We start from the raw sequence: 72089 nt of genomic DNA, 5'->3' as shown, positions 1-72089 counted from the left end.
TGGCACATAATGTTTAGAAATGCATAGGGTCAAGACATATAAGACATAGACATATAAATGAAAAGAGTTTTATCTAATGATGTCATAATTACGTCATAATATGTACTGTTTTCACACAAACGATGAAAATATAGAATTTATGCAGTTTTCTATCTTTTTTCCGTTGTGGAAACATTGTGCGCAGCCACGAAATAACAAAATAATTTTATTATAACTATTGGCACAATCTCACTTAATATAGAGTTGTTTCTTGGGTGTTCGGTGCACACATACTTTTTCATTCTAAAATATACTTAAAATTTGATGAAAAACAGGGAAAAATATGAAATTTTACAAAATATGCATATAAGGTCATGATTTGTTGCCTTGGTATCTTGTTCAATGTCAAATCTGTTATGTTTTTTTTCTGAATACCTTGTACCTTAGTCAAGTTTTCAGTAATTTAAGAATATGTATGATAACTTTTAAATTTGCAGTAATTTTTGGCCAAATTATAGTTTTACCGCGTATTTCTATTAGAAAAGTTTCGAAAATTAACTGGTCATCAACAGTAAATTCAATTTTCATCTCTATATATATTGACGGCATATTGTTCTTTTACCGTACTTTTATAAATTCATTAATCTTGAAAGAAAAAATTACTGGTGAATGATCAGACCTGTAACTACTATCAATTTTAACATCACTAACAAAGTGAAAAATATTATCAGAAATCAGAAAAAAGTCTAAAAGAGATTGTTTAACGGTATTTTTGCCTCCAACATTTTATTCTTGATCTTTAATATATTGTTCCGATTATACTGTTGCAATAAAAGCAACTTAAAATATTACTTACCAAGGTTTAATGTATTGTCCATGTAATCAAGAAATTCTGTGAATAAATTGTCAGAGTTAAGTACTGGCAAATCCGCCCCTAGATTGACACAATCTTGTCGACTATTTATCCATGTCATATAACTGCCAGGAATATGTTTGACACATGCACAACTTTCAGATAAAACATCATACCCATATGGACAATCTGCAATATTAAGTTTCAAAATGTATAAGTGTGTTGTGAAATAATGTCGTTTTAAATATATCCCATTGCATTAATGTACTTGCAAAAAAAAAGCTTTTGAATATATCAACAGTCAATCAACCAGCCAAAAGTCAACATATCAGTCTCAACCCTCCCCATTTACCACTAATAATTATACATGCACTACTTCCATTTACTTTCTTTACCTAAACATGTGTTATGGTTAAAACAAGGACACCATCATTAGCACCAGTTCCAAGCAAGGGTTGTAATGTTTCTGACTTAGGCATAACACCTTAAATCCGTAACAAATATAAGGTTTTTTTTAAACCGACTTTGATTGACGTATTTTCATGTCGTTGAAAATTAACTGACTGCTTTCTTGGTCTTGAAATACAAAGTTTATCTACTAGTTTTAATTGACTTTGAAACATTAGTGGCTGATGTCAGCGTAGTTCCGATCTGACTCACCATTCTTTTTTAAAAGGACTATTTATTTGTTGAAATTTTACACTTCTGTAACATATATAAGTATTGAGGGCTCACACACACGTTTACATCCACTTAGTTTGAAATGTGTCAAGTAGATACAGGTTAAACCTGTATTTCAGTGGCTTTTAATTGATTGAGTCATAAAAGTCTTATATTTTAGTATTAATATGGCTCTGTTTTTCTTGTGTTCATTTTAAAACATTTTGTCATTCCTCCGCCTTGTATAGCTTACTGTAGGATAGGTGTTTTTATTCATTATCAAAGAAACCTACCTGTGACCTATTATAGTTGTTAACATCTTTGTCCATTTAGTATTGGCTGACAGTTGTATAAATGGCATTCATAATACGTCTTATTTTTATAGTATTTAGTAGTGTTTACAAAACTTCAGTTAAATATAAACAGATAAATAAAGACTTATTAACCCTTAATATCTTACGTGCTACTGAGCATCTTTTAAAATGAAAAATATCAGTGCTGTCAGAAATAGGTCCTTGTTGATCGCTCGTAGTGAGTAGAGTACACCTGCTCAATTGAATGTCAAACAGATACGACTGACACGCAGAAATGGTGTTGCACATGACCGAACATTCAACTTTTGATCTTGCTGTTTCTAAGAACATCACTTCATTAGGCGGATTAGTGCCTACTCCTGTGGATTTGTACCATTTTACTGGCAGAACCATTGCTGAAAAATATATCATGCAATCGAAAGTCATACTTAAATCAAAATTCAAAATCCCAATGATTTTTTGAAGATGTGTCTATGTCTAATTTGTATTTTGTAAACACTTTACAGTCAATAAAGTTTCTTTTAAAGTAAATATTAACTATTTACTGCATTAGTTATATAGATTTTTTGATAAATGTTCATTATAAATACACTATATCCCTGCACTTCGTCCAAATCGGTGATAACATTTGAATTTTACAGTCGTCTCACTGAATTTCCTAATTTTAGATTTTTTAACGTATTAGACTACTTGGTCAAGTTTTGACTTATTTAACAAAATGGCCAACGGAGATTTAAATATATGGTTTTTAGAAGAAATAAATCGGAATTGCACGTAATAACATTAACGGTACCAATTTTTCTGCACCAGATGCGCGTTTCGACAATACATGTGTCTTCAGTGATGCTCGTGACCAAAATATAAAATGTTCAAAGGACTGACTTGAACTCTACTGCTTGGATTCCTTTGTTTTACACCTTCCTTGTTAGCATCAGTCCTTTAAAGAGGAAACTTTAATTAAATACATGTTGTTGAATATTGTATCAGCTTGGAAATAAGTTCTAGAAAATCAGTCGCTACAGGAATGTTTAAGACATATATACTAGCGAGTTCACAACTGGGAAGCTGAAATTATCTCTGTTTTGTTCTTATCCGACTCTTATATTGAATTTCAGAATGAAAGTCTAGATATTAAAACGACAGACTATAAATGTTTAGCTCATAAATTGTTTGGAGTCTTATAAATCCATGGCTTTCAAAGATTTGGCTTTGAGCGTTCATAATGACGGAAACTCAAGAACAGCGATTCGGAATTATGAAACTTATATAACGTGTTTTTTTTTCATTTTGTACATCACTGGGTCAATACCTCCGCTGGTGGACTATGAGTCCTCGAGGATACCGTCTTAGCTCAGTAGTCAGAACTTCTGTACTGACATGATTAATAGCAATCATTTCTTAGATTGTCCGTTTATAAATTTTGAAATTATAAAGAAACTCTTTTTTTCTCCCTCAAGCAAAGTTTGTCTTAGATGGATTTGGCTATTCTATTTTGATGAAGGAAAATCAAGAAAAGCTCTACGGACGCATGCAATTTATATATTATTTTTTTTATAAACTCATTAAGTGATATAGATAAAATTGGGAAAAGGGGATATACAACGACATTGAAATTGAACATGTGTCTGTTTCGCTTAGTGTGTGCAATGTACAAGGTTTGTCAAATTGCGAAATAAAAGACAAATCCTGAATATCATGTTAAACATCAATAAATATTTACTTAATATTTGATTCTAATATCTCGAGAAAAAATGAAAACACAATGCTATGTATTGTCTTTTCTTTTGGACTAGGGTAATCTGTAAACATTTAAATCCAATGACAAACAATTAAATTTCAAAACCTATTTTTTTTTTTACATCGTATAGAGTTGGATAATCGATAATTGTAATCGGTCATCTCCTTAAGGGGGCTCGCGGGTCTAAATCATTTTTTTTTTTATGGGATTTCTCTATATTTTTCTATAAATGAACTTTATCTTATACTTAATAGAAAAATAAAATTAAAAAAATGGGGTCAACGTTCATTTACGCTCACATTCTGCCTTCGAAAGAAACATACATTATTGTTTATGTTCTTTTTTTCTGTTGAACTAATAGGAGAAATACTGGTAAAATCGAAATGAAAAAAAGAAATAAATTACAGAAATTGCTTAAATTTAACAATAATTTGTGTATGTACAGCTTATTCGAAAACAACAATAAAAAATATAGGTCACCGATGAGTTAAAAAAGGTCTTTCAATTTGAATACCAAAAAATGGCATTTTTGCACCAAAGGGAGATAATTTGGAGCTTTTTCAATGATATCTACATTTTAAAAGTCACCTTGGGCCAACACGAATTGTTTTTTTGGAATGATTTTTGTACCATATGATAAAGTTATAACTACTCTTTTCAGAAGATATCATAGAATTTATCAATCTCCCCTTGATTTTAACCTTAAAATGCTTTTTACAAAAATATCTATTAGTTGATTGATAAGAGATGTAAAAATTGTATTATACTGAAATCATTCAAAATAAATAAAATTGCGAATGGATATGGGGAATGTGTCAAAGCGACAACAACCCCACCATAGAGCAGACAACTGCCGAAGTCCACCAATGGATCTCCAATGCAGCGAGAAGCTCCCGCACCCGGAGGCGTCCTTCATATGGTCCCTAAATAAATATGCATACTAATTCAGTGATAATGGACGGCATACTAAACTCCGAATAATATACAAGAAACTAAAATTAAAAATGCATATTTGTGACATTAAAAGAAAGTTCTATATTGTAGGAACCAACCATGCCCGCATCGTTTCTGACTTGCATTTATTTTATTTTGAGACATAATTCATAAAAGAGCTCCTCAAAACACAGAACGGAAGCAGGTGAAATCATTTAACCTCGCTTTTTTCTATATATTTTATGTTATTTCAATAAATATTTCAACGTTTGTTGACCAACTGTCACAATGCGCTTGAAATGACGACTAACAAACATACAGTTAAGTCAGTCCAATATTTTGACTACGGTATAAATTGAAAATGAAGGTCAATAAAGGTGATGTTTCCAAATGTAGCAACCATATCTATAAATCCTGCATATGAAGTACAGGAATAAATCTCCATGTTTATTCGATTTTCCCTGGTTTGTGTTTCATATAATGAATTTCTTTGTAGAAAGTTACTGCTATATTGTATACAAAAATAAAGAATACAGGAGACATTCAAACGCATAAGCAATATAAATTAAAAACGCCATGGATTGAAACTAAAAACAACTTAAAGACGAATTACAGTCTACAAAGCACGATAGAAAACTGAAAACTGAGCAACACAAATCCTACCCATTACTGGTTCTTAATTTCGACACTCCGGAAGGGTATAAAGATTCTATTCCATATGTGACACCCACCGTGCTGCCCATATTAGTACACATACGGAGATAAGACAATTAGGGAGCTAAAATCATCTCGGTTTTGTTCTTAACCCTAATCCTTATCGTCAATTTTAGAGTGAACGTCTAGATATAAAAACTAATGACTGTAAATTTATAAATTGTTAAGTGCATTTGTAATTGCGCTTTCAGCGTTCCTGATGTAAAAACTCCTCCTGGCGTTTTGTTTTCAATATTCATTTAACAACATTGTAATTGGTTCAGTGATAAAGATAAATTTAGGAAAAGGTGATATATACATTGACAGTTAGGTTGGACATTTGAATATGCCGCTACGTGTATGTAATGTAAAAGGGTTTTCACAGTTTTGTTGAATTTAAGCCCACAACTTGTGATATTTACAGCATCATTGTATCGTACATCATATCTAATCTGCTAACTTCAGATTACAATTGCTTTCAAAAATAAACTTTTCAAATTGCGAAAATAAAAGAAACATCCTGAATATCATGTTGAACATCAATGAATATTTATTTAATATTTGTTTCATGTATCTCGCGAAAAAAATACCACAATCATGACATATCTTGTCTTTTCATTTGGACTTGGGTAATCTACTTTTGTAAACATTCATATCCAATGAAAAACAATTCAATGCCAAAATCTATTTTTTACATCGATTAGTGTTGCATTATCGATAAATATAATCGGTCGTCTTCTTACCATGAACTCTTTTCAAAAGATATTGTAGAATTAATCAATCTTCTTTTGTATTAGCATTAATTGCATTTTACACAAATATCAATTAGTTGATGGTTAAGAGATGTAGAAATGCCATTTATACTGGCAACCACAAATATAAAATAAAATATAAACCTACGACTTTAATATATCTTTATCTTACATCATTAACAAAAACCATCGACATAATGATACATAAGAACCATTTTGCTGTAAAAAAAATATATGGCATTTACTTTGTTACCAATGTTTAAGCTCTATGTCATTCTCAAATATAGAATCCATTTTTTTTATATAAATTCATAATATTTGTTCGGTGTATTGAATTCAATAGAATATAACTATGATACTGTTATTTATTAAGAGGCGTCACAATAGATTTCTATGACAAAAATAAAATTCATTACATATTGTTTTGCTATGACATATCTTGTTTTATTGTTTAAAACAACACATCTTCTCGAAATAATATTATAATTAGACTTTCCACTTACAATTCGTCAATTTGTACAATCATTGCTGGCTGTTAGATTATCTACCTGTACAATGAGCTATCTGCATGCAAATATTCCTAACATTCATTAGTGACTTAATAAAAAAAAAGTGACAAATCAAACCTTATGTTCTAAGGTAAATCATGATTTCAGTAATTGAGATATACACAGGTTTCATTGTGTCACACTATCGTGTGCACGAGTTTTGGAAATATAACTATTGACACTTGTTTTCATCAACTACTTAATTTAAGGTCAAACGATACAGTTTTTATCCTATAGTGAAAATTTGATGCAAATTTGCATATGGGCTATTTTTACATGATTAAATCAAATATGAAATAAAAAAATGTACCTTAATGTGTTACTTTTTTAGTAAAATGAGGTCGATATTTCAGATATTTGCTCAAAATTCGGATTTGTGGACGTATTTTTTTTTCCGACAGAAATGCACAACTTTTTTGTTTTAAAAGATAAACACATTCTGTTGTTTGTTAAATTATTTGTAATTTCTCTTTTATTCAATAATCCTATAAATTTATGAAATTTGTTGTTAAGAAATAACTCAAATTTATCAATGTTCATGAATGTAGAAAAAAACGTCTTTTTTCGCTGTAAAATTTTCAAATTTAAAAAAAATTGCACTATTGACATTTACATGAAAATTGGTACAAAAAATCTTCATACGTATTCAAACTAAATTTCATTTTAAAAAAGAGGGGTCCATGAACTCGTTTAAAAGTTAAATAAGTTTAAATGATAACAATCAGTTGAAAAATGCATCTTTTCCCGATAAGTCACAGTTTGACGTCGCGAAAATAACATTTTACGTTAGCAACGTCATTACCTCCCCTGTAACTATATCGTATGCCCAACGACTTGCAGTATATATAGTTACTTAATTGGAGTTTGTACAAATAAGTAAGGGATGAACTAGTTTTAATTGATTATTACATGTAAAACAAGAATGTAAATACTTCAGTCTGTTTTCTTAAACTTAAAATAGATTCCTTTTTAAAATGATAATGCACAATTAATCAATTTTAATTTTGTATTTTTAATTGAATATCATTTAAAAAGCAAAATATTAAAAAGCATTTACTTAAAGGTAAATAATAACACGGTTCCTCCCCTTAAAAAGACTCGATATGCTATTGTAATACTTGCCTGTCATATTTGTTATTAGTTAACTAGTAGGTTATGTACTTGTTGTTAGGCCGCAAGTACCAACATTTAGAGCTTTTGTTTGAGTCATTAGAAGTAAAATTGTAAAAAATTCACAACTCCAAGGAAAAATCAAAAGCTCGAATGTATCATTCGAATGGATAACAACTGTTATATTCCTGACTTGGTCCGCATTGCTTAGTCTTTAGTATTTTATGTTTTGTCTTGTGTACTATTATTTGCCTGTTTGTCTGCTTATTTTTAAGCCATGGCGTAATCAGTAAATTTCCAGTCTATGGCTCGAGCGTTCCAGATGACGGAAAATCAAGAACAGCGCTTCGGAATTATGCAATTTATATAACGTGTTGTTTTCATTTTGTTCATCACTGGGTCAACACCTCTACTGGAGGACTATGAGTCCCCGAGGATATCATATCAGCTCAGGAGTCTGAACTTCTGTACTGACATGATTAACAGCAATTATTTCTTAGATTGTCCGTTTATAAAATTTTAAATTATAAAGAAACTTGCGTTTTTTCTTTCTCAAGCAAAAATTGGCTAAGATGGATTTGGCTATTTTATTAGGTTATTAATGGTCATGTAGATCTTTAATTGTTTCGGTTTTTATAAATTCTAGTTATCAAATAGCTGACTTTGAGCGTTCCTGATAAAGGAAATAAAAAAAGCGCTTTGGACGTAGGATATTTATAAATTCATTTTTGTTATTAACTTAGTTAGTGATATAGATAAATTTTGAAAAAGGGGATATACAATGACATTGAAACTGAACATTTGTGTGTTCGGACTAGTGTGTGTAATGTTCAAGATTTGCCAAATTGCGAAAATAAAAGACAGATCCTGAATATCATGCTTAACATTAATAAATCTTTACTTTATATTTTTATCCTGTATCTCGAGACAAAATGAAACCACAATGCTATATTTTGTCTGTTCTTTTGGACATTTAGATCCAATGAAAAACAATTCAAATCCATAACTATTTTTGACATCGATTAGAGTTGGATTATCAATAATTATAATCGGTCTTTTCCTTAACATGAACTCTTTTCAAAAAGATATCATAGAATTGATCAATCGCCCCTTTATATTAGCGTTAAAATGTTTTTTACAAAAATATCGATAAATGATTGATAAGAAATGTAAAAATGGCATTTATACTGAAATCGTTCCAAATGCATATTTGTGACATTTAAAGAAATTTATATATTATAGGAACCAACCGTTCCCGCATGGTTTTTGGCTTGCATTTATTTCATTATGAGACATAACTCATAAAAGAGCTCATCAAGAGGAACACAAAACGGAAGCAGGCATGATTATTTAACCTCGCTTTCTGCTATATAGTTTATGTTATTCCATTAAATATTTGAACGTTTGTTGACCAACTGTTATAATGCACATGAAATGACGATTAAAAATATACAGTTAATTCAGTCCAATATTTTGACTTAGGTCTAGAAATTGTAAATGAAGGTCTATAAAGGTGATGTTTCCAAATGTAGCAACCATATCTACAAATTCTGCATATGAAGTACGAGAACAAATCTTTATGTTTATTCGATATTCCCTGGTTAGTGTTTCATATCATGAATTTTTTGATAGAAAGTTATTACAGCTATTGTATACAAACATAAAGGATAAAGGAGATATCCAAACGCATAAGCAATATAAATTGAAAACGCCATGGAATGAAAATAAAAACAACTTAAAGATGATGAACAGTCTACAAAGCACAATAAACCACTGAAAACTGAGCAACACAAACTCCACCAAAAACCGGTTCTTAATTTAGACACCCCGGAAGGTTAAATAGGAAGATTCTGGTCCATATGTGACACCCACCGTGCTGCCAATATTAGTACACATTCGGAGATTAGACAATTCGGAAGCTGAAATTGTCTCTGTTTTGTTCTTAACCGACCCCTTATCGTCTATTTCAGGGTGAACGTCTAGATATAAAAACGAATGACTGTACATTTATAAATTCTTAAGTGCATTTATAATTGCAATTGATGAATAACCGAAACTGATGCGAGATTCATAATTACAATTTGTGAAAAATCCGAATAAAAACCAATGTTTTAGAGCTATCGAAAGTTACAATTCGATTTAAAATCTTAACTAAACATTTTTCATCGCAACTTTCCATTTAACATGTCTTAAAACAATACAAACATTTAGGAATTTTGTAGTGAATGTATTTGTTATAATCATTATTTCAAGTTTGATGTTCTTGATGCAGTCAATGTAGCCACAACTCTTTGTATCATTTAGTTAAACAACAGTAATAAATAACATGACGTTAAAGGTTAACGCTATGGTCTTTTAATTCTACCTACGATGTTCACGTATGAAGTATGCATCATATAAATATATGTACCACTCTTCAAAGAGAACAACACATCCCAATTGGTGCTCATTGAAATGCGGATTATTCATAAAAACACCTCCTTCAAGCGTAACACATAATATGTAATGCTTAAGTTATCCATTGGAATGTTTTTTCAGAAGCCATGATATAACACATTTTTCCTGTCGTACCAACAGTCTAAACCTTTTTTTTTTTATTTTGATTTCCTAAACCGATTTTTCATAGGTTTTAACTGGCATATAACGTTAAATATCACTATCTCTACATCCATGTAGATTAAGTTTGTAACATCTATATTGAGAGATATTTTACGATCCATAGACATGTCACACTAAATAAGTTTTAATTTATTTTACTGGTTGTTTACAATTTGAAACAGGTGTACTGAAGCTCTTTCATTATTTCGTTTCTTATAAATCCTTAGCTTACACATATTTGGCTTTCAGCGTTTCTGATGTAAAAACGCGCTCCGAACGTGTTGTTTTTATTATTCATTTACCAACATAGTAATTGATCCAGTGATAAAGATGAATTTGGGAAAAGGTGATACAAATACAATGACAATTAGATTGAACATATGTGTCTGCCGCTTCGTGTTTTTAATGTTAAAGGGTTTTCACATTTGTTGTTACATTTAAGCCCACAACTTGTGATATTCATAGCATCATAGTACCGTACAACATATTGAATCTGCTAGCTTTAGATTACAACTGCTTTCAAAAATAGACTTACCAAATTGCGAAAATAAGAGAAACATCCTGAATATCATGTTGAACATCAATGAATATTTATTTAATATTTGTATCATGTATCTCGAGAGAGAAAAAAACCACATTCATGACATATCTTGTCTTTTCATTTGGACTAGGGTAATCTACTTTTGTAAACAATCATATCCAATGAAAAACAATTCAATGCCAAAACCTATTTTTTACATCGATTAGAGTTGAATTATCGATAATTATAATCGGTCGTCTTCTTACCATGAACTCTTTTCAAAAGATATTGTAGTATTAATCAATCTTCTTTTATATTTGCATTAATTACATATTACACAAATATCAATTAGTTGATGAATAAGATATGTAGTATGCCATTGATAGTGGCACCACAAATATATAAAATAAAATCTAAACTTACAACTTTAATATACCTTTCTTTTACATCACTAACAAAAATCATCGACATAATGATACATATTTATAATTTTGCTGTAAAAAAATATGGCATTTACTTTCCGTCATTTCTAGTACCAATTGAAACTTTTTTTTTAGCTTTACCAAATTGCATTGATACTTAAAACATACCAATGTTTGAGTTATATGTCATTCTTAAGTATAGAATCGCTTTTTTTGTTGAACTCATAATATTTGTTTCGTGTATTGAATTTCAATAGAATATAACAAAAGTATGATAAACAGACTCTATTTTAAAAGAGTAAAATCCATTTTATTCCTTTTTCTAATCTTTTTCAATGTTTACCATAAATTGAATGCAAATTTCATAAAGAAACACACATTTTTTACAATATTGCATGTTTTTATTCTTAAAACTGATAAAATTTACATTTAATGTTCAGGAAATTTCCCAAAATATATGAAAGTTTTAAAATATTTGTAGTGAAGCTGTATGTGACAACTATTTTTTCGGGAAATGTCCCGAAATCATTTTCAACATTATTATTTATAACATATATGTTGGCAGAGCGTTTTAACAAAAATATCTGAAACACATTTCGGGAAATATCCCGACAAAAATTAACTAACTACAAAATATGTACACAGATGTCTTCAAATATTTCGGGATTTATCCCGAAAAATCAAGTGTATATGCTAGACCTAATGACTAATAATTTCTTTTCACATTTCGGGAAAAATCCCGAAAATATAAATCTAATATCAGGCACTCACTTGTTACATAGATTTTTGTTACCCATTTCGGGAAAAATCACGAAATAAAATCAACAAGCAGAAATAATGCATTTTGATTTCTTAAACATTTTTGGGAAAAATCCCGAAAAACAAAATCTTTTAAGATTTTACAACACAAAATTTTGATATATTTAAAAAAGTTTTCACATAAATTAATTTTTTTAAATTTTGATTCATAAAAAATATGTTTCTAACTGAAAAAAATATGTATTTGTTTACAACCACATTTTTCATTACTTTTCTTAGAAATATTAAGGTTACTCTCTATTGCATCCCTATTGTCATGCTTCAGTAAATTTCTACTTATAATATCAGGCCAATTTGTCCCACAAAAAGGGGGTCTTTTTGTTACCTCTAAATCCTATTTATAAGAGGTCGATTTTAAACTGGCCTACGCATAAACTTTAACATGTAAACTGCAAAAGATTGCAAGTTATAAAACTATGATTTAAGGTTCAGGATTATTAAAATCCCCAAGCACATGTATTGTCCAAAAGCTTATTTAACTGCATATAAAATACCCCTGGTTCTTCTTAAACTGAACTAACCCTGTTATCACAAATATTTCAGTGTAAACTAAGGAAATTTTCGAAGTCAAAATTACATTACTGAGAGGCTGGTGAGGAGGGCAATTGAGATATGCGTCCATAACACATTGTACCCTTCTTCAACAGTCAGATTTCCATGTTCAGTAACTTATTTGTAATTGTTTAAAAAATACTGACTTCATAATGAACACTTGAAAGTACAAAGTTTCAAGTTTATTTGAGTGACCATAACATCATAGTAAACTATTGTACAAAAAACCTTTACCTACTGTACTGTTGTTCATCTTGAAAACAAACTAATTGATAAAAACTAGTTTCAACTCATTCAAATATCAATGAAATTTTCAAATAGGATTAAAAAAAAAAACTCAAACTCAAACTCAAAAATATTCAATAATGTAGCCTCATTTCATTTTCCTAATTGCACAATTTTTTTTTGTCACAGAAAACATGGAAGAAACTATCTTTAATTATATTTTTCTAAATTTCTTTGATATTCTCCACAGCAAAATATAAAAATACATGTAGTAGTACTCTATAATATTACAAAAGCATACAATAAAATATAACTACAAATCATAGTATACATATGAATAAATCTTCATAGCATGTGCAATGTTTGTAACATATGCAGTTGGAATTATTACATATCAATATAAATTGATCTGCTTCTTTACTGATGCCTTGTTTTCTCTTCCTTTCACTCCTGCCTATAAGAACAAAGTAAATCTACATTTAATAAAATATAACAAAAACATTCTATTCTGCTGAACATGCTAAAAAGTAAATATTAACTGTGAAATCAACAATTTTGATCATGTTGATAGGTTGAGACTATAACCATTTGACATTTATAACAAAACTTCTTTGCCCCCTCTGACCATTTTGATTGCCTTGTCTGATGTTTAACACAATCACAATGATCATAATGTACATAATGTTTCTGAATTTTTTTTATCACAGTCTGCACTGTTAGCCACTAGTCCAATGCCCCAGACCAGTAAATATTGATTCGGACTAGTATATACTATTAAAATTTTATATAACTATATAGGCACAAATTTTGATATTTAGTGTCCGTACTAGTAGATGAAATTGTTTTTGGCTCAGTCTGTTATCAATAAAGATAGTATAGGCAATAAGTTTTCAAAATTATTTAGTGTAAAGTTGTGTTCTTTTCCCTTTCTCCAATTGAATGATCCTGACAACCTGCATTCTTTTATGTTAACTTTTTTTCTTTTTAAAAACACTAATTGAGATTTACAAGGGGAGCAACATTGAGTTTGCATGTGGCTTTCCCAAGTCAAGACTTTTCCTGTCACCTAAAGTTGTATCTTAAGGATGCTTGAGGGTATAAAAATTCAGCAAAAATTTAAACATTTTTTTTTCATTACAAATTTTATTTCTTATAGTATCAGAGGTTAATATATGATATGGTACAAAAATCAACAAAAAAATCTATTTTTTTTGGTCCCAGATGATTTTTGAAATGTTTATACCACTGAAAAAGCTCTAATTTATCTCCCTTAGATGAATGCAATTTTTTGGCATTAAAATTGAACAAGAGGCTGTCACAACGACAGCAAACCGGATTTATTAATATTTATTTGTGTCCTGGCAATATCACAAGAACCATTACTGATGAATGGTGAAAGTGAAAATCGTCAATATCAAATTTGACCTCCATTTTGTCATCAGTATCAACATCTTAAAATTTGAAAAGCTTAGATTGAATGGTTCATGAGTAAATGCAACAACGTGAATGGAAACGCCATTTCACAATCTTTCAAGAACCACAACTCCTGAACGGTAAAAGTCAAAATCATCATTATTGAACTTGACCTCTAATTTGCCATCAGTAACAACATATAAAAATTTCAAAAGCTTTGGTTGAATGGTTCATGAGAAAATGCACGGACACGACTGGAAACACCATTTTTCAATCTTTCAAGAACCATAACTCCTGAACGGTAAAAGTCAAAATCGTCATTATTGAACTTGACTTCTATTTTGTCATCAGTAACAACATATTAAAATTTGGGAAGCTTTGGTAAAACAGTTCATGCGTAAATGCATGGACACGACTGGAAACACCATTTTTCAATCTTTCAAGAACCATAACTCCTGAACGGTTAAAGTCAAAATCGTCATTATTGAACTTGACCTCCATTTTGTCATCAGTAACAACATATTAAAATTTGGGAAGCTTAGGTAGAACAGTTCATGCGTAAATGCACGGACACGACAGGAAACTCCATTTTTCAATCTTTCAAGAACCATAACTCCTGAACGGTAAAAGTCAAAATCGCCATTATTGAACTTGACCTCCATTTTGTCATCAGTAACAACATATTAAAATTTGGGAAGCTTAGGTAGAACAGTTCATGCGTAAATGCACGAAAACGACTGGAAACTCCATTTTTCAAACTTTCAAGAACCATAACTCCTGAACGGTAAAAGTCAAAATCGCCATTATTGAACTTGACCTTTATTTAGTTGTCAGTAACAACATATTAAAATTTAAAAAGCTTTGGTTGAACGGTTCATGAGTTAATGCACGGACAACATTTGATTGCCGCCCGCCCGACCGCCCGCCGTACATCCCCAAATCAATAACCGACATTTTTGTCACAAAAATCCGGTTAAAAATCTTTTTCAACTCATGGGTGACTTATATTTTTCATTATTTTTTTCTCAAAATAAGCTGTACTAAAACTCAACTATTGTAAAATTTAAGCAATTTCTGTAATTTAGTTCTTTATATTTTGAAATTACATTTTTGTCCTATTACATGTTTTAGTTCTACAGTAAAAGGTACTTAGCAAAAAATACATGCTTCTTTCGAAGGCAGATTGTGAGCTTTAATGAACGGTGACCCTATACTTTTATTTTTCTATTTAAGTATAGGATATATATATAAAGTTTATTTCTAGAAAAAAATTAGCAAAATTCTATTTTTAAAAACAAAAATTGTTTTATGCCTGCTTGTTTGTGTGTTTTTGGCTATTCAATTCTATAATTACTTGTTGATCATTTCAAGACAGTTGACCTATACATTTATGATAAAACATTTTCAACTGATTTTTATAGTTTGTTCTTATGTTGTGCTGTAACACCATTGTCCCAGGTTAGGGGAGGGTTTCAAGAGCAACCAAAAATTTGTTTAACCTGCCACATTCTTTGTGTGCCTGTCCCAAGTCAGGAGCCAGTAATTCCATAGAAGTCGTTGGTTTACTTATGGTATATATTTGATTTTCCCTACTTGTTTTGTTATAAATTATATAAATAAGGCTGTTAGTTTTCTCAAATGTTTTTGTTCATTTTTTTTCTTGTAGGGACCTTTTATAGCGGACAATATATACAGTACAGGTTTTTATCATTCATAAGGATGTACAGTTACCTTTAGGTGTAATACCACCAAATCATGGTACGCCACATCCGGTTGCATACGAAAGTAGGCCTAAAAAAATATTCCCTTGAATTTGACAGTTGTAGAAAATTAACCCTGCATTTCAATGCACTTAAATTTTTCTGAGTCGTAAATATGTATGTTGGATGTCTGAATGCATCATTCTTTTTTTATTTGATGGTCTTATAAAATATTCTGGAACGTTAAGGTTACATAGTTACCAAAGCAAGTAACCAGTAAATACAAGTGTAAAAATTGGGTTGTTTACTTCCGGTGATGATTATTTTTTTATATGCAATGAAATGTAGTGTGAAATTTTAACTGTATCACTGGAAACGATTAAACTTTACACATGCAAAGTATTTCTTTGGTTGAAATAAAGGTAGATACTGTACAATTTTTTTAAAAGTGTCAATTTAACAAAGACTAATAGGGAAAAATCAATGGTGGTATTACACCTATTTAGGGAAACCATATGTGCACTCGTGACCTTTTTGTACTTTCATTTTTAAAAGTTATAAATAAACCAGTTCATACATTGTAAACATGGACAATTCGGCATGGATTTAGACACAGAAAGCACGTTTGAGGTAAAATTGCCTTGAAATGGGGGTTTACGGGTGTTTTCTAAGTCAAATGGGTGGACAGACAAAGCTGTATTTAGTTTACTGTGTTAAATTTTAAATTACCCTTACAGTTTTGTTTATACAACATGTGAATTTTTTATTTCAGTGTTAACCATGTTCTGAAGAGCATTCTGTTGAAAAATCTTATATGTGAATTGGTCTGCAGATAACACTTCAGCATTAAAGTAAGTATCAACTATCATCATGTTTTTTGTTGTTTTTTTTGGCCGCAAAAGTTTACAATTTGCCATTGTGTCGTCTACATTTTGCACAGACAATAAATCATCTAAACACTTATTTGCCCTGGATTTATACACATCAGATACCAGTCTCACATACTTAAACTTTATAATTCTTACCAATTATTTTTTTTACCAGCATTCCAAGGGACATAACCCTTTTTAAAACATTTTGAGGTATTTTTGTATTACTCTTTTCCCCATTTTTTAATGTAAAATACAAGAAAGTTGACTCTTTGTATAAATCTATTAGAAATATACTGTTATGAGTAAATAAAAAGACCTTGATACCAGTAACAATAAATGATTGACTGAAAGGGAACCGTTATTTGTCACACTAGGCGAACAGACCAAAAACTCGAGTTACACATAAGGGCTTATAGAAACTTCCGTGTAGACTGTTAACATTTATAGAGACAGTTCTTTCAGCTAAAACACTTTAATTATTGATTTAACATTATATTTATTTAATTTTTGTGGGTAAATAATCACATTTGTTTTATTTTTTAGACAAAAGATATCAAGTTTTCATGAAAAAGGAAGGAAGGAGGAAAAATGGACCAAAACAGATCAAAACAGACCTTCAAATGAACTCTAAAAGGTGCAATAAAATTGTTTATCATCTTAAAGTTGTCTTTTGTATTCTATTTAATTGTTTGAATGCATAGATCATGAGTTTATGATCAGATAGTAGTCAACACTGCATTTTATAATGATACACTGAAATGAGCATTTTTCGAAGAAATTAGACTGAAATTGCCGTAGGATATGGCCTTACATTATAGTGATTTTCTCTGAAACTATAGCTCTGACTGAGACAAAACTTGACAGTTATGCTTGAAATAACTTGCAATTGGAGGGGAAAAAATTACATTAAGTTTATTTGATATTTAGGTGTTCTTTAGGTGTAATACCACCAAATCATGGTACGCCACATCCGGTTGCATACGAAAGTAGGCCTAAAAAAATATTCCCTTGAATTTGACAGTTGTAGAAAATTAACCCTGCATTTCAATGCACTTAAATTTTTCTGAGTCGTAAATATGTATGTTGGATGTCTGAATGCATCATTCTTTTTTTATTTGATGGTCTTATAAAATATTCTGGAACGTTAAGGTTACATAGTTACCAAAGCAAGTAACCAGTAAATACAAGTGTAAAAATTGGGTTGTTTACTTCCGGTGATGATTATTTTCTTATATGCAATGAAATGTAGTGTGAAATTTTCACTGTATCACTGGAAAGGATTAAACTTTACACATGCAAAGTATTTCTTTGGTTGAAATAAAGGTAGATACTGTACAATTTTTTTAAAAGTGTCAATTTAACAAAGACTAATAGGGAAAAATCAATGGTGGTATTACACCTAAAACTGCTTATATATCCACTTTATTCAAACTTTGGTGGATAGTTGTCTCATTGGCAATCATCATTATTTTTATATAAATATACATGATATAGGTCAAAACTGCATAGATCTATGCTATTTAGTTATTTTTTGTGTTGTTAGAGTTTCATTTCATCTGTAATAAACAGATAAAAATTCTTAAAACAATATGTTTTTTTCTATATGAACATCATAGATTATTTATTCCTTTCAAAATTTTGTGAATAAATAAATGGTGAATGGGTCCATGGGACACAGATTATGCCCCTGCTTGCATATAACATTTTAAGGGGTCATAAATCAAGAATGGTAAAAGTGACACACAGTACCCAAATAAGTACTTGATCTGAGTTTTGTGGTTATAAGCATTGTGTATAAGTTTCAATACATTTGGTTAAGCAAACTTAAGTTTATAGTGAACTAAAGCAAATAAACAGATGTGCCATGTGCACATGATACCTCCATCATATTTTCAAAGAATAAAGTTCAATAACTTCTTAATAAAATTGAAAATGGAAATGCAGGGAATATGTCAACAACCTGACCAAAGTGCAGACAACAACCAAAGTCCACCAATGGGTCTTCAACACAGTGAGAAAATCATGCACTATAAGTGTTTCTCTTTTCTCTTTTTTCATATAGAATAAACCTTTGGTTTAATGTTTGAAAGCTGGTTGCACACTAGTAATTGTTTGGGTCCTTAAATTAATAATAGCTTACTGTTGGGTGTGATCCAAGGCTCTGTACATGTGTTGAACATGTTGAAGACTGTACTTTGACCTATTTATAATGGTTTTTCTTTTACAAATTGTGACTTGGATGGAGAGTTGTCTCATTGGTAGTCATACCACATCTTCTTAAATCTAATATTATGTACAAACATACAAGGATAAAACTAAATGCCCCCACCGCTATGACGGGGCATAACAAAATACATATACATTTGTATATATAGAGCATCAGGACTCTTATAAAGACTGAACATGACAGTACCTTATTCTGTATTCTTTCATCTTATCCCCTGATTGCTGACATGAATTTTGGTTCTTTATTTCTTTTACTTCCAGGAAATTTTGGTATGAAAGCACCATCTTTCAAGCTAAGTGTACCCATGATTTGTCCTGGGCGTATTTTGATAAAAGTGATAAATGTTGACTGCATCTTTTGGTGTCTTTCTTGTAAAACAATAATGCAAAGCCTCTGTGTGTTGTTTAAATTTACAAATCATAGGAATTAACCAGTAACATATATTGTATTATAATTGCACTTCTGAAATAATCCTGACTAGTGACTGTACAGTTTCAGTATATTTTCCTTTGTTCTTAATTTTTCTGATATTTAGCTGAATGCAGGATCAATGAGAATATTCATGTGTGTGGCCAACAGGTACTTACAATCAGAGAACCTGAAAAAAAATTATCTGTTGAGTTCTTGACTAGTTTCATTTATTTATCCTTTAAAGAGATAGAGCTTTATTAGAATTTTGAAAGGTGGAAGCAGTATAATTACTTTAATACACTAAAATATGTAATAAACAAGAAGTAATTGTAACAAGATGCTGTTACGAAGTCTCCCAAACAAAGCTCCCATAATTAGCCATTTCCATGGTCCCATATTTTATTAGATTTGTTATATTATCCCATACAAGAATATATAAGGTTTAGAGGTGGGGATCTCTACTGTTTACAAGTATTCTAACAAAAGGGTGTCGGGTAACCCCATAGACTCCCCCTATATTTAGTTTGATTGGTTAAATTGTCCCATTCAAGAATATATGGGTCAGAATTTACTGTCATGAAATTTTTGTTACATCCAAAACTGTCTTTTTAGAAAATTTAAAACTACTCATAAAATGAAAAGGCCACTGTAAATTAAACCTTGGGATCAAGGCCTTTCCATTTCTGTATGCAAAAAGATAACTTGTTCATGCAACATGATATTAGTGGCCTTTTTTCATTTCATTGAATGATGTAACACAGACTCCAAAACTTCTTGTAAATACTGGTTTTCAGAAATTCTATGAACAATTTAACATCTGTGTAGGGTTAAGTCTGTTCATTATCTCTAAACAGATTAAATACTAGCAGTATTCTGTCTAATTTTGAACCATATTCAAGAAATTTCACTTTTAAACTCATGGATGTAACAGGACACAATTTCGGATTTCTTTTCATGTTTCTGAATATACCACAATCAATTTTTGGTGAAAGGTTACAGGATATCAGAAATGCATGGTGCAGATGAAAAAAAAAGTTGACTAAATCCAATTGGTTCCTCATACTTTTTTTATTATAAACTATTTTTCAAATTTGTTGTCTTTGTTACATCAAAAATTGATTTAGTTTCAGTGTTACACCATATACTGCAGTATCCATATTAGCTTATCTTTTCATGGACCTTTCCTAGTATTAATATTGTGGTGCAATGTGAACTAATCTCCGTGTGTAAATTGGGTTACTTTTATTCATGAATTTTTCATTAGCCTAAATTTTGACAAACAATTCAAGGGTGTAACAATGAAACCATATTCTACACAGACTTATTGCAGCGAAATGGTTGTACCATTCTTCATCTATCATAAATCTGTTTACATCAAACTTAGCCGTACCAAATTTGTCAGGTTAACAATCTTTATGATATCAGATTTAGAAATAACAAAATTAATCACAGTAATCCTTCATTACATGTATATTTATGTGGTAAATATAACTGAAATATTTCATGTACATGATGTAACTAATGTCTGGTTTGCACTTCCTTCAATTTTGCAACCTTGTTTTCTTCCATTGAAAGTTGAAAAGACTGCATGTGTTGAATATGGTTGTACATTAGTATGACATTATGTCATAAATTTTTCAAAACATCAATTGAATATTGCTATTATGTTAATTGGTTCTCTTTTATTTAATTTATTAGTGTTGTATATAAGATGTAACAAATTGACACTATTTTCATGGATGTCCAACACTTGCGTATTTGAAGTACTTCTAGGAAAAACCGTCCATGCACAACATTATACCCGAATGTTGGAACAGTTTATCTCCGGGTAAATCTGCATGTTTTTGACAGGGAACATCTCAAAGCTGTTTTAAGTAACATTTTTTGGATGTAACATTTATGACACAAAATGTTACATCTTCAATTTCTGCAAATATAACCTATTTTCTCGTTTTAATATGACATGTATACCCTATTAAGCACCATTAAATAGTTATCTAACACCTCTTATTGATATTAATATTCATATAGCAAAGAGTATTTGAAAGATACAATCAACTGAGACGTATTTTTAACCACATGATTTTTACGGACACGATAAATTCAACAAAATGTCCACCAAAAATCACATTGAAATTTAGTATAAGAAACACTTGCATCAGAAAAAGTGGAATTCTATTGGGATTATTTATATCATCATCATGCAAATTTTCTTTCATTTTATGTTTTATTCATTCTGAATCTTAATTGACTATACATTTTAAGAAATTGTCAGATGTAACACAAATTCCATGACAGTAAATTCTGACCCATATATGGTTTAGGGGTAGGGATCTGAACCATTTACAAGTTCTCAAATAAGAGGGGGTGGGGGTAAACCCGAAGGACTTCCCTTTTATTTCATTTGATTTGTTTAATTGTCCCATACGAGAATATATATGGTTTAGGGGTGGGGTTCTGGATGGTTAACAAGTTTTCAAACAAGAGGGGGTGGGGGTGAACCCCAAAGAAATTCCATTTCTTTCATGTGATTTGTTTTATTGTCCCATACAAGAATATATATGGTTAAGGGGTGGGGATCTGGACAGTTTACAAGATAATAGCACATTCTCAAATTGAAGAGGGTGGGGGTTTCCCCCAGGGACTCACCCTATATTTGATTTGATTTGTTTTATTGTCCTGTGGTCATTTCTGAAGACTGCATGGTGTTTATCACTTACAGTTTTCAAGTCATTTGAATTTTTTTTTAAATAAAATCCCATAGTGTAACCCCTCCCCTCTTTATGCCCCTTAAAATACCCCTTAACAGAAGGGAAGCTTCTATAAAAATGCTTGTTTTGGCCCCTTTTTGGCCCTTAATTCCTAAACTTTGGCCCCATAACCCCTCAAATGAATCATAACCTTCTACCTATGGTCGGGTTGTTGTCTCTTTAATACATTCCCCATTTCCATTCACAATTTTATTGTATATTAAGTTATTATCCTGAAACTAGAAAAATGCTTGTTTTGGGCCCCTTTTACTAAACGGTTGGGACCATCATCCACAAAATTGATACCAACCTTCCTTTTGCGGTACTTTGAACCTTCTGAGAAAATTTCATAAAGATCTATTCAGTTTTAAAAACTAAAGTTATTATCCGGAAAACAATGTGTCTTCGGACGACGACGACCACGACATCATACCATTATACAATCCCCCAAAAAAATTGGGGTCGTATAAAAACATAATAGATTTTATACCAATATGTGAATTAAAATATTAAGGTACAATGTAATGTATGTGCCCTGTTCCAAGTCAGGAGCCTATAATGCAGTGGTTGTCATTTGTTGATGTGTTACATATATTTGTTTTTTGTTCATTTTTTGTACATAAATTAGGTAGTTATTTTTTTTTGTTTTCTTGTTTTACGTTTGTCATTTTGGGGGCTTTTATAGCTGACTATGTGGTATGGGCAATCATACCACATCTTCTTTGTATAAGCATAAATCAAATAAAGTTAAATACAACATTTATATGTGTTGACAATGGTTGATGTTAATTACATTTCTGATATATCAGATTTTCTTGAGGAGAATATCTAAAATACATGATTTTATGAGGGCTTGGATCCCGCTGACATGTTTAATCCTGCCATCTTCTGTGCCTGTCCCAAGTCAGGAACCTGGACAATCAGTGGTTGTTGTATGTTGCTGTGTTGCATATATTTGTTTTTAGTTATTTGTTATTTGTATATTAATATTAAGGTCATTAGTTCTGAATGTTTTACAATTGTAATTTCAGGGCCTATATATATGACTATGCAGTATGAGCTTTGCTCATTGTTGAAGGCTGTAATTTGACTTATAGCTAACTGACCGACGGAGGGACAGGTGTAAAACAATATGTCTGTCAACTTTTTTCTTACAATTTCATACATTTCCCATATCATTGACTATTTTATCATTACTTACATCTGTCCATTATTATGCTGTCTTTTAGGTTCACATTGCATTTCAAGCTGATGTTCAATACTTGCACAGTTGCACACCTAGAAAAAAAATCTGCAAAATTAAGATAAAACAGTCTTGTGCAACTGTCACACTAATTTAGATCATACAGTCGTGTGAGTTTCTAACAGAAAATTTACATCACATCAATGAGAAATTGAAAAAAGTAAATAAAATCATACATTTGTCGCTATCGTTGTTGAGGTCACATGAGTGATTTATCTGCCTTATTTTTACATGTTCACAAATCAGTATCCAGGAGAACTGTAAATATAGAGGCTTTGTACCCTCCCACTGAAATTTTGTGCTCTTAAGGAAACCAGGTGCTTTTTCTAAGTAAGGAAAAAGTTCATAAACTAGCTACCCATCATGTCCTCACATCTAATTTATAAAAGATGATTTTATTGATCATTGAAATGTGTATCAGAGTGAGAACTTTTCAATGTTCATTTTTTGGGGGAATATTATATTACCCTAATTTAATATTTTTATTGTCTTTAATTAAGTAACTGAGACAGTACTGAAAATAAAATTTTCATATCTCTTCATTTATCCTGGGGGATTAAAACCCATGAAATTGAAATTTTTCACACATAATTGACTAATAGTACTTAGTAATTGGGAATGTAAACATGTAATAATGTTTTCCCAGTAGGCAGTTTAACCAAACTTAAGATAGACAAGACATAATAAATCTATTATACTATATACACAGCATGCACAGGACATGTGCTCCTATCATAATGATGAACTAAGTCCATACTGTCACTGAGTGTCCCTTTAACAAATAATGCAAAGTAAAAAAAATTTATTTAGATTCTGTGATTTTTTTAAATTTTAAACATTCTTAAAGTTTGCTTGAAATATATAATTATTTTATACTTAATCATCTGTAGATTTTGTTATTAATGAAAACAAAAGAATTACCTTTACTGATTTATCAATATTGAGGTCACAAGGCTTTTTACCCTGATGATACATGTAGAAGCGTGTCTAGAAATTGCTTCAGATTACTTTTAAGCAAATTTAATAGAACAGTTTTGAACATTTAAAAGGTCCCAAGTACATGTAAATATTCATTACACACATTTTTGATGACCAACAATGTATTTAGAAATTTTCAAAGAACATATATATATATATAGTTTAAAAATAAAAAGCACAAAAAAACACATTATAAATCAAACATTGTTTCTGTAAGCACTTTCACCGCATCACCTACAGTTCATCAGACAGAATTGTTATGGTTACTAGTAACAACTTGTGATGTTACCTTATAGTAATGTCATTCGTAAGTTTGTGTATATTACGGAATCTTATTCACGGACCGAATTTCATTTCCTATTTAAAGTCAGCTTATATATATACAGTTCAAGAAAATAGTGTTCCTTGGCTTTACGTGGAATTTTATCTTCGGTCTACATCTTAAACTAGAGGCTTTAAAGGGCTGGGGAGGTCACCTTGGTATATGTGCATATCATTATAAACGAAGGACACAGATGGATTCATGACAAAATGTGTTTTGATGATGGTGATGCGTTTGTAGATCTATCTTAGGATATAGGTACTAAGCAAGCGGGCATGATCGATTTTGACCTTACACGGTAACGAAAATCTTTGTTTTGTTTGATCAATATTCAATGTACATTTCTCAACATTTGAAATTCCTGCTCCCAAATAATTTTTGCATCGATTTTTTCCTATTCATAAAACAAATTTGTTATTATAATAAGAACAATTAACTTGTACAAGCGCAAATAGTTGTGAATGTCAACACCAACTTTCAATTTCGATACAGTTATTGAGACATTTATTGTTTTATCTGAAAGAAACCTAATACAGGGCAAAAATAATAGTCACCAATCATAAACCTACTGGTGATTACTCATTCCTTGAAACATTTTGGGTAATAAACAAGTATAAAAATAATGTTTTTGTGTACGGTGTACAACAACATAACTATGCACCGTACATAAGGATTTCTGTGGTCAGCTAAACACCGTACACAACACTTTTTTAGGGATAAAATATCGAAAAATCAAATATGTATGAAAGATTTCAATGCCAATTATTGAAACAGCTATACTTATTACACACACACATTGACCTTCTATCAGAAAAAGAGTTGCAATGAATATAGAATCATATCGAATGAGACGAGGGCCAACTTCTTTGACAAGTATTTGCACATGCTTTTACAATGTTTTAGTAATCCCTCTTGTTTTGGGAAACTAATGAGACATCTCTAACCATCATTTCTTAAAACAGCAATCATGTTTAGATTGAAGTACACATTGATATCATGTGAACAAAACAAAGTTTTTGTTACCTTGTAAGATCAAAATCGCTCACGCCCGCTTGGTTAGTACCTATATCCGCTGTACGATGATACACTGTGATAAAGAACCCAAGAATCTAAATTACAAAAATTTACGAAAAAATTGACTATAAAGCATAAAGGGCAATCACTCGACTTTAATGCGATTTGGTCATGCAGACTTTTTTGTAGGTCTTACTTTGCTGGACATTATTGCTGTTTACAGTTTATCTCTATCAATAATAATATTCAAGATAATAACCAAAAACTGCAAAAAAGCTCACTTGACCTTTCAGGTCAGGTGAGCTAAAAAGGGATATATTTTAAATTTTCTCTTTCCACATTGGTCAAAGTGTTCCTAAACATGGTGAGTTTCTAATTGACGGGTCCTTTATCTGCTGTCACTTTGTGAACTCTCTCTCTATCAATTAGTCTATTGGTTTGACCTATGTACTTATGATTACAAGTCACCAGAGACAGGTTGCACAATAAATATTTTTTTATGATTTACAGTTCATATAAAAAAGAAGATGTGGTATGATTGCCAATGAGACAACTGTCCACACAAGACCAAAATGACACAGACATTAACAACTATAGGTCACTGTACGGCCTTCAACAAAGAGCAAAGCCCATACCTAAAGTCAGCTATAAAAAGCCCTGTTCATGCTTTTATACTGTTTAATTGCTGTGCTTGATTTCAGAGTTTTACTTTGTCTCACTTCTAGCATTTCACACATTCCAAACCTGGGATCCTTGCATTTTTGTAAATTTCTGCCACCTTCTGTGTACTGAATTTTGCTCATGTAAGAAGTTTCTTCAGATTTGGTGCTTGTCGACAGCTCACAATAAGCTGTGATTCATTGAATCAGTGAATTTTTTATTATCTCCTTTTAAAGGACACCTTTCACTGTGAAAAAGTCCTCTTATTGAATTTAGTCAACCTTGAATTTAATAGTACAAATGTACTTTATCATGAAATAATGTCCAATTAAAGGACACTTTTTCACAGCATCCGATAAATTAAAATAATATTATAGGGTTAATAATAAAAGGGTTATTGCATGAATATTGGGGAATATTGTCCAGAGTAGAATTTAATATTGCACAAGCTTGCGAGTGCAAGTGAATATATATGTTCTACATGGGATAATATTCCCCAATATTCATGCAATAACCCTTTTATTGCATTGCACGCTTAATTACTGTTATTCCTGATATTCATATGATGAAATCATAATCTTTTATTCAGTTTAATTGAAGTCTGGAGCGGGCATGTCAGTTAACTGCTAGTAGTCCATGTAGTCTGTTGTTATTTATGTATTATTGTCATTTTGTTTATTTTTCTTTGGTTAACTTACATCTTCTGACATCAGACTCGGACTTCTCTTGAACTGAATTTTAAATGTGCGTATTGTTATGCGTTTACTTTTCTACATTGGCTAGAGGTATAGGGGGGGGGGGGGTTGAGATCATATAAACATGTTTAACCCCGCCACATTTTTGCGCCTGTCCCAAGTCAGAAGCCTCTGGCCTTTGTTAGTCTTGTATTATTTTAATTTTAGTTTCTTGTGTACAATTTGGAAATTAGTATTGCGTTCATTATCACTGAACTAGTATATATTTGTTTAGGGGCCAACTGAAGGACGCCTCTGGGTGCAGGAATTTCTCGCCACACTGAAGACCTGTTGGTGACCTTCTGCTGTTGTTTTTTCTACGGACGGGTTGTTGTCTCTTTGACACATTCCTCATTTCCATTCTCAATTTTATTATTTTTGGTTACTATCTGTGGGAAATATTATATTGCTATAGATGCAATAATAAGGGTTATTGCATGAATATTAGGGAATATTGTCCCGAGTAGAATTATATATATATTGCACAACCTTGCTAGTGCAATATATGTTCTGCGAGTAAAAATATTCTTAAGTAAAAATTGGTTAAAACTAAGATCTTGTCGTTGATTACGTCAGAATAATTTCTAGTATATGAGGGCCTGGTGAGGTTTTAAGAAAACAGAAAAATCGGCCCTGAAATTAATTTAAATTTAAAAGAATATGGATTTAAAATGGTGCTTAATTATAAAATAAAGGAAAATCAAATTATGGGCGACAATGATTAAAAAATAAATATTTGAGTATCCCACTCTAAGCATTAAAACCCTCGATCATTTATAACCGTTGACAATTTGTTCCTCTACGACTATGTTCATTGACTCTGGTACCAAACAAAACAAAATATATATGCATTAATATATCATAGTGCACAGAAAATAATTTATATGTTGTGGTTCTAAAGTTTTATTCTCGCTATTTTAAATTCATAGTACGTTTTCACAAGCAGGGAATTTAAAATATTTAAAGGAATCACTAATTCCAGAGAAATATGTCTGTTAGTTAATACATAATGTCAGTTTATTTATAAAAAAAAATCAACCAAATACTGTTTATTTATAATGAAAACTTCAGAATTAAGTAAATGTTAGTTATTCGCTGGTTGTCATGTTCATCGTGAATGAAAAAAAGTGATACCTTCACGTATTTTGTTATTTTTATAGCTTATTGCAGATTTTCATTGTGATTAAGTCACTAAAACAAGTATTTATATGTTAATGCCAGCATTTATTGTTTACAAAGAGTCTACAGAACTTGAAATTAAATACAATTAAAAGTCAAGAAAACCCTGGACCCAAAGCCAAAGGTGTACTTGAATTGGTCTATATAAAAATGTTGGTAGTATTGTTTTAATGAATAACTTTATTTCTGAATTTTAAATTGTTTTTTTTTTTTTAAACTGTGTAAGAGAAATTATTGCTCTATCTAATAAGCATTGACCAGTTGAAATTATTGTGGTCAAGCAAATGACAAAAACAATATTCTGAATTCAGATTTTCCTCATGTATACATATACCTGTCACTGTCAGGTAACCTGAGGATTTCCAAACCGAAGTGGTTCGTCTGAAAAAGTTGGAATTTACAGAATAGGTGACGGGTAACAAGTCTGTGAACGAAACAAACATCCTCACCTTCAAACTGGTAAAGTTCAACTTCTACTACTAACAGTCCAGGCATGCTTGAAACTTTTTATTTCTCAAGACCACATCAGCAGTGAGATAGAAAAACGTCTGTTATCCAAATGCAATCAGGGAACCAGTTCAGGTACAAGACAAACTTGTTGTGACCTTGAACTTGAAGATGCAGAGCTTTTCTGAATGAAAACTTGACAGTACGGCGGTAGCCTGTTGTTGAAATTATTTCAATATGGTCCTATATGGTAAACATTTAGGTAAAACAAGTGTGAGAGTATAATTTACGTTTAAAGAGCTAGGTTTTTTGTTTTGTTTCTTTTTTTGGGGGGGGTGGGGGGGGGGCTGGAGGGGATAAGGGTAGGTCACTACAGTGCAGTGTAGTGGTAAGAGTGGTGTTTTTTTTGCACGGAATAAAAATGAAATAAGACATATGTTTATGTTGAACGTTTTCTGTCATGAACGTTGCACGAAAAATAAATGCTTTGGTTTGAACCTTTTTCTGACTGAGAAATTGCTGCCTCCTTGTATGGGGGTCTCATTGGGGGGTTCCAATCCCGGATCCCGCTTACTTTTTTGTCAGATTCCCGTATCCCGCTTACACTATGTACATAAGCAATTCTCATTTTTTTGTCATTTCCCGGGTCCCGTAAGACCTAATTTCCCGTTTTCACGCCACAATAGTTTGACTTTCACGTGTCACGCTTACAAAAAATCGGCAATCTCGCGTCACGCTTAGACCCCAATGAGACCCACTTGTATTAACTTTACATTTGATATTCCCGATTAAGTATAATACATAATACACATTTATGATATAATTCAATTTGGTTTACAGCTTTTAAAAAAGTATTTCTTGCACGATCCCTGCCAATTTAAGCGTTTGAATTTTATTTGAACAATAGTGAGCATGCAAAATAAGCATTTGAAAATCAAGATGCTCATAAAATTAAATAAGCAGAATATGTTGCACGAGGCACCAGTCTTGTAAGACAGAAAGTCAAATTAAAAAGTTAAAACACATAGAAAGTAAAATAAAAACACGGCAATCATGTCGCACAAAAATAACCCATTATCCACCCTCTGTCTCTGAAAGGTATAGATAAGGGACCTACCAATTGGTTTTTATGGGGGTCTAGGATGAAAAATTTTGTCCTGCATTCTATTAGTTATGTATTTTTCACTCTTTTCGGTCCTGCCTTTTTTGTACTAAAATAGAGAATGGAAATGGGGAATGTGTAAAAAAGACAGCAACCTGGCTACCAGAAGAGCAGAAACCAGCAGAAGGCAACTAATGGGTCTTCAACATAACAAAAAAATCCCACACCAGGAGGCGTGCTTCAGCTAGCCCCAAAACAAAAATGTGTACTAGTGCTGTCTAGTTCATTAGTTTATCCTCCCCTTTTTTACATGCATGTAAATAGATCTTAATAAGTCATCCTGCCTTTTTTTTGGCAAAGTGTCTCATCCCCTATTTTATTTCTCCAAACTCCTTTCCCCAGGCTTCTTTTTTGGTCCAAAAATTTCTGCAAATTTAAAAGTTATCATACATATTTTTAAATTACTGTACAATATCTACTAGGTAGACTACTAGAAGTATTCAGAAAAACAAAACAATTTTGGACATTAAACAAGTTACCATATTTTGTTAAATTTCGTGATTTTCTTTGTTTTTCATCAACTTTTTAAGTATATTTTAGATTGAAAAAAAAATATATGTGCGCACCCAAGAAAGTGAGATTATGTTGATAATTAATTAAGTTTCTGTTAAATTATTTTGTTGTTTCTTGGCTGTGCACAATGTTTTACAACAGAATTAAAGATAGAAAACTGCATAAATTCATTTTTGTGAAAACAGTTTATATTATGACGTAATTATGATGTCAATACATAAAAATCTTAATGTTTTTCATTGATATTTCTTGACCCTATGCATTTCTCAACAGTATGTGCCAATTTGAGAAAGTTATCAGACATTTTGTTTTCTTGGGCCAAAACCAGGCCTTAATGCCCCTACTACTTTCATCCTGATTTTTTTATGTTATAGTCTTTTTGCATAATGTTATTATTAATAAAACCTCAATCTTTATCCTAAACTTCATATTGTATATATATGTTCCAGACCATATGAGTATTTGGACCGTACACCTATATTCGTGCGGTCAGACCATATATGTGTACGGTCAGACCAATATTAATGAGTGTACTCATACAGTCTAGTTAGGACTAACTGGCCTTTTTTTTTTTTTTTTTTTTTATCAAAATCTGTTATTGAATATATAAACACAAAAATTAATATTATGACAATTAGATGAATAAAGTGAAATATATCATCATATCACCAACCCTAATAATCTGGAAACAACTATTTAATATTTGAGTAACAAAACTACCTTTATTTATTCTTTGCACTAGTTTTTGATGCGGTTTATTATATTTTCTCTATGTGTTTTCAAGGGATTTTTTTATAGTTTTTGTCCAGTGTCTGTGATGTTTTTGTAGAAAAGTTCCTACATCCTCTAAAATATTTTCTTCCAACATTATGTTTATTCTGATAACTTCAATTTCAGCCAGCATAATTCAATATCATGTATTAACTGACATGTATGCTAAATGCACAGGAGCTTAACAGAATAAAGCTGTGATTTATAATGATACAGTGTTCCACAACATTTTAGGGTCAGACAAATTTAATGCTTGATTGGGAGCAATTATTTGTGGTCACTTAAACTGAAGAAATTTATTGCTTTTAATTGATTGACCATGTGCAGCTGGTAGGCACATAATCAGCTGATTTACTAAAACAACATTGGTTACCTGGAATATTATTATGGATAGAGAGAAATTTTTAACAGCAATAAGGTTCAGCAAAGTAAGATCTACAATTAGATCAACATGACCGATCGAGTTATAGTCTATTTAAATAATTTTTTGGTAAATTTTTGTAATCTAAAACTACTGGTCCAAATACATGAAATACAATACAATACATTACAATACAATATATAATATTTATATACAATATGGAATCAAAGGAGTAGGGGCAATAAAGGTCATTTTTTTTTCGATTGAATTTTGTCTATTATCTTGAAAACTAAGAAAGATAAAGAGAAACTTTAAAATGCAAAAATGATCAGAAAAAATACTCTTGCGTTTGGATCAAGAGCTAAATAAGATCATGAAGATAGAGAGAAACTAAACAGACGTTATTGATCAGCAATATATTTACGATACAATTTTTTTTTTATTAAAGATCTATTAAAAACATACACATATATATTGTAGGATAATTTAAATCATCAAGAGAAGGTATGCACATGTATATACAACTCCTCTAAATTTAACCCAACACTGTATCGGTTATAAAAAAGTTAAAGGATAAAATCATGCATTCTTGATATCAATAAATTGAATGTTCAATGTTGACAAATCGTTATATTTGATCTGTCAACCTATAAATATTTAGGTATACTGAGCAGGAAAAGGAAAAGAGAAATAAAATAATATTAGAAAATTGGCAAAATTGATATAAAAATGAGTGAAAGTTGTATAAATAAACGTACAACTATCCTAACACATGATCATAAGACACCTCTCGTGTAGTCTTAACTTTATGACCAATATAAAGAGATGTCCAAATTTAGGACCGCCTTGTGAAACCCACTTAGGACTAAGATATGTCGTAAGACCATCCTAAGACATGTCTAAGCCCTAAGACAGCTTTGGGAAACTGGCCCCTGCACTTTATCATGTTTATCTGAGGCGCTAGACCACTTGACCACCTGGGCTTCACAAAAATAAAGTTTTCGGTGGCCAGGTCCCTGTGTTACCTTTTCTCCACAGTTTTTATTTAACATTGTAATACAGTACATGATATATAAGGCATGAACATGGGATATATATTTGTACGATCTGTTAGTTAAATGGGTTTTGTTAAAATATACTTTTTCACTTTTTGGGTCTTTTGGAAAATGTTGTTTGTGCTGTATTAAGACCCTTCTACAACGAAATTTGTTTCACATTGCACACATATAAAAATTGCGGTTTTTATCCAAAACAATCATAGGTTTGAATGTAGTTTTCAATTATTAATAATATTTGTATATACATGTACATGTATTGTATTGTATATATATATATATATATATATATGTCAAAATATTCACTTCAAACTATCCTGAACCAGTTATTTCAAGACAGGATTACATTTGTATATATATTCATATAAATTACATTTGTATATATATATAGTCATAATATGCATTAATTAGGGAATGATGAGTTACTGTTAAACTTCAAACCCACTGTTGTTAAACTTTTAAAGAAATATTTCATAGAGAATTGTTGACATTATCTTTTAATTTTATATTACTGTAACTAAACTTCAAAGTGAAATTAATTAACTTGCCATTTTCTTCTTTGAACTGTTTTCTTCCACTGCATGGTTCTTCACAAAATTACCACAAAAACAATATTGTAATAAATTGAAGAGATATAAGAGTAGCACAACTATGTGTGATTTTCAACATACATTTATGTTGCTCTTCACATTTTATGATGTCCAGTAATGAGGTCATGACATCAATATAAATCCATATAGTAACAAATGAGATAAAAGAGAAATTTATTTAATGTCTTCCTAAAATCTTTGGATAAAAACAGGTCACATTAACTTGTACATGTTGTGTGTATTGTACTTAAATATAAAAACACAAGTAAATGTTATACATATATATATATACTCTCACCACATTCAATGTCATTCATTCAATGGACTTAATTAAGTATAATGGGAATAGATCTATTAATGTGAATAAAAGTGAAATAATTAGAGAAGGATTAGAATACACAGTATTGTATATGTGCACAATGACATGCATACAGGGATAGAATTTTGAAAAATTTATTGTAAGTAATAATTTCATACTTAGTGCCAATAATTGTTTATTTTTTTGTATTGTGTATGGTCTCTTTAAAGTTTTATTTTGAGGAGGATTAAGGGGGGTGGGGCTAATGGGCCCGGGCACCCCTTTTGATAAAATTTTGTTTGATTAATTTATTTAGGGATCAAATCATTAGTGATTTTTTGAGCGGGTCCTTTTTAAAAAAATTCTTGATCCGCCACAGACATACAGAAATTAAGTATGTTTTATAATTCTAAGAAATTCTATGATAGATATATATATCAATTAAAAAATATTTATATTGATATAAGCATTAGTGATAAATTTAATAATCTGTCACCTAAGGATATTATGTCCTACCTTTAGGCATTATCATCTTTCTGATGAGTCATAAGTATGCGTCTGTTCCTATCTGTCTGTCCGGCTTCAAGTTTAAGTTTTTGATGAAGTTCAAGTCCAATCAACTTGAAACTAGGACAATAATTATTGTTCCCTATATGATATGATCTTTCTTATTTTATTATCCAATTAGTTTTTTGCCCCTAATTTCATGGTCCACTTAACATACAAAAATGATAATGCTAGTTTACTTAAAGGACACATTATTGTTATTGATTTAAATGCAAAGTATTAAGAATAATAGTTTCTGAATTTCACCAGTTAATTGATAATTGCCTACAATATAAAATTTCAGAATTTTGTACAAGTATGTCATTTGAAAGTATATTTGACATGAATGAGAGTTTAGATTGGGTTTACAAAATAGGGAATAAGAGGCAAAATGTACAGAATAAAGGGGGGAAAAAAAGGGGGAAAAGAAGGAAAACTAAAACTAAATAAATATTTAAGGAATGACTGAAATATTTTTTCTGTCTATGACGAAATAACATTAAAAAATTTGGTGCACACTGAATAACGCGTGTAGCGGGTTATTTTGCAGTGTGCACCACTTCTTTTATGTTAATTATTTTGAATAAACAGAAAAAATATTACAGTCATTTCTTATAATTTAATTCTTAATTCCATTTTAAACGGTAGAAATCCATTAAACAAGGTTGATGACATCGCAGTCGCATGACTGAACTATGTCTATGGGCTGATAACAAAATAATGTCAGCCAATCAGAAGACGCGTTACATCCAAAATTAAATTATTACAGAATAACAGCTAGGGTGCTGAAATGAAATATAAAAAATAGAGATTTAAAAAAATAATTTAAAGAATAAAGATACATGTATACAGAACCCCTATCTATAGACCTTAAATAAATCAAGCCATATAAACACATAAATTACAAATACTCTGATAATTGTTTTTAGGTCAGACAGGAGTCTGTCTGCAAAAGACTAGTAACTCTCCAATAAAAAAAGAAAAACTGAAAAAAAACTGAGAAAGACATGATTCATACATAAAATACAAAATTTAAAATCTCAAATCAAAAAATTATAACCAGTCAGGGGCGTTACTTAAACCAGTAGTTTTTTTCGAGTTACTTAAAAATATATTTATATATAAGTAATTTTTGTTTTTAAAAATGATAAAATTACTTAATAGAGTTCTTTTAAATTCTACAAGAATCATAGATTAAATGTAGTTTGAATGAGTTTTTTTTTATCATTTTATATCATGAAATAAAGATTTTATTAGATAAATTTGAGAAGAGAATGGAGATAAAATCATGACAAAAATATTACTTGAATAAGTTATTTTATATATTTCTGAAAAAAATAGTAATAACACTTATTGAAGGAACACATGTAGTTGATTTGGGTTAGCAGTTATAAATAACTTGAAATCTTAATTAATTCACAAGTATGTTTCTATTTATATCAGTCTATCTTCAAGATTTAGGAGGAAAATGATAATTTTATAGTCCCTAGAGACCAATCTTTAACCCAGAAGCATCCTATGAAAGATAATTGGGATAAGTGCATCAGTAAGTTGATTAGTGTTACATTTCATGGGGAAAATAACCAGATGACTGTGAACACTTGTTAAAGCTAGTAAAATCTGCATTATTCATGGACACCTATAAAAATGATATTTAGAAAAGTTACCTATATAAGACTATTAAAATAATATTTAAAATAGCCTCGTTTTCAACATATCTTATATAGGATTAGGTAATTTCAAATGTGACTTGTTTAATTAATGCCCCTGACTTATGATTTTTTTTCTGTTTGTCAAAAGTTTTATTTTCTATTTAGCTCAGCTGACCTTAAAGTCCATGTGAGCTTTTGCCATCCCTTGGAACATCCATTGTCTGGTGTACACTTTTTCATAGATCTTCTCTTATAAAACTACTGAATTAATTAATTTTAACCAAACTTAGGCTAAATGATCCTTAGGGTATCTAGTATATGTTTTGTAATTTTTATACGACCGCAAACATTTTTTGGTCGTATATTGGTATCCCGTTGGCGTCATCGTCATGGGAAGACATTTGGTGTTCGCACTCTAACTTTAGTAAAAGTAAATAGCAATCTATGAATTTAAGGTTTATGACCATAAAAGGAAGGTTGGGATTGATTTTGGGTGTTTTGGTTCCAATTGACAGTTTAGGAATTAGGGGCCTAAAAGGCCCAAATAAGCATTTTTCTTGGTTTTCGCACAATAACTTTAGTACAAGTATACAGAAATCTATGAAATTTTAACATAAGGTCTATGACCACAAAAGGAAAATTAGGATTGATTTTGGGAGTTTAGGTCCCAACAGTTTAGAAATTAGGGGCCAAAAACAGGTCCCAAATAAGCGTTTTTCTTGGTTTTTGCACAATAACTTTAGTATAAGTTAATAGAAGTCTATGAAATTTTAACACAAGGTTAATGACCACAAAAGGAAGGTTTGGATTGATTTTGGGAGTCTTGGTCCCAACGAATTAGGGGCCAAAAGGGTCCAAAATTAAACTTTGTTTGATTTCATGAACATCAAAAAATGAATTATTGGGGTTCTTTGATATACCAAATCTAACCGTGTAATCAGATTCTTAATTTTTGGTCCTGTTTTCAAATTGGTCTACATTAAGGTCCAAAGGGTCCAAAATTAAACTTTGCTTGATTTTTTACAAAAATTGAATTCTTGGGGTTCTTTGGTCTGCTAATCTAAACATGTACTTACATTTTTGATTATGGGCCCAGTTTTTAAGTTGGTTCAAATCAGGGTCCAAAATTATTATATTAAGTATTGTGCAATAGCAAGAAATTTTCAATTGCACAGTATTCAGCAATAGCAAGAAATTAATCTTCAATTGCACAGTATTGTGCAATAGCAAGAAATCTTCAATTGCACAGTATTGTGCAATAGCAAGAAATCTTCAATTGCACAGTATTGTGCAATAGCAAGAAATATCTAATTGCATAATAATGCGCAATAGCAAGAAATTTTCAATTGCACAGTTTTGCGCAATAGCAAGAAATATTTAATTGCACAGTATTGTCCGGTTTTCAAATTGGTCTTCATTAAGGTCCAAATTAAAGGATCCAAAATTAAACTTTGTTTGATTTCAACAAAAATTGAATATATATATGGGGTTCTTCAATATGCTGAATCTAACCATGTATTTAGATTTTTAATATTTGAGCCCATGCAGTTATCAAATTGGTCCACATTGAGGTCTAAAGGTTCTAAAATTGAACATTATTTGATTTCATCAAAAATTGAATTCTTGGGGTTCTATGATATGCTGAATCTAACCATGTATTTAGATTTTTGATATTCATGATATTGGACCATAATAGGTAAATGTCCAATTTAAAATTTTTAAGTTTTTATACGACCGCAAAATTTGAAAAAATTTTCGTCGTATATTGCTATCACGTTGGCGTCGGCGTCGTCGTCGTCGTCGTCGTCGTCGTCGTCCGGCGTCCGAATACTTTTAGTTTTCGCACTCTAACTTTAGTAAAAGTGAATGGAAATCTATGAAATTTTAACACAAGGTTTATGACCACAAAAGGAAGGTTGGTATTGATTTTGGGAGTTTTGGTCCCAACATTTTAGGAATTAGGGGCCAAAAAGGGCCCAAATAAGCATTTTCTTGGTTTTCGCACTATAACTTTAGTTTAAGTTAATAGAAATCTATGAAATTTTGACACAAGGTTTATGACCACAAAAGAAAGGTTGGGATTGATTTTGGGAGTTTTGGTTCCAACAGTTTAGGAATTAGGGGCCAAAAAAGGGCCCAAATAAGCATTATTCTAGGTTTTCGCACAATAACTTTAGTTTAAGTAAATAGAAATCAATGAAATTTAAACACAATGTTTATGACCACAAAAGGAAGGTTGGTATTGATTTTGGGAGTTTTGGTCCTAACAGTTTAGGAATAAGGGGCCCAAAGGGTCCAAAATTGAACTTTGTGTGATTTCATCAAAAATTGAATAATTGGGGTTCTTTGATATGCCGAATCTAACTATGTATGTAGATTCTTAACTTTTGGTCCCGTTTTCAAATTGGTCTACATTAAGGTCCAAAGGGTCCAAAATTAAACTTAGTTTGATTTTAACAAAAATTGAATCCTTGGGTTTCTTTGATATGCTGAATTTAAAAATGTACTTAGATTTTTAATTATTGGCCTAGTTTTCAAGTTGGTCCAAATGGGGGTCTAAAATTAAACTTTGTTTGATTTCATCAAAAATTGAATAAATGGGTTCTTTGATATGCAAAATCTAACTGTGTATGTAGATTCTTAATTTTTGGTCCAGTTTTCAAATTGGTCTACATTAAGGTCCAAAGGGTCCAAAATTAAACTAAGTTTGATTTTAACAAAAATTAAATTCTTGGGCTTATTTGATATGCTTTATCTAAATATGTACTTTGATTTTTGATTATGGGCCCAGTTTTCAAGTTGGTCCAAATCAGGATTCCATATGAAATATTGTGCAATAGCAAGAAATTTTCAATTGCACAGTATTGCACAATAGCAAGAAATATCTAATTGCACAATATTGTGCAATAGCAATTAATTTTCAATTGGAGTTATCTTTCTTTGTATAGAATAGTAGTTGATAATATATGTTGGAAATTTGCCAGACATGACTATGATGTCATTTTCTATTTTTATTTGCCAATAACTTTATGTAAATGACTTCATTGGAAATTTGCCAATATAAAATGTTGCTGATGAAGCTTTTTTAGCTCACCTGGCCCGAAGGGCCAAGTGAGCTTTTCCCATCACTTTGCGTCCGGCGTCCGGCGTCCTGCGTCCGTCGTCGTCCGTCGTCGTCCTGCGTCCGTCGTCGTTAACTTTTACAAAAATCTTCTCCTCTGAAACTACTAAGCCAAATTTAATCAAACTTGGTCACAATCATCATTGGGGTATCTAGTTTAAAAAATGTGTCCGGTGACCCCGCCAACCAACCAAGATGGCCGCCATGGCTAAAAATAGAACATAGGGGTAAAATGCAGTTTTTGGCTTATAACTCAAAAACCAAAGCATTTAGAGCAAATCTGACATGGAGTAAAATTGTTTATCAGGTCAAGATCTATCTGCCCAGAAATTTTCAGATGAATCGGACAACCCGTTGATGGGTTGCTGCCCCTGAATTGGTAATTTTATGGAAATTTTGCTGTTTTTGGTTATTATCTTGAATATTATTATAGATAGAGATAAACTGTAAACAGCAATAATGTTCAGCAACGTAAGATTTACAAATAAGTCAACATGACCGAAATGGTCAGTTAACCCCTTAAGGAGTTATTGCCCTTTATAGTCAATTTTTAACCATTTTTCGTAAATCTTAGTAATCTTTTACAAAAATCTTCTCCTCTGAAACTACTGGGCTAAATTAATCCAAACTTGGCCACAATCATCTTTGGGGTATGTAGTTCAAAAAATGTGTCCGGTGACCCGGCCATCCAACCAAGATGGCTGCCACGGCTAAATATAGGACATAGGGGTAAAATGCAGTTTTTGGCTTATAACTCAAAAATCAAAGCATTTAGAGCAAATCTGACATGGGGTAAAATTGTTTATCAGGTCAAGATCTATCTGCCCAGAAATTTTCAGATGAATCGGACAACCCGTTGATGGGTTGCTGCCCCTGAATTGGTAATTTTATGGAAATTTTGCTGTTTTTGGTTATTATCTTGAATATTATTATAGATAGAGATAAACTGTAAACAGCAATAATGTTCAGCAAAGTAAGATTTACAAATAAGTCAACATGACCGAAATGGTCAGTTAACCCCTTAAGGAGTTATTGCCCTTTATAGTCAATTTTTAACCATTTTTCGTAAATCTTAGTAATCTTTTACAAAAATCTTCTCCTCTGAAACTACTGGGCTAAATTAATCCAAACTTGGCCACAATCATCTTTGGGGTATGTAGTTCAAAAAATGTGTCCGGTGACCTGGCCATCCAACCAAGATGGCTGCCACGGCTAAATATAGGACATAGGGGTAAAATGCAGTTTTTGGCTTATAACTCAAAAATCAAAGCATTTAGAGCAAATCTGACATGGGGTAAAATTGTTTATCAGGTCAAGATCTATCTGCCCAGAAATTTTCAGATGAATCGGACAACCCGTTGATGGGTTGCTGCCCCTGAATTGGTAATTTTATGGAAATTTTGCTGTTTTTGGTTATTATCTTGAATATTATTATAGATAGAGATAAACTGTAAACAGCAATAATGTTCAGCAAAGTTAGATTTACAAATAAGTCAACATGACCGAAATGGTCAGTTGACCCCTTAAGGAGTTATTGCCCTTTATAGTCAATTTTTAACCATTTTTCGTAAATCTTAGTGATCTTTTACAAAAATCTTCTCCTCTGAAACTACTGGGCTAAATTAATCCAAACTTGGCCACAATCATCTTTGGGGTATGTAGTTTAAAAAATGTGTCCGGTGACCTGGCCATGATGGCATCCAACCAAGATGGCTGCCATGGCTAAATATAGGACATAGGGGTAAAATGCAGTTTTTGGCTTATAACTCAAAAATCAAAGCATTTAGAGCAAATCTGACGGAGTGAAATTGTTTATCATGTCAAGATCTATCTGCCCTGAAATTTTCAGATGGATCCGACAACCGGTTGTTGGGTTGCTGCCCCATAATTGGTAATTTTAAGAAAATTTTGACGTTTTTTGTTATTATCTTGAATATTATTATAGATAGAGATAAACTGTAAACAGCAATAATGTACAGCAAAGTAAGACCTAAAGATAAGTCAACATGACAAAAATGGTCAGTTGACCCCCTAAGGAGTTATTGTCCTTTATAGTCAATTTTTAACAATTTTCATAAAATTTGTAAATTTTTACTAACATTTTCCACTGAAACTACTGGGCCAAGATCATTATAGATAGAGATAATTGTAAGGAGCAAGAATGTTCAGTAAAGTAAGATGTACAAACACATCACCATCACCTAAACACAATTTTGTCATGAATCCATCTGCTTCCTTCGTTTAATATTCACATATACCAAGGTGAGCGACACAGGCTCTTTAGAGCCTCTAGTTTCCTTATCTTATCTAAAATGTTTTTAGATAATGTATGTTGGACATTTGCCAGACATGACTATGATGTCATTTTCTATTTTTATTTGCCAATAACTTTATGTAAATAACTTCATTGGAAATTTGCCAATATAAAATGTTGCTGATGAAGTTTTTTTTATTGTTTTATACAATAAACAATGTATATTCACTTTTACTACCAACCAATCTTTACCATTCAGTGATAACAAGCACTTTATTTTACATTTTAATATTTTATGATGTATTTAAAAGAGTAGTTATTGTTGCAAACTCCATTAGAAATTTGAATTGATATCAGTTTTGGAAAAAGGGAAACGGGGATGTGAAAAAAAGGGGGGGGGGGGTTAAATTTTTCTCATTTCAGATTTCATAAATAAAAAGAAAATTTCTTCAAACATTTTTTTGAGAGGATTAATATTCAACAGCATAGTGAATTGCTCAAAGGCAAAAAAAAACTTTTAAGTTCATTAGACCACATTCGTTCTGTGTCAGAAACCTATGCTGTGTCATGATCAACTATTTAATTTTAGATTTAAAAAGTTTGAAGAAGAAATCTTTAATTGATTTGTAAAATCTTGACATTTGTTTTGTGTAAAAAAAAACCATGTAATGTCAAAAATTTGATCACAATCCAAATTCAGAGCTGTATCACGCTTGAATGTTTTGTCCATACTTGCCCCAACTGTTCAGGGTTCGACCTCTGCGGTCGTATAAAGCTGCGCCCTGCGGAGCACCTGGTTAAGTTTAAGTTCTTATAGACCACATTCATTCTGTGTCAGAAACCTATGTTAAGTTTTTAAGTTTAAGTTCTTATAGACCACATTCATTCTGTGTCAGAAACCTATGTTGTGTCAACTATTTAATCACAATCCAAATTCAGAGCTGTATCAAGCTTAAATGTTGTGTCCATACTTGCCCCAACTGTTCAGGGTTCGACCTCTGCGGTCATATAAAGCTGCGCCCTGCGGAGCATCTGGTTAGCTCATGGCGGCCCGAAAGGCCCTAATTGTGATCTTACGCCATCACATTGTAAACTATTTTTTAAATCTTCTCCTCTGAAACGACTGGGCCAAATACCTTCAAACTTTAACTAAATGTTCCTTAGGGTATCTTGTTTTTTGTTATTATTATAATTTATAGATAGATATAAACTGTTACAAAATAAATAAAGCAGCAATAATGTTCGGCAAAGTAAGATATACAAAAAAGTTAATGTGACCAAAATTGTTAATTGACCTCTTAACGAGTTCTTGCCCTTTTAAGTCAATTTTACACAACATGCACAATGTGTTGATCAAGTTTGCTAAAACATTTTAAAATCTTTTCCTCTAAAATACAGGTGAGCGATTCAGGCTCTTGAGAGCATATATCTTGTTATCTTGTCCTTTAATTAAAAAACACTGCATAGTTTGGTAAACAAATTTTAATATTTTAAGATTAATCTGCCTTAATTATTAAGACTAATCTTGACAACCCTTGGCTATTTGAAGTTATTGCCCCTGAAAAGCAAGTTCCCACAAATTTTACATGCTATATATATGTTTTTGTTAACAATGATTGTCATATTGAAAACAATTATAGATATCTTAAAGATAAATTTAAAACAGCAAAACGGTAAAACAGTAGTGTGGATCCTTATATGAGTTATTGCCCTTGAAAGACGAAATTTTAGCAGAATTTCAAGTTTCATGCAGAAAATATGATAGATGTAGAGACACTTTATTTATGTTCAACTAAGTTAAAGATCTGCGAATAAGCTTACATTATGACCAAAATAGTTAATTGATCCTTTGTAGTACATTGTAGTATTGGTTTGTCCTTTAGAAATTATTTTCCAAAAAATGTCTGTAATGATCACGATAGATAGAAAGAAATTTATTTTTAGCTCACCTGGCCCTGAGGGCCAAGTGAGCTTTTCTCGATCACTTGGCGTACGGCGTCGGCGTCAGCGTCATCTGTCGTCGTTAGCTATTACAAAAATCTTTTCTCTGAAACTACTGGGCCAAATTAAACCAAACTTGGCCACAATCATCATTGGGGTATCTAGTTTCAAATAAATGTGGCGTGGCCCGACCAACCAACCAAGATGGCCACCACAGCTAAAAATAGAACATAGGGGTAAAATGCAGTTTTTGGCTTATAACTTAAAACCCAAAGCATTTAGATCAAATCTGACAGAGTAAAATTGTTTATCAGGTCAAGATCTATCTGCCCTGAAATTTTCAGATGAATCAGACAACCTGTTGTTGGTTTGCTGCCCCTGAATCGGTAATATTAGGGAAATTTTACTGTTTTTGGTTATTTAATATCTTGAATATTATTATAGATAGAGAGAAACTGTAAACAGCAATAAATGTTCAGCACAGTAAGATTTACAAATAAGTCAACATGACTGAAATGGTCAGTTGACCCATTTAGGAGTTGTTGCCCTTTATAGTCAATTTTTAACCATTTTTCCTAAATCTTAGTAATCTTTTACAAAAATCTTCTCCTCTGAAACTACTGGGCCAAATTAAGCCAAACTTGGCCACAATCATCTTTGGGGTATCTAGTTTTCAAACCAAGATGGCCGCCACGGCTAAAAATAGAACATAGGGGTCAAATGCAGTTTTTGGCTTATAACTCAAAAACCAAAGCATTTAGAGCAAATCTGACAAAAGGGGGGGGGGGGGGTAAATTGTTTATCAGGTCAAAATCTATCTGCCCTGAAATTTTCAGATTGATCGGACAACCGGTTGTTAGGTCTGCTGTCCCTAAATTGGTAATTTTAAGGAAATTGTGCCGCTTTTTGTTATTATTTTGAATATTATTATAGATAGAGATAAACTGTAGACAGCAATAGTGTACAGCAAAGTAAGACCTTAAAATAAGTCAACATGACCAAAATGATCAATTGGCCCCCTAAGGAGTTATTGTCTTCTAAAGTCAATTTTTATAATAATTTTCATAAAATTTGTAAATTTTTACTAACATTTGTAGAATCTATTTTGATATACGATTCCAGTATTTGCTGAATACTGTTTGAATTTTTCTGCTTAAGAATTCGATTGATTACTCGTAATGAATGATATATTATATATCTATTTTCAACTGTTCTTTTTCTAGAAACAAATTCATAGAAATTGATCCAAGATCCACCTATTTAGGTGAAAATCATAACTCTATCCTAATTTCATAGACAGAATTTCATAGAAATTAATCTAATATCTATATCCATTAGTGCAAATCACAATTTTAATGATGTGCCTTCAAGCAGTTCATGTGTAAAAAAAATACTAAGGATGATACTGTGGATTCATTTATTTTCGAGGGTATCAATTTTCGTAGATTAAAGAGATTTTGTATATTTCACGGATATTTGTTTTATGGTTTTGTCAAAGTCTGTATACAACCTGATGGCACATTTGTAATTCGTTTAACATTTAAAATTATGGTTCATCTGTTTCAATGAAAACCAAGAAAATTGGTATCCCATGAATAATGATTCCACAGTAAACATTTTCAGCATGAATGATGAAGTTTTATGACATTCTGTTCTTTTTTCAGATTGACATATCCATAGAACATGCAGTTAGTCTAGACAAACAGGAAGAGAAAGGTCTCTGATTCAGTTCTCTTTGAAGTTCAAGGTCTTTTTTTAATCTAAATTATAATGGGAAGATGTGAAAGGTAAGTTTTAAAGTTTGTAAGTGTTCAAAAATATGTTATTTCTAACAAAATGTGCTGTTTCACAAATAAAATACTCTGTCTCTTAGACACTTATGTAGCAATATGGCCACTATATTGGTGTATGAAATGATTGTAAGCTGTATTTGCCTGACCGGTTAAACTGACCATGCTGTCATTTTCATGGATCTTTTATGGATCTAGTTTATGTATTATTATTGAAAAAAGCATCAAACTTTCAATCATAAGTAAAGCAGGCTTGGTAGTTGTTAATTTCTGTGTCATTTTGGTTCTTGTGGAGAGTTGTCTCATTGGCAATTATACCACATCTTCTTTTTTATATGACATTTGAATGTTGCATTTGATATATATATATATATATATATACGTATTGCAATCACACATTAGCTGGCCAATTGTTTATTAGCATCCATGTTCACAAATAACTATTTGTGCAATTAAGGGACATGCTAAGGACAACCTTTTAATGCCCCCGCAGTAGTTTTACCCTTGACCTTCTGTATGACTGTACATCCTTCCATACCTCCCAAAGTTGGTTAATGTTCTCAAACTTCAGTTTGCCTTCAACCAAATGTTATGATACTGATACATAATGCTTATACCAAAAAACACAGATCAAGTTTGAATTTTGGTGGTGTCATGTACTTTAACCATTCTAGAGTTATGCCCCTTTACAAACAAACAAAAATGCTGAAACTTTATTTCAATGTTCTCACTTTAGTTTGCCTCTAAACCAAATGCTGTGAAACTAATACACAGCAATGCTTATTACCACAAAATACAGATCAAGTATGAATTAAGGGGATGGCGTCACTTAACTGTTCTGCAGTTATGTCCCTTAACAAATGAAAAAGATGCTTATATTTATAGTTTCTGTTCTCTAACTTTAGTCTGCATCAACTAAATGCAATGAAACTTATACACAATGCTTGTTACCACATAATACAGATCAAGTTTGAATTTTAAGGGGGTCACTTTAACTGTTCTAGAATTATGCCCCTTCACAAATTGAATGATTGCTGGAATTTTCATTTCAATTCACTAACTTTAGCTTGCCTCAACCAAATGCTATGATATTGTACGCAATACTTATCACCACAAAATACAGATCAAGTTTGACTTTAAAGATTGTCACTAAATTTTCTAGAGTTATGCGCCTTTGAAAATGGAAAAATTACTGAATTTTTGTTTCCGTTCTCTAAATTAAGTTTGCATAAACCATATTTTATGGAACTTGTACACAATACCTATTACCACTAAATCAGATTAAGTGTTTTTGGTGGAGTCACTTTTACCGTTCTTCAGTTATGTCCTTTTATAACTTTATATGATATACAAGCAGGGGCATAATCTGTGATCCATTGATACATTCCCTATTTAATTTTTTGTTATTATTTTGATTTTTTTGGTGTCGGAGCCAATAAATGCCCATTTGTTTGTAGGTAAAAACATGAAGAATCGGTAAAGTAACACACACATATATATATATATATATATCAAAAAATTAAAACACCAGATTAGAAAAAAAAGATTCAGTATGATTGCTTTAAGGAAACAACCGCCATAATAAGAAACAAAATTTAAATATCATTAGTGTGGTAAGTCTTCAATTATTGAACAAAACAAATGACATACATTAAGCCATGAAAGACATGTGTTAACAAATTCATTTATTATCATGATTATAAGACAGAACAAAATATGCTGGAAAAAAAATCATGAATAATATGCCTGAAGGACTTTAAAATATTGAACTTGAATTGACTTTTCTTTGTAGGATGCATAGAAATTTTTGGAGGACAAATTGGCGTGAGTCTAAAAAGACACAGATTTGAAGATAAGCGAGAGAAAAAGAATGACAAACATAGTTTAAAGGACTGAAGACTTCCTGATATCTTTCAAACTGTTCTTTTGGTATAAATGTAATAATGCAATATCATCTTATTTGTATAGGCATACATCCTGTAAATCTTGTTGATGCCTTTTAGCTCCTTAAATGCAACCACTATTTAGTAACATTGTTGTGATTGTAGTTCTATATGTGAGCATATTAGTTAACTAGACTGTCATTGACTGTAGTAATTGCATATATACATGCATTATTATATACCATACTTATCATCAATCTTAGTCTTTTTAATTCAGAAGAAATTTTTAAAACAAGTTATTCTAATCAGACTAACCTATTATATGCACTTTGTCAAATATAGCAAATATGTTGCAAATGTGGTGCAATAGAGAGCAACCTTTATATTTCTTAGAAAATACTTTTTTTTCTGAACTGTAATGAAAAGTATGGTTATATAGTTAAAATACTTTTTTTGTAAGTGAGACTTATTTTCTATGAATCATAATATTTTAACAAATATTAGAAACAAATTTACATAAAAACTTTCTTGTGTATCAAAATTCTGTGTTGTATAAAAATCTTAAAGATTTTGTTTTTTCAGGATATTTCCCAATATGTTTAAGAAATCAAAATTCTAAATTTTGGCTTGTAGATTTTATTTCGGGATTTTTCCCGAAATGGGAAAAACAAATCTATGCACCAAAATAAATAAAGTGTGTGCCTGATATTAGATTTATATTTTCAGGATTTTTCACGAAATGTGAAAAGAAATTATTAGTCATGAGATCTAGCATATACATAGAATTTCGGGATAAATCCCGAAAATATTTGCAGACATCTGCATTATACATTTTGTACTTAGTTTATATTTTCGGGATTTTTCCCGAAATGTGAAAAGAAATTATTAGTCATGAGATCGAGCATATACAATGAACTTTTCGGGATAAATCCCAAAAATATTTGCAGACATCTGTGTTATACATTTTGTACTTAGTTTATTTTTGTCGGGATATTTCCCGAAAATTGTTTCAGATTTTTTTTTTAAACGCTTTGCCAACATATATGTCCTAAAATTTAATGTTGAAAATGAGTTCGGGACATTTCCCGAATAAATAGTTGTCATATACATTTTTTTACCACAAATATTTCATTACTTTCATATATTTTGGGAAATTTCCCGAACATTTAATGTAAGTTTTATCAAATATAAGAATAAAAACATGGAACATTGTAAAATTTGTGTATTTCTTTATGAAATCTGCATTCATTTATAGTAAACATTGAAAAAGATTATAAAAAGGAATAAAATGGATTTTACTCTTTTAAAATAGAGTCTGTTGATACTGTTATTTATTTAGAGGCATCACAATAAATTTCTAGGACAAACATGATATTTAGAATGTGTTGTTTTAATATGACACATCTTGTGTTATTGTATAAAACAACACATCTTCTCGAAATAATATTACAATTAGACTTTCCACTTACAATGACTTACAATTCGTCAATTTGCACAATTATTGCTGGTTGTCAGATTATCTACATGTACAATGAGCTATCTGCATGCAAATATTCCTTACATTCATTAGTGACTTAATAAAAAAATAGTGACAACTCAAACCTTATGTTCTAAGGAAAATCATGATTTCAGTAATTCAGGTATACACAGGTTTCATCGTGTCACACTATCATGTGCACGAGTTTTGGAAATATAACTATTGACACTTGTTTTCATCAACTACTTAATTTAAGGGCAAACAATACAGTTGTGATACCATATTGAAAATTTGATGAACATTTGCATATGGGCTATTTTTACATGACTAAATCAAATATGAAATAAAAAATATACCTTCGTGTGCTATTTTTGAGTAAAATGGGGTCGATATTTTAGATATTTGCTCAAAATTCGGATTTGTTGACGTATTTTTCCTTCCGACAAAAATGCACAACTTTTAAATATAAACACAATCTGTTGTTTGTTGAATTATTTGTAATTTCTCTTTTATTCAATAATTCTATAAATTTATGAAATTTGTTGTTTAGAAATAACTTAAATTTATCAATGTTCATAAATGTAGAAAAAAAGTCTTTTTTCGCTGTAAAATTTTCAAATAAAAAAAAAATGGCAATATTGACAATAACATAAAAATTGGTACAAATAATCTTCATACGTATTCAAACTAAATCTCATTTTAAAAAAAGAGGGGTCCATGATATCTCGTAGACCAAAAAAAACTATCGTCAGGGAGGAGCGCTACCTTCGCTTTATGTCAACAAGTTAAAAGTTTTTTCCGTCCACAAAAGTCGTGCATTGACTAAAGGCAGTTTCTGGTGTGACTTCAGCTCTTTCATTGGTGCAGTTATGAAATGGCTGAGAAATTGTTTTTGAATAACTCTATACTCTTTTCTGCATTTTGACCCCCCCCCCCCCCCCCCCCCCCCCCCGCTCCATACAAAGAGAAGCCTACTGAATGTGAGCGATAAACATTCATGTTGCTTTTGATATGTCATAATTCCATTTTGTTATTATTAAATTATATGTTGTTATGAATTTGTAATACAATAAAGTTATGTTCTAAGGAAAATCATGATTTCAGTAATTCAGGTATACACAGGTTTCATCGTGTCACACTATCATGTGCACGAGTTTTGGAAATATAACTATTGACACCTGTTTTCATCAACTACTTAATTTAAGGGCAAACAATACAGTTGTGATACCATATTGATAATTTGATGAACATTTGCATATGGGCTATTTTTACATGACTAAATCAAATATGAAATAAAAAATATAGCTTCGTGTGCTATTTTTGAGTAAATTGGGGTCGATATTTTAGATATTTGCTCACAATTCGGATGTGTTGACGTATTTTTCCTTCCGACAAAAATGGACAACTTTTTGTTTTAAAATATAAACACAATCTGTTGTTTGTTGAATTATTTGTAATTTCTCTTTTATTCAATAATACTATAAATTTATGACATTTGTTGTTTAGAAATACCTAAAATTTATCAATGTTCATAAATGTAGAAAAAAACGTCTTTTTTCGCTGTAAAATTTTCAAATTTAAAAAAAAATGGCAATATTAACAATTACATAAAAATTGGTACAAATAATCTTCATACGTATTCAAACTAAATCTTATTTTAAAAAAGAGGGGTTCATGATATCTCGTAAACCAAAAAAACCTTCGTCAGGGAGGAGCGCTACCTTCGCTTTACGTCAACAAGTTAAAAGTGTTTTCCGTCCACAAAAGTCGTGCATTGACTAAGGGCAGTTTCTTGTGTGACTGCAACTCCTTCATTGGTGCAGTTATGAAATGGCTAAGAAATTGCTTTTGCATAACTCTATACTCTTTTCCGCATTTTTACCCCCCCCCCCCCCCCCCCGCTCCATACAAAGAAAAGCCTAATGAATGTGAGCGATTAACATTCATGTTGCTTTTAATATGTCATAATTCCATTTTGTTATTATTAAATTATATGTTGTTATGAATTTGTAATTAAATAAAATTTCACATTTTTGTTGCTAAACTATTTTGGCTCAGTATAGATTAAGTCTATAACATCTAAATTTAGAACTATTTTTCGATCCAAAGACATATCATACTTAATAAGTTTTAATTTATTCTACTGGTTGTTTACAATATGAAACATATGTTCTAAATCTCTTTTATTGATACGTTTCTGATAAATCCTTAGCTTTCAAATTTTTGGCTTTCAGCGTTCTTGATGTAAAAACGTGCTCCTTACGCTTTGTTTTTAATATTCAGTCATTTTGTTTATTTTCTTTGGTTACATCTTCTGACATCAGACTCGGACTTCTCTTGGACTGAATTTTAATGTGCGTATTGTTATGCGTTTACTTATCTACATTGGCTAGAGGTAGAGGGGGAGGGTTGAGATCTCACAAACATGTTTAACACCGCCGCATTTTTGCGCCTGTCGCAAGTCAGGAGCCTCTAGCCTTTGATAGTCTTGTATTATTTTAATTTTAGTTTCTTGTGTACAATTTAGAAATTAGTATGGCGTTCATTATCACTGAACTAGTATATATTTGTTTAGGGGCCAGCTGAAGGACGCCTCCGGGTGCGGGAATTTCTCGCTACATTGAAGACCTGTTGGTGACCTTCTGCTGTCGTTTTTTTCTATGGTCGGGTTGTTGTCTCTTTGGCACATTCCCCATTTCCATTCCCCATTTCCATTCTCAATTTTGATTATGAATATAGTAATTGGCCCAGTGATAAAGATAAATTCGAGAAAAGGTGATATATATATTGATAATTAGATTGGACATTTGTATATGCCGCTTCGTGTGTGTAATGTAAAAGGGTTTTCACAGTCTTGTTAAATTTAAGCCCACAATTTGTGATATTTATATCATCATAGTATCGTACATCATATTAAATTTGCTAACTTCAGATTACAATTGCTCTCAAAAATAGACTTACCAAATTGCAAAAATAAAAGAAACATCCGGAATATTATGTTGAACATTAGTGAATATTTATTTAATATTTGTCTCATGTATCTCGAGACAAAAAAATACCACAATCATGACATATCTTGTCTTTTCATTTGGACTTGGGTAATCTACTTTTGTAAACATTTATATCCAATGAAAAACAATTCAAAGCCAAAACCTATTTTTTACATCGATTAAAGTTGAATTATTGATAATTATAATCGGTCGTCCTCTTACCATGGACTTTTTTCATAAGATATTGTAGAAATATTCAATCTTCTTTTATATTAGCATTAATTGCATATTACACACATATCAATAGTTGATTGACACGAGATTTAGAAATGTCATTTATACTGCACCACAAATATATAAAATTTTGTCTAAACCTCCGACTTTGGGTTTTTTATTCCTTTCTTTTACATCATCGACATAATGATACATATTTGTCATTTTGCTGTACAAATTATGTATGTACTTTGAGTCATATCTAGTAACAATTGAATTTTTATTAATTGGAACCAATTTGAATTGATAATGAAAAATACCAAGGTTTAAGTTCTATGTCATTCTTAAATACAGAATCACTTTTTTTATTAACTCATGATAATAAAATTGAGAATGGAATTAGAGAATGTGCAAAAGAGACAACAACCCGGTCATGAAACAGACAACAGCAGAAGTTCACCTACAGGTTTTTAGGTTGCAATTCTGTAAATATTGACAATGCAATTTCCCATCGGAACTCCTTATACGGCTAAAACTGTACCACTTTTACTATGACGTTTTGAAAAAAATCTTATCCAAGAATTGAAAGTTCATATGCACCACAATTTTTTCAAAGGTCAAACTATAGGACTGTGCGGCATATTTTCAACGTTTATATGCCCTGAACTTCTCAGAGTTTAAACTAACACTAATTTTCTTAACTACCCCTACCTCGAATGAAAGGTTACCACAGATTCCAATGTAAACAATATGCACATGTAAATTTACTGGTAACATTCCAAAGTTATGTCTCTGTGAGATGAAACACAGGGAGCATAACTTGGAACCAGTATGTAAACAAATGAATTTTCTATGAATATTCAAGTTCTCCCCAAAAGAGGCGTGTTTTGAGAAACAGCTGTATTTACAAAGTGCAACCTATAATGCAGCGATAAATTCCTGCAGCCGGAGGCGTCCTTCAGCTGTATCATAAACAAATATATATACAAGTTCAGTAATAATGAACGCCATGCTAGACTCCAAATTGTACACAAGAAACTCAAATTATAAATAATGTAAGACTAATAAAGACCAGAGGCTCCTGACTTTGGACAGGCGTACACATGCGGCGGGGTTAAACATGTTTATCAGATCTCAACCCTCCCCCTATATCTCTAGCCAATGTAGAAAAGTAAACGCATAACAATACGCACATTAAAATGCAGTTCAAGAGAAGTCCGAGTCTGATGTCAGAAGATGTAACCGAAGAAAATAAACAAAATGACAATAATAAATAAATAACAACAGACTACTAGCTGTTAATTGACTTTTTGTTTGTTTTATTGAATTTAGATAGAATAACACAAAAATATGATACTGTTATTTATTAAGAGACGTCACAATAAATTTTTATGACAAGTATGAACCTAATAACGTGTTTTTTATATGACATATCTTGTTTTATTCTTTAAAACAACACATCTTCTCGGAATAATAATATGATTAGACTTTCCACTTACAATTCGTCACTTTGCACAACCATTGCTGGTTGTCAGATTATCTACATATCAAATGAGCTATCTGCATGAAAATATTCCTAACATTCATCAGAGACTGAATGAAAAAACAAAGTGGTTGTGTATAGACACAAATCAAACCTTATGTTCCTAGGACAATTAGGATATCAGTAATTAAAATCCACACATTTTCATCGTGTCAGACTATTACGTGCACGAGGTTTGGAAAAATGATTCTTGACACTTATTTTCATCAACTTTCGATTCCACGGTCAAATAATTTTAGTTCGAAGACAAACATTGTATTGAGTTACTTAATTTGAGTTTGAACACAGTACAAACAAGTTAAAGATGTTCAAATATCTTAACCACTGTTCATTATAAATATATGACACATACAATCTTGAAGTCTTATACATCAAAAGCAACTACCAGTATTTATAGTTTGATATTTACATTTTGTAAATGTTTTTTACAGTTAAAAAAAAACGTTATTGTAATTGGAAGAAATAGTTTCAATTGATTATAACATGTGAAACAAGAATGTTAATACTTCAGTCTGTTTTCTTAAACTTAAAATAGATTCCCTTTTTAAATAATAATGCACAATTAATCAATTTTAATTATGTTATCTTAATTAAATATCATTTAGAAAACAAAATATAAAAAAGCATTTACTTAAAGGTAAACAAAGTTACGGTTCCTCCCCTTACAAATACTCGATACGCTATTGTAACACTTGCCTATCAGTTTTCCAATTAGCTAACTAGGTTATGTACTTATAATAAGTCCGCAAGTACCAACACTTACAGCTTTTGGGTTGGTCATTAAAAGTAAAAAAAAAAAAGAAATACTCAACTCAAAGGAAAAATCAAAACGAAAAGTCCGTAATCAAATAACAAAATTAAACGCTCGAATGTATCAATTGAATGGATAAGAACTTTCATATTACTCGATTCCGATTACGACAAAATAGTTCCATGATATCATCACGAAACTTACACTGCCTTTATACGTCAAACTTAGCCATAAGTACAAGATTGGAAATTGTCAATATATAGATGTGCCTACAAACATGGTACATTATTATGACTAAGATCCGATCCTGTACTCGCTCTTACGCTAAACGTAACATTTAGAGGCGGAAAATAACGATAGTTTTTGTAGCCTCATTAACCTTTGTCTATTAATCACACGGATGTAATAACTATTTCATCGAAAGAAACGTTTTGAAAGATTGAAAGGCAATTTTTTTGAGTGAATTAATTTTCTGATGGCACAGATGTTATCAATAAAACTGCATATCAGTTTCAAAGACTATGGAACATTCAAATATACTATAAAGTAATCTGTTCTAATATTAACCTTATTGTTGGAAAATAGGATAGCCCTACACTAAGTTGGAATGCAATTGCAAATTTATGACAAAATGTTTCAAATTATATATTTTGTGATATATATTTTAATACAATTAACATCAATTTCTCTTTAAAGACGTTAATGATGTGACTGATGTATGTTCTATAGTAAAACATCCTAATATCAAAATATAATATCCTTGAAAAAAAGCATTTTATGTAACAATATCATAAAAATAGAATGGGCAACCCTTTTGTATTGATTTTTTAGTTAAATGAGTCATATCACAAAAGATGTACGGATTAATTAGATAGAGTTTCATATAGTTGTCAATTATCTTCAGATGAAGAAATACATCGACTTGTTTATACGTACACTGTATCAGAGAAGACCCTGATTAATTAATCCATTCCCATATTTATATTAATGGAGTCTCACCTCCACTACCACTACAACGCATATCAATCACTAACTAAAAGCAATCCTTAAATTTAATGTACGAGAAAATTTAATCCCTGAGAAAAACATAATTCTTGATTATCAACAGTCGTAATGAGTTATTAAATTGAATATACTATTGTTTGTAAATTTTGAACTTCTTGGAAAAGGTTAACAAAAAAATCTAGTGGCATCCAACATCATTGTTCAATTGCAATGGAAATGTTTACTTAATAAAGAATTAGTATCACGAGACTAAATTGATCCGTAATTCACACAACAATATTCATTTAGAGAGGAATCATTTTAACGAATAACTCAAATATTGTAATTGTGTTTTATTTGTCTTACGTCTTTATTTTAAACTCGATATAAGACATTAAATGTTTTGTTTTTTTTTTTTTTTTTTTTTTTTTTTTTTTTTTTTTTTTTTTTTTTTTTTTTTTTTTTTTTTTTGTATATTACATGTTATAATGATGATGGTAAATCTAGAAAAGTGCTTCGGACGCATGCAATTAAAAACGTGTAGTTTTCAATTTCAACAGCACTGAATAGAAACATCTGGCAATAAAATTATCAATTAATCATCTATGACAAAATAAGTGTGTTACTCACACAGCAGTGTTTATGAATCGTGCAACAAACATATTTGATGATCAACAAAGGGATGATGATTAGAACTCGCCATTATCAGAGGGTCGACACAGGTTGCAAAGAATTTGTTGTTATTAAGAAATATTATCTTTTCCACTTTTACTGGTTATAGTTGAATTCTCAACTTTGTTACGTTAGTTTATGTCTTGCTGATGAAAGTATTTGCTCTGACGATACAGGGGTGGTGGTTAACGACTAAGAAACGATTAGCTTAAAGTGTAACCATTGAAAAGGTTCCCTAGATCATAACTTGCATCTTTGCAAGGAAATTTTAAATGGCAAATAAACGCAAAAATCGATACGTATTTTAATTTTGATACATAATTAATCTATCAGCAGGCACTCTAAATGAAACTATTTTTCTATAAGAATTACGCAACATCATTCTTACAGAAACCGATTAGCTGGGTATCATTTTGGTATTCGATACTCGGTTCTACCAAGTGACTCTAGTATAGCTGAATGATTCGATACTCGGTACTACCAAGCGACTCTAGATAACTGAATAATTGTGCACTTTGTGTTAAAAGCATAAAATTTAGCAGAAATATAGTTTAGACCATTCTAAACAAAATAAGATATAGAGGCAAGCTTGATTTTATCCACTTCCGGTTTTATCATCAAAACGGCGGACATGCATTTGATAACTGATTATTGGTTATTTAATTCTCACAACTGGTAGCCAAAGTTTGCTTTGTAGACTATGATATTATTGTGTAATCATGGTTTGAAATAATGTATCATTTCTTTCAAACCCTCGGGGTATTGTATTCCGAATTTTGTCACTTCCGGTAAAAAATATCACAAGAAAACGTAATTTAGAGACAAAATACATATGTTTCATAAAAAGCATTGTTGTCAAAAAAAAAGTTGAATATCATTCTTCTCTGATATTTTTGTTCGATCATACATCAGATTAACGAATCGTTCGATTAATTGTGTTATAGCGGTACTCGACAGGGTTGCGTTCAATATCGTAGCGGCTACATAGGGCTACGTAGATTTATTAATATTGAACGTGTAGCTAGCCTAGCTGACTCAGAAATATTCATAGCAGCTAGGCTAGCTACTTGTTCAGTAGACAAACATCTACGTAGCACTACGTAGGCTAGCTGCTACGATATTGAACGCAACCCTGGTCTCTCATAACGGTGAATGCTCTTGTCACACCATTCAGTGCCATCCATGTATCCCATGCTGTTTTTACCTTACCAGCGATCGATGCCACAGTGTCGGACCCAGTGAAGGCATGGAGAACAGGCAAAGCATATGCTTTTTCTTGTCCTAAAAAGTTAGCAAGCTCATGAATTGAAATGTATAAAGTGTTTTCCAGTCCTAAAGCAACCCATAAATAGCAGCTGCACTGGTCACATGAAAGCAGGTCACAACGAGTACTATTACATCGATATCAACTGTAGCAATAATTCTCTTCCCGAAAATGTGTTCATCCATCAGTTTATTTGACAGAAATAAATGGGCTCCGTTTTGTTTTTATCTACACCTGAGAAACTCTTTCAGTTTCGTTGTTAGCATGTTTGCTTTTGACAACGTCTCATTGTATCTTCAATCTTTATATTGTCTACACAAGTTACATCTTGTCAATGGTTCTAAAGACTTCGTATTTAAGTAAATGAGATTAAATGCTGGTGGATGGATGTGATTTTCCTGTTTAACAAAATGTTTAAAGGACTCGTCCAAGTTTCCTCTTAGATAAACTTTTCATACTGGTACTGTCCAACTATTTCGAACGACTATTAGTATCAACAACTGCTGAGGGAGCTATATCTTTAATTGGTATACAGAACTGCAGTTCGTTTCGGTCTTGTAAAAAATGATTTCCTAACTCTTCTACCACAGAAGTTACATCATGGATAAACGACATTTGAGCACTTAGTTTCTTTCATGGTCAGTTGTGTCCCCTTCATCAAGAAATCAATATATGACTCCTTCTTGTATCTGTTGCCCCTTTTCTTAAACTCTTTAGTAAGTCTTGCCATTTCTTGTCAAGCTATCATCCATCTTCACAGGGCTAATGGGTTTCCTGTTAACAGTGCATTTATCTGACTTTTAACAACATGTTTATTTCATGTTGTTTGTCTTATAGTCAACCATTATTCCTAGATGTACACGAAAGAGGTTTCTTTAGATGCATGATTACGGATCGTTGGAGAGTTAACGTTAAGGTTTTGTTTGCAGCTGTTGAATATTAACATCTAAGCAATCGTTAGTGTTTCCTGCTAATAAGAGTCGATTGTTATATCTTGTCCATACAACAACATACTACCAAGAGTTATGAGATATCTTGGAACATAATTCTCCTCACAGTGCACTGGAATACTACGGTCAAACCCAAATGTAGCAATAAACATGTCGCTGCGAATTGTTGTTACTGCTTTATAAATCTGCATCTAGTTTGGGTCAAAGTCATCATCACCTGCTTTCTGAAACGAGGATCCTATATCATCTTTGAAAGCAATTTAATTCTCTCTCCTTAGTTGTTATTCCTGAACATCAGGTAAATAAGCAAGCATAAGATATAAGAAGTTGTTGTATGAGTGCCATCGGGACAACTCTCCATCAAAGTCAAACATGTGAAAGCTCTCACAGGCAAACAACCCATAATTGTAAAATGTAAAAAGTCTATTCATTTATCTTGTACTATGAACTTTGTCTTTAATGTCAACACCTAGATTCTTTATTCACCTAGACAGCTTGAATACTGGTGCTTAATCTTTTGAGGTTATGGAAACTTCAATGAAGCTGATGACTTCAGCTAATGCGATTCCATGGCTTATTCGTGTCTTCCTTATTCAGTCTCATCTTCACTAGAGACTTCTGATACCTGCCGATAAAGATTAGCAAGTCATTAGACATGATATTTCGTTTCTTGTACAATAAAGGCAACAGTAGTATACCGCTGTTCAAAACTCATAAATCCATGGACAAAAAACAAAATCGGGGTAACAAACTAAAACCGAGGGAAACGCATTAAATATAAGAGGAGAACAACGACATAACACTAAAATGTAACACACATAGACAAAATCCCACGAGAATAACAAATATAACATATATATAACATCAAAACCAAATTCATGAATTTGGGATAGACAAGTACCGTGACACGTCTTATCGCAATGTGAATTTACACTCAAAAATAAGAGAAAACAAACGACACAACGTTATAATGTAATACACACAGAAATGAACTATAATATAACAATGGCCATATTCCTGACTTGGTGCAGGGCATTTTTAAAGGAAAAAATGGTGGGTTGAACCTGGTTTTGTGGCATGCCAAACCTCGCACTTTTATGGTCATGTGAAATATAACATCAAAATGACAACACAAGACTACAATATAAATAAATTGGAGAACACAATTGACAAAGAATCACACGAACAACAGCCAACAAGTTCAAAATTTTAATACGCCAGAAGTGTATTTTGTCCACACAAGACCTACGTGTGACGCCCAGATACAAAAGTTTGAAAGCCGAAACGAGTACAAAGTTGAACAGCATCGAGGACCAAAAGATCAAAAAGGTTGTGCCAAAAACGGCAAGGGTTTTCTGTTAGTTACCAGAAAATCCCTATAATTTAGAATAATTTATACTTTTGCAAACAGTAAATTTTATAAAATTAATATTTAAAAGATGTACATGATAAAACTGAAGTATTAACTAATTACAGGAAACAACTGAAATACATTTACATAACCAGACATTTGAAACACAAAAGTAGACACATCCGAATAAGTTTAAATCCCTACGCCAAGTGACGTCCTATTTGAAACTGAAAAATGACGAAAAAATGACGTCATTTGAATTTGTAAAACAGATCATCAAAAAATGAAAAATGACGTCACATAAGAATGAATAAGATATAATTAGGATTGATTTAAGATTATATATTTGAACTAAATACTGATATTGCATTTAATAACAAAGCACATTTTAATACTTATTAATATCAAACTAAGGTAGCAATTAACTATATTATAAAACTATGTCCGGTTTGTTTTGAATCTAACTTCAAACGTAAAATATCGTACTGATTACGTTGAACGAAATCAAATCTGATAAATGAAGGCGGTGATTAATTTTCTTTACCATAACACATAAATATTATAGAAAAGACGTCAACACATTTGACAAAATCCGATGAGAATTACACATATAACATTAAACATTTAAACTAACTACATGAATTTGGGATAGTACCGTACCACGTCTTATAGTAATGCGAGTTCACACTCGGCAAAACAGTCACAATCGGGAATAAGTCACGTTTGGTAATTAAAAGATTAGACGACATTATGACAAAACACAATCTACCATGTGGTAAAAATGTCCTTAGCTAGTTTGGTCAACGACACATCGTATGGATCCACCAAATCGTGATGGTGTCCATAAAATTTACGAAGTGTCAATTTTAATCTGTCCTCCTCATAACTTTGTTGGAGCAATTTCTGCGTAAGGAGCACACTCCTGTATATGAAGTCCGTATAGTGTGAACAAGCACGAGAATAACGTATCAATTGTGATATGTAAACACCATACGAAGGGGCAGAGGGTATGTTACTGCTGAGAAATGGGAAATTGATAATTGGGAAGTTGAAATCGTCCCGTTTATCATAGATTTTCGTGTGAAGTCGTCCATCTACGTCAATATTGAGGAAAAGATCAAGGTATGAAGCAGTCCTTCTAGTATCAGTGGTATCCTTAATTTCAAGTTCACTTGGATTTATGAGACAAAAGTATTGGCGTAAATATGGGTTATTCAATGATAGAACACCATCAATATATCGGAAAGTAAAATTAAAGAATTTCGCAAGGTGCTTTTTCTTTTTGTCTTTTAGAAGGATCTGAATGAATTCTGCATGTGGAATAGTAGAATATAGCGTAGAAAAATCAAAAGTTTTTATGTTGCTGCAAAATTGCAAAGATTGTGATTGAAGGTTAAGCAGTAGATCTTTCGAATTTTTGAGAATCCACATCTGGTTAACACCGCTGGTGGAATATATCTCCTCACAATATTTTTGAAGCCCATCTTTAACTGTCGAAAGAATAGTAGTCAGTACTTTAGAAAGATGTTTGGTCGAACATATTGAAGACCCAGCTATGTATCGTTCTTTATATGGAGTTTTGTGTAATATAGGTATCCAGTATAATGAAGGCAAGTTTTCTTCGTTTTCTTTGATGTTGATACCAAAAGAAAGAAGGACAGATTTATGATTTTGTAAAATTTCTTCCTTGGTAAATGATGTTAAAAAATATGTAGGATTACCAGTAGTTTTATCAATTCCAAGCTCTGTAGTGAGACATTGCAAATAATGTTTTTTACATATGAAGACAATATTATTGGAGGCATTATCTGCTGGAACAACGACATATTTGTCATGCAAAGAGGATAAAGCATCCACAACCTCCGGATTCTTGAAAGGGTTAGAAACTTTAGTACTCATATTACATCGTAGTTTTTGTATGCGCCTCTGAATGCATGATCGAATAGCTTTGATCCATTCAGACAAAGTGTCCAGTTCTGGTTCGTCTGGTTCGCGCTTTACCCATTTTCTTGCATAGTCCTCAACTGCATCCATCAGTAACTTGAAATTCTTTTTCCAGTTGATGGGCTGGGAGATTCTATATTTTGGTCCCTTGGCTAACAACTCTCTTAGTTGTTCATTGGTAACGATGCCAAGGTCTCCAGTAATAATATGACCAGCTGGACTGTAATAGTATTGTGACGATGCACATAAGTAATCCGGAGGCTAGGATTTTGTATCTAATAATAAGTTCCCCAGCACTGATATTCTCTAATAAAGTTGTGTACTGAAGATTTAGTACACATCGACGAAAGAGGATGTCAACATTACTTGTTGTTTCTTCGTGGAGGTTTTCATCTGGGTTATACGAACAACAAAAGTAACCTACCCATCCTTTCATTGCTAATTTTCATGGTAAGCTGGTGGGGGTTAGTTTTCAGCTCCGATTGCCTGTTGGTTGTTTTTACATATTATCTGTATCCTTTTGATGGCTTATTTCAGCTCTCTTTAGTTCTGTGTTAAGATAGCAGGCCTTATGCCATGTGGCATTTTTTGTGCATAGTACAAGGAAGACCACTGTCATCATATTGTGTATACAGATTGGTCGTAGACGGTTAACATGGAAGTTCTTTGTATTTAACGAGATTTCCCGCCAAAGTAACATATCCGGCATTAATATTGATATACGTTGGGGGTGTAGGGTATTGCAGCTATTCGTCTGTCATATTTTGACAAACTAATACATTTTTAACATTGAAAATCGAAATGGGCAATATGTCAAATAAAGGCAACAGTAGTATACCGCTGTTCAAAACTCATAAATCCATGGATAAAAAACAAAATCGGGGTAACAAACTAAAACCGAGGGAAACGCATTAAATATAAGAGGAGAACAACGACATAACACTAAACTGTAACACACATAGACAAAATCCCACGAGAATAACAAATATAACATATATATATATATAACATCAAAACCAAATACATGAATTTGGGATAGACAAGTACCGTGACACGTCTTATCGCAATGTGAATTTACACTCAAAAATAAGAGAAAACAAACAACATAACGTTATAATGTAATACACACAGAAACGAACTATAATATAACAATGGCCATATTCCTGACTTGGTACAGGGCATTTCTAAAGGAAAAAATGGTGGGTTGAACCTGGTTTTGTGGCATGCCAAACCTCGCAATGTTTATGGCCATGTGAAATATAACATCAAAGTGACAACACAGGACTACAATATAAATAAATTGGAGAACACAATTGACAAAGAATCACACGAACAACAGCCAACAAGTTCAAAATTTTAATACGCCAGAAGTGTATTTTGTCCACACAAGACCTACGTGTGACGCCCAGATACAAAAGTTTGAAAGCCGAAACGAGTACAAAGTTGAACAGCATCGAGGACCAAAAGATCAAAAAGGTTGTGCCAAAAGCGGCAAGGGTTTTCTGTTAGTTACCTGAAAATCCCTATAATTTAGAATAATTTATACTTTTGCAAACAGTAAATTTTATAAAATGAATATTCAAAAGATGTACATGATAAAACTGAAGTATTAACTAATTACAGGAAACAACTGAAATACATTTACATAATCAGACATTTAAAACACAAAAGTAGACACATCCGAATAAGTTTAAACCTTTACGCCAAGTGACGTCCTTTTTGAAACTGAAAAATGACGAAAAAATGACGTCATTTGAATTTGAAAAACAGATCATCAAAAAATGAAAAATGACGTCACATAAGAAAGAATAAGATAGAATAAGGATTGATCTCAGATTATATATTTGAACTAAATACTGATATTGCATTTAATAACAAAGCACATTTTAATACTTATTAATATCAAACTAAGGTAGCAATTAACTATATTATAAAACTATGTCCGGTTTGTTTTGAATCTAACTTCAAACGTAAAATATCGTACTGATTACGTTGAACGAAATCAAATCTAATAAATGAAGGCGGTGATTAATTTTTTTTACCATAACACATAAATATAATAGAAAAGACGTCAACACATTTGACAAAATCCGATGAGAATTACACATATAACATTAAACATTTAAACTAAATATATGAATTTGGGATAGACAAGTACCGTACCACGTCTTATAGTAATGCGAGTTCACACTCGGCAAAACAGTCACAATAGGGAATAAGTCACGTTTGGTAATTAAAAGATTAGACGACATTATGACAAAACACAATCTACCATGTGGTAAAAATGTCCTTAGCTAGTTTGGTCAACGACAGATCGTATGGATCCACCAAATCGTGATAGTGTCCATAAAATTTACGGAGTGTCAATTTTAATCTGTCCTCCTCATAACTTTCAAAGAGACAACAAACTGACCAAGAGCAGACAACAACCAAATGCCACCAACAAGTGTTCGATGCAGCGAGAAATTTCCGCATCCAGGGGTGATCCTCAGTTGGTTCCTATACACATTTGTGTACTAGTTCAGTGAAAATTGATGTCACACTAACCTCCAAAACATATAAATGCACTTAAAATAAAGTCCAGTCAACCTCTTCAACATTGAAGAAGAACTACCTGGTCTTTGATCATCTGATGTTTCAATATGCAAATTAAAAGTCGACATTTTTCTTGAATTTTAACATGAAATTTCGACCGGAAGTTGACCAAACGTCACCAAATTGCTGCTTCAACAATACTAAAAACCATTTAATGTTATTCAGATCAATTAAAACATCAGTTCTTGTAGTTTAAACTAAAAAAATGAGAGAGAATTAAGAAAAGTTAAAATTTAAACATGCATCCGCTATTTTGCATTTTACCGGAAGGGAACAACATTTCCAGCTTGCTTCGATATCTAAATTGACGAGTATAGACAGAGGTATGTTTGAGCAAAATTTTGGTGCTTTTAACACGAAGTGTTCAATTCCTTCAAATATTGCACCTATCTGCTGGCCTATACTGTTGTGTATCACAATGTACATTTACAGTTTCGTAGGTTCATTTTTAAAACGTTTCACGTTCTCATTAAAGTTCAATGGACCGAACAAATTGTATTTTTTTTTACAATATACTTTAAAAATTATGCAATTTATGATGATATTGTGATGATTTTGTATCTATGTTTAAATTGTTTATATTGGTTACAGTTCAACAGAAGCCTTATTGTATATATTTGTATAATACTTTAATAAACATAGAAAAGAGTAAGATGTTTCGCGGGTTAACTTTGGGTCAGGTTCAATGTAAAGGGGTGTTCCTTAGGAAACTCAGATACGAGTATCGAGACACTTTGGTAGAATACCCCTCTTTCAATAATGGTACAGCTACCATTGGGGTATATAAGCAGGAGAGATTCCTAGCTCAGGGTCGATTGTCATAAGTCTTCGTAGACATAAGACCAAGCTACGGTACATCGATATTCGAGATCGCTGTCTCGTATATATAAGGTATTATAGTTATTATTACTAAGTGTAATAAAGAACAGGTCGGTGCCTGTTATAAATACGGACTTGTACATTTACAAGCGGAACCGTATTGTACCGTATAGGACAAGTGTGAGTCTGTGTGACCACCTTGTAAAGTACATAATTGTACCAGAGGAACAAAGACAAGTGTGTAAACTTGTAGGGTGCATTATTGTACCAGGAGGACAAGTTTGTTCCTGACCCAGGACAAATTTGTAAGAGTACAAATTTGTACCAGTTGTATATAGATACTTTAAGTAGATAGTTTATAGATAGTTTATTAAAGATTGCAAAGAGCAGTTGTACATATTTTGGTTCATTGACGTATATATTTGAATAAAGATTATTTGTTATATGTTTTGTAAATAGAGCAATTTTGGATCCAGTATCAAACTGGTAACGTACTCATTCTAAATTGAAATAGACACGCTTACCCTGTGTACACGTTACATAATTTGGTGGCAGCGGTGGGATCCGAATTGTTCATTTTTATATCCATATTGTAAGATTATATATCCAAATTTGATCATCTTATAAACTTATATCCGAACTGTCTTGTGAGAATTTACTGTTCACTTTTGCACAGATCGTTTTTGTTCAAACTGTTCACTTTTGCACAGATCAAAATTGTCCTGTTAACGTTTTAAATTTCCCACGGTTAAGTTACGATTATTATTTACATTAGGGATTAACGATCGATAGTGGTACAGGCAAGTTTTTGATTGACATTTATTACACTGTACATTTATGACATTGTGTTGACATTATTATATTGTGTATGCATGGTTAAACCACAAATTAAAGTACAAACATGTCTTTTGATGATACAATCGACGAGTACACAAAACAAATATATGATATGGAAGAAGGAACAACTTATAGAAATAGTTTTGTTTCGTCAACACCCAAAGATCAGGGTGTTCGTCCAAAATATAATATTGTATCAAGAAATGATTCGGGTCTGGGATCAAGAGGGTCCTCATTGTCAAGAAAGGGAGATAATGAAAAAGTTGATTTACCAACATTCAACAACCCGAATACGCACAAAACTGTAAAATTTTCCCAAACTGATTTGAGGGAAGGGGATACTTTGCCTTTACCCATAGATAATAGTTACATTAGGGAAAAAGACGAAACTGACAAATCAAAGTACCGACATACTGGTAACACAGATAATTCTGGTGTGAAAATTAAACCATGTCACTATAACGGTAGCACATCATGGACAGACTATTTGTCCCATTTTGAAATGTGTGCACTTGTAAATAATTGGTCGGAAAACCAAAAAGGGTTATATTTGGCGGTATCGTTAATGGGACAAGCACAGGCTGTACTTGGAGATTTACCAAGTGAGAAAAGACAAAACTTTACCGATTTAGTCAGCGCACTTGAAGAGCGATTCGCTCCTTCTAGTCAAACTGAGTTATATAGAGTTCAGTTTAAAGAAAGACGTCAAAAAGCCAGCGAATCACTTCCCGAATTAGGCCAGTCAATTCGAAGATTGTCCAACTTGGCATATCCTACTGCCCCATTGGACGTACGTGAAACTCTCGGAAAAGAGCAGTTTATTGACGCGCTCGTTGATTCGGAAATGCGACTCAGAATAAAACAATCGCGACCGAAAGGTTTAAATGATGCCGTAAGACTTGCTGTTGAACTAGAGGCGTACAATAAAGCCGAAAATAAAGTAAGAGAGGGACGAGGTTATTTACGGCAAACTATGAACGATGACGAGTTAGGTAGGGAAGAAAAGATTACAAAAAGTGACTCGCCAACAAAAGACATTGCATCATGGATGCAAACAATGGAGAAAAGTCTAAGTACTCTTACGACTGAAATGGCAAAATTAAAAACTAGTGGTACAAATGAGGGGTCTTCATATAATAAAACGAGATATACCCAAAGTAAGAGGACAAATAAGGGTTGTTACAATTGTGGCAAATTTGGTCATTTAGCAAGGGACTGTCGCCTACCCCGAAGAAATCAGAACAATTATAATGGAAATAAGGGGGATGGGTCTGTAAAAACATTAATGAAAACTAGGAAACAAAATAACCGTAAGACAAATGAAGGTGCGGTTACAACAGCATCTGAAGATGCTGGTATGTATGTCAAACTAAATGTAGGAAACATTGAAGCCAAGTTTGTGGTTGATACAGGAGCAACTTTGACATTGGTATCTTCCAAGTTATACGATATGTTGACTCCATTAGATAAATCATATCTAAGCGAAGTTAAGACAACTGTTAGGTCAGTGTGTGGCAATAAGCTAGAGCTTCGTGGAAAAGGCAGGTTCAATCTGCATTTCGGTCCAAATATGTTGCAATCTGAAGCTGTTGTGACTGATCTGCAAGTTGATGGTATACTTGGTTTGGACTTCATGAAACGACATAATTGTTTAATTGATGTTAAGAATGGGCACTTTTGTATTGGGGATTTTAAGGTAGATTTGTGTTTTCAGGGATCAATAGGCTGTTACCGAGTGGTTGCTTCAGAAGCGGTTGTTATACCGCCAAGGTCAGAAATTGTCATTAATGGCACGGTTTGCTTAGCAGAAGGTCAGAAATTACCTGATGACAATGCTTTGTTAGAAGCAAATGAACATGCAGGGAAAGACTACATTTTAACTGCTAGAACGTTGGTAAGGTCAGGCGAAAAAGTCCCTGTTAGATTAATGAACACAGAACTAGATCCTAAGACAATCTATCCTGGTACAACTATAGCCCAAATGTCTGGTGTTGAACAAGTACTAGATAGTAATATTAGTTCAAATGAACAGAAACATGACGGACTTAGACCAGATTTACAAGATCTGTTAGACAGGACATCAGATGAATTGACTTCGAAAGACAAACAAAAAGTAAAATCTTTGTTGATAGAAAATCAGAACTTGTTTGCTTCTTCTGATGTTGACTTAGGAAGGACCAATCTTGTAAAACACGAAATTAATACGGGAAATGCAAGGCCATTTAAAGAACCACCTCGTCGTACACCTTATCATTTAAACAAGGTAGTAAATGACAACCTTGACAAAATGTTACAAAAAGGAATTATTGAACCATCCCACAGTCCCTGGGCGGCAGGGATAGTCTTAGTTAAGAAAAAAGACGACAGTTATCGTTTTTGCGTAGATTATAGACGCTTAAACAGTGTGACCCTTAATAAAGACGCGTATCCTTTACCGAGGATTGATGATTCGTTAGATCATTTAGCAGGAAATAAATCGTATAGTACTCTGGACTGTTGTTCAGGATATTGGCAGGTGGAGCTGGCCGAAAATGACAAACACAAAACCGCTTTTGCAACGCGAAGGGGTTTATTTCAATTTCGGGTCATGCCGTTTGGGTTGTGTTGCGCTGCACAGACATTTGAGCGATTGATGGAAACCATACTAGCTGGTTTGCAGTGGGAAACATGTCTGGTTTACATTGACGATATAATCGTTTTTGGAAAAACTCTAGATGGTATGCTTGACAATCTAAGAGACGTTTTTGCTAGACTTAACTCGGCTGGTTTAAAGCTGAAGGCAAAGAAGTGCACCTTGTGTACCACCAAGGTTCGTTTCTTAGGACACATTGTCTCTGAGGAAGGAATTTCCACTGATCCTGATAAGATTAAAGCTGTTAAAGAGTGGCCAACCCCTACAAATATAACCGAAGTTCGTTCCTTTTTAGGTCTTTGTGGGTACTACAGAAAATTTATCAAAAACTTTGCCCACATTGCTAAACCATTACACAAAATAACAGAGAAGGAAACTAAGTTTGTCTGGACCACAGATTGCCAAGAGGCTTTTGATCAATTAAAAGGTAAATTAATAAACGCACCAGTTCTTGCATATCCAGATTTTAATAAAGAATTCATTTTGGATACTGATGCAAGCAATTTGGCAGTCGGAGCTGTCTTGACTCAGAAATCTGATGAAGGGCTTGAACATGTTGTGGCTTATGCTAGTCGTACACTTTCAAAATCAGAACGAAAGTACTGTGTGACACGCAAGGAATTGCTTGCTGTGGTTTGTTTTGTTAAACATTTTAAACCATATCTCTACGGTAGAAAATTCACGGTTAGAACTGATCACGGATCATTAAAGTGGTTACTTAACTTTAAGAACCCAGAAGGACAGATAGCTAGATGGATAGAGACATTAGGATCATTTGAGATGCAAATTCAACATCGGCCAGGAGTGCAACATAGGAATGCAGACGCACTTAGTCGCATTCCTTGTAAACAATGCGGTTATTATTCCGGTTTAGAAAAAGAGACCGCGACTAAAGACCAATATGACACTGTTAATGCTATCACCCGTTTTGATGATAGTAATGACAAAGATGATGACAGTAAACATCATGATTTGTCTCTAATAGAAATTCAGAAAAATGATCATGACTTGAAAATAGTGACAAAATGGGTAGAAACAGACGAACGTCCGGATTACAAAGATATTTCTGATAAGGGATTTTTCTTGAGATCACTTTGGAATCAATGGAACAATTTAGAGTTAAGAGACGGACTTATCTACAGACGGTTCGAAGATCCTGCAACCAAAATTGTTAAAATGCAGGCTATCATTCCTTTATCAGAACGCAAAAAGGTTTTACAATTTTCCCATGATGATAAATGTTCTGCTCATTTGGGTATCCATAAAACTTTGGCAAAAATTAGACAATCTTATTATTGGCCTGGGTTACAAAACGACGTCAGGACTTACATAAACGGATGTGACAAATGTGCAAAGCGAAAAAGTCCACAAAAGTCCAAAAGAGCTCCGATGGCTTTAGTTGAAGCTAATGGGCCAATGGAAAGGATAGCTACAGATATCCTTGGTGAGTTGACAGAAACAGAGAGTGGTAACAAATATATCTTGGTAGTTTCTGACTACTACACAAAGTGGACAGAATCTTTTGCCATGCCAAATATGGAAGCTAAAACTGTGGCTAAGATAATAGTTGAAGAAGTTATAGTAAGATTTGGTGTTCCTCATTGGATACACTCAGATCAAGGCAGGCAATTTGAAAGCTTGTTGTTTCAAGAGATGTGTTGTATTCTAAACATCAAGAAAACACGTACCACTCCATATCATCCAAAATCTGATGGTATGGTGGAAAGGTTTAATAAGACTCTTGCAACAATGTTAAGTTCATTTGTGGAACAGAACCAGAAAGACTGGGATGAATACATTCCTTTCGTCATGATGGCATATAGGGCATCCGAGCACGAGACGACTGGACAAACGCCAAATAGTCTCATGTTAGGTAGGGAACTATCAACCCCTTTAGACATCATGTATGAAATGCCACCATCAGTTAAAGATATCCCTGCACATAAATGGGCTTGGGAGCTTAAGGAAAAGTTAGAAATCTCCCACAGTTTTGTCAGAGATAAAATTAAAGGGCAAATGCGAAGACAGAAACACTATCATGACCTCAAATTATCATACCAAAATTTCAGAAAAGATGATGAGGTATACGTCTTTTTCCCAGTAAAGAAACCTGGGATGTCTTCAAAATTGACTAGTTTCTGGAAAGGTCCTTTCAAAATTCTCGACAAATATGGTGACCTTACATATAAAGTTGACTGTGGATACAGAGGGAAACCACAAGTCATACATGTTGACAGACTTAAGAAAAAGAACAAACAGGCATTAAGGACAGAATCAGATAATAACACTTTTGTTCCATTAGACACTGAAAATGATACAGCTGAAAACGACCTTATAGAGACTCCTTATGTTCAAGACATTGATGTTCATGAGTCAACGTTGCCTGTTGAAGGAACTCAGGAAATTAGTGATGAAGGGCGCCGTCCAAGGCGAAAACCAGCTTGGATGGCAGATTATGTTGTTAAATAGATTTTGTACATTTATTTGAAGTATGTGTATATAGTATGTCTATGTTTTATCCGTTTGAAACATGTTAAAGATAGTTTTAGACATGCGGGACGCATGTGTTTTTGAGGCGTGGGTTATGTGATGATTTTGTATCTATGTTTAAATTGTTTATATTGGTTACAGTTCAACAGAAGCCTTATTGTATATATTTGTATAATACTTTAATAAACATAGAAAAGAGTAAGATGTTTCGCGGGTTAACTTTGGGTCAGGTTCAATGTAAAGGGGTGTTCCTTAGGAAACTCAGATACGAGTATCGAGACACTTTGGTAGAATACCCCTCTTTCAATAATGGTACAGCTACCATTGGGGTATATAAGCAGGAGAGATTCCTAGCTCAGGGTCGATTGTCATAAGTCTTCGTAGACATAAGACCAAGCTACGGTACGTCGATATTCGAGATCGCTGTCTCGTATATATAAGGTATTATAGTTATTATTACTAAGTGTAATAAAGAACAGGTCGGTGCCTGTTATAAATACGGACTTGTACATTTACAAGCGGAACCGTATTGTACCGTATAGGACAAGTGTGAGTCTGTGTGACCACCTTGTAAAGTACATAATTGTACCAGAGGAACAAAGACAAGTGTGTAAACTTGTAGGGTGCATTATTGTACCAGGAGGACAAGTTTGTTCCTGACCCAGGACAAATTTGTAAGAGTACAAATTTGTACCAGTTGTATATAGATACTTTAAGTAGATAGTTTATAGATAGTTTATTAAAGATTGCAAAGAGCAGTTGTACATATTTTGGTTCATTGACGTATATATTTGAATAAAGATTATTTGTTATATGTTTTGTAAATAGAGCAATTTTGGATCCAGTATCAAACTGGTAACGTACTCATTCTAAATTGAAATAGACACGCTTACCCTGTGTACACGTTACAATATGTATGGTTTGGTTTGTTGGTATTTCTGTTAAATATGACATTTATTATCAAATATTATAGTTACAGAAATTGAAAATTCACGATTTGAGTGAAAGAAAAATAAAAACAAAAGTCTTTCTAAATTTATGTTTTCGAATTTAGTGTGTTTTAAAATAAGTTTACTGAACTAGTGCACACATTTGTTTAAGGGGCGGCTGAAAACCGCCTCCAGATGCGGGATTTTAGCTGTATTGAAGAACCATTGGTTACCTTCGACTGTTTTCTGCCCTTCGGTCGGGTTGTTGTCACTTTGAGGCATTACCCATTTCAATTCAAAGTTTTAATTTGAAACATGATAAGAAGGACCTACTATCACGAAATATTAATACATTTATCATATTGTCTTTCTATGAAATTGACATTTTCTATTTGAATACAATTTAATATTAGAATTCAATAAATTTAATTAAAAAAAAAATCATAGATAAAGCCTCGGTCACACCTTACCGGGTAGCTCGAACGGACGCCTAACGGATAAAAAAAAAGTTATCCATTGACAAAATTTGTATCCGTTGGCAGTCCGTTGGTTTACGAACGGACATGTAACGAATGCATAACGGACACACAACGGACATTGAACGTACGTGAAACGGATACGTACCGGACAGAACGGACGTCGAACGTTCATCCAACGGACGAGTACCGGATAAAACGGACACCTAACGGAAGCGTAACGGATAAAACGGATGAACAAAATAATCTGAAAATTAAAGGCAATAAACCATCTAAAAATTTAAGGCAATAAACCATCTGAAAATTAAAAGCAATAAACCATCTGAAAATTAAAGGCAATAAACCACATACACGTGACCTTAAAATGATTGTAATTAGTTCATGTATGTAAGTTATAATATTTGCTTCTGGGAAAGTGTGGTCAGTAGGACAGGTATCAAGGTCACACGTACCAAACAAATATGATATGTGTGCAAATATAGAGCTACTCTGATTAAAAAAAAATCAAGGTAGAAGCAGTGTGGTAATTCAGTCTTATAGAGTTTTAGTTGATTTTCTGAATTTGTTTA

The 72089-nt window shown here is 32.1% G+C and overlaps 2 long non-coding RNA genes across 2 annotated transcripts; one reads left to right on the top strand and one right to left on the bottom strand.

The window, feature by feature from the left end:
• Positions 1-11408: 11408 nt before the first annotated feature.
• Positions 11409-28776, bottom strand: LOC143083221 (uncharacterized). The gene is made up of 4 exons (XR_012980591.1): positions 28669-28776; positions 23291-23367; positions 19115-19242; positions 11409-13170 (listed from the first exon to the last, which is right to left on the bottom strand). It is a non-coding gene; the product is annotated as an uncharacterized LOC143083221 (long non-coding RNA).
• LOC143083222 (uncharacterized) lies at positions 28765-47912 on the top strand. The gene is made up of 3 exons (XR_012980592.1): positions 28765-28916; positions 44595-44717; positions 46513-47912. It is a non-coding gene; the product is annotated as an uncharacterized LOC143083222 (long non-coding RNA).
• The last annotated feature ends 24177 nt before the right edge of the window (positions 47913-72089 follow it).

Source organism: Mytilus galloprovincialis, chromosome 7, assembly GCF_965363235.1.
Source record: "Mytilus galloprovincialis chromosome 7, xbMytGall1.hap1.1, whole genome shotgun sequence".
Classification (NCBI taxonomy): domain Eukaryota; kingdom Metazoa; phylum Mollusca; class Bivalvia; order Mytilida; family Mytilidae; genus Mytilus; species Mytilus galloprovincialis.
The sequence above is the reverse complement of the archived record's forward strand: the minus strand, read 5'-3'. Positions and strand labels throughout refer to the sequence as shown.